Source organism: Arabidopsis thaliana, chromosome 3 (genome assembly GCF_000001735.4).
Source record: "Arabidopsis thaliana chromosome 3, partial sequence".
Taxonomy (NCBI): domain Eukaryota; kingdom Viridiplantae; phylum Streptophyta; class Magnoliopsida; order Brassicales; family Brassicaceae; genus Arabidopsis; species Arabidopsis thaliana.
The window spans coordinates 14736272-14788431 of NC_003074.8; the positions used below are offsets into that span (position 1 = coordinate 14736272).

Below are 52160 nucleotides of genomic sequence, written 5' to 3' on the forward strand. Positions count from 1 at the left end.
AGTAATAAAATAATAAAAAGAAGAAAGTAGAACACATGCGGGTCAAATGAAGGAAGACAATTGAGATCCATTATAAACTGTAAAAACACCCCTATTACTTATAAAACCGATGGATCTCCTACTTTTCTTCTTCTTCCTTTTCTTTTTTTCTATTTTTTTTGGATAAATAATTTTGTAAAAATACAGAAATTAATTACTTAAATTCAGTCAACTATCTGCATTTTCTTTCTTATATTTATTTCTCGTATTTTGTCAAGTATATTTGGTATTCATAATTTATATAATTATATTGTATTTAGGGAGATTTGCAAAACTACCTTTTATTTACTACCCTTTTGTAACAATACCCTTTTATGTTGTCCATTTTTTAAAATACCTCTTCCCTTTAACAAAATAACCAAATTACCCTCATCTAATAGGAACATGTAATTGGAAACTAGAATTTTCCCGCCAATTTTTTGGCGCCAAAATTTATTTTTCCCGCCGATTTTTTGGCGCCAAAATTTATTTTTCCCGCCAAAAAAATATTTCCACCAAACTTTTTTCCCACCAAAATAAAAATTCCCGGCAAATTTTTTTTCGTAACAAATTTTTTCTCAGCCAAAAAAATGCTTTTAAAAATCCTTGTAAATTTTTTTTGGCTGGAAATAGATTTACAAGGGATTTTAAAAGGGTTTTAAAAGATTTACAAGAGATTTTAAAAGGGTTTTAAAAAATTTACAAGAGATTTTAAAAGGGTTTTAAAAGATTTCCAATGAATTTTAAAGGGTTTTCTTGTAAATTCTTTAAAAAACTTTTAAAAACCCTTGTACATCTTTTAAAACACATTTAAAGCCTTTAAAAATATCTTGTAAATCTTTTAAAATCTCTTGTAAATCTTCCAAAACACTTTTAAACCCTTTAAAAAACTTTTGTAAATCTTTTAAAGCCCTTTAAAATCCCTTGTAAATATTTTAAAACCCTTTTAAAATCTCTTGTAAATCTTTTAAAACATTTTTAAAATCCCTTGTAAATATTTTAAAATCCTTTTAAAACAATTTTAAACCCTTTAAAATCTCTTGTAAATCTTTTAAAACCCTTTTAAAATCCCTTATAAATCTGTTAAAAACCTTTTAAAATCTCTTGCAAATCTTTTAAAATCCTTTTAAGATCCCTTGTAAATATTTTAAAATCTTTTGTAAATCTTTTAAAACCCTTTTTAAATCCCTTGTAAATCTTTTAAAACCCTTTTAAAATCCCTTGTAAATCTTTTAAACCCTTGTCAATCTTTTAAAACACTTTTAAAATCCCTTGTAAATCTATTTCCCGCCAACAAAAAAAAATTTGCGGGAAAAATCTTTTTTAAAAAAAAATTTTGGCGGGAAACTTTTTTTTCGAAAAAGTTTTGCGGGAAAATTTTGCGGTAAAAGTTTGGCGGGAATTTTATTTTGGAATATTTTAGACGAAAAATTATTAATATTTCATTTTGTTAACCTAAAATAATTTTCAAATAGGGGTAAAATGGTCATTAAAAATTTAAAGAGATTAGAAATGAAAATGGATAAAACAAAAGGGAAAAAATCCCCAAAAAAAACTAAAATTAATTTTTATTTGGAAGTTTAATACCCAATATTTTTGAATTGGAATAAAAATACCTCATTTAATAAATTATTGCCAAATAAAATACAATCTTTTAATTATTGGTTGAATCGGACATATGAGTTAACAGCCGTTAACAGACATAACAGAATCATTTGACGGAGTTAAACTTGAATTCTACTATTTGAATTTATATATTAAATTGTTTAACTTTATCATACGAATATATTATTCTAGTCTAGTGGTTATTCTCTTGGTTGGCTGAACCTATTACCCCGGGTTTCAACTTGTAGTTGATGAGCTTCACACAAACCTTGAAGAAGAAACGATGGCTTCTTCTCCTTTTGTCTGCAAATCCTCCTCCAAGGTTCAATGTTTGAATTTCAATTCTCCTCTATACCCTCTCGATTTCACATTTAGAATCCGCGAATTTGACTGAAGCACCACCATTCGATACTGTAAATCTATGTACTGAGATTACAAGTGATCCGAAGAATATGAAATCGTTCACGTATAGATCTAACTTGAGAGGGAAAGACAAAATATGAACTTTAGATCTCAGATTTGTAATATGCTCGAGAAATTACAGATGAGGAGGAGGAAGAAGAAGGAACATGAGAAAAAAAAAAAAAACGTTTCTGGGAGGAATCGGTTCTATAAAGGAGCATAGTGTAAAAATTCTATAACTCACCTTTAATAGAGAAACATAATAGACGATGGTTGGTATACTCAAAAGCTTTAGATAAAGCTTTTTGTTTTTGTTGCAAGTTGTTTAGACATGAAAGAAGTGGTGGTAACTTGGCAAGCACATAGTACAATGATTGGAGAAATTTTTCTAGAAGACTAAAAGAACATCAAATTTCTTAAGATCATGTTACTACAAAAAAACAGGTCTTTTGCGAGGGAAGATCCCGTAGCTAATCCCTCGCAAATCGATATTACCGAGGGAATTGCGACAAATGTCAATTCACCGCAAAACGCTCGTCGCAAATGAGAAACGGTAGTAATTCCCTCGCAAATTTTGCAACGGAACAAATGTCTCGCTATTCACTCGTAATTTGCGAGAGAAAATAAACGTAGCAAATTCATTGCAAATTAGTTGTGTCACTAATTCCTCGCAACCTTTGCGAGGGATTTGCAAGTAATTTATCTGTAGCAAACTTGCGAGAGAGTTGCGAATTCTTGCGTTTGTAGTAGCAAGTCCCTAACAACTATTGTGATGGATTTGCTAGGTTTGTTCGATGCTCTTAGTTATTTTGTAAACGTAGTTACTGTTGTGTTTAGCTTAATTAATGATCTTCTTAATTGTTTTCTTAATTTAATCTAATCTTAACTTTATATTGGAAACTGAATTGGAAACTTATTTGAAAGCTTAAACTCATAATATAAACCGTGAAAGTAGTTTGGCATTCAAATAAAATTCTGAAGCTAACAAAATAATTATACAAACTTTAAATTGTCTAGGGTTTGTGATGAGTGAAATAAAAACAGAGTGTAGCAAGTGCCTTAGAAAATGTGAGATGGAGAGTATCCAGTGTTTGCCCCAACTGCTTCAGCTGCAACAGTTTCAGCTTCGACAGCCACATGTGCGATCTCAGCAGATGTACCAGTTGTGGCATTTGGCACCTCAGGTCTCAGGTTGGAGCTGAGAGGTTCAGTCCTAGAGGATCCCGCTCGAAAGAGGCCAGCGAAGTCTGGATCTTTATCGGCAAGGTAGTCGAAGTACACATCAAAGTTACTGAGCTTCTCCGCTTGGTTTGCAATAAGAGCTTCAGCGGTAGGCAGCTTTTGAAAGTGTTCAACCGGATCTTCTCGAGGAACAGAAGGACCAATGTGAGCTGATGAGGCTTCTAGCTGCAATGAACATGCCCCATATATCCTCCCTTTCTTCTTTGGAGCCACCTAAGAGAAATTCAAAACCAAAAACAAATGTCAAGTCACTATTACATAATGCAACCAAAACACACAAAAACAAATCAAGACAATGCCGGGAAACTATTACATAATGCAACCATGATAACCTAAGTCACAATGCCAAGACAAATGCAACCACAACACACAAAAACCAAGTCATGACAAAACACTGAACACAATGCCAAGTTACAATGCCACAATGCCAAGTCACTAATAGTAAATGCGTTGACAACATACAAAAACATTTTCAGACAAAAACTAACAACACAAAGCCAAGTCACTACTACTTAATGCGTTGACAACATAGAAAAACAAAGTCAGACAAAAACTCACAACACAAAGCCAAGTCACAATGCCACAATGCCTAGTAACTATTACTTAATGGAACCACAACACACACATTCCAAATCAAGACAAAACACTTAACACAATCCCAAGTCACAATCGGAAACTATATAGAAGAGGAGAGAGAGAGAGTAATTTACCGCAACATAAATCTTGTTCTTGGCCTGAACAGATAAACCCGCTGAAGCTGTGCTCTCCGTCGTGTTGTCGGAACACAGCTGAGATGCTTCCTCTTGAATTCTAGATGACAGTTCATTGTAGATCTCCTCTGATTTTCCATCAATGAAACTACCATCAGGTTTTCTATGTGTCTCATCTAAGAGTACAAGAAAATCTGGAGTAGTTTCTCCGGTCATCTCACACTACAACAGAAACAAATCAGGTTAGTTTTTTTAATGTAACAAAGTTGACTAAGTAAGCGTGTAAAATAACTTACACGTTTTTGGGCACGGGCTTTGTAAGAGGATTGGCCAGACCGGTGTTTATGAATCCCGAGGCCATCCGGATCATGTAATCTTGCATTCCTACTGTTGATACTCTTCAAATCTGACTTAGGGTCTCACAAAAAACTAACAAGACCGGCCCACACTTCAAGATCAAACCAGCGAGGCATCGCCGCATCTCCCTTTTCTCTCCACTTTCCCTTCCACCGAGAAACTTGATCAGACATCCTCTCCTTCAGCTTTGCTTCAAACTCAGTCCTAACTCTCTTGTTTATTGCTTTATCCCAATTATACATTTGCTACAAAACAGACACAAGTGACATCAAAAATTAGTTGGACTAACAGCAACTAAAAAGCTTTACATAACAAAACATAATTTAGTGGACTTACAGCAAAGGTTTCAAACCAACGATCAACCATTGATTGGGGTGGCATTGACCAGTTAGCATGAGGCTCCTTGAAATCTCTTTCAAAGATGCTCCGGACAGTATATGCAACTGAAGTGTCATCGTCAAACCTACAAACACAAGGCTCCATCAGGCAGACAACAGTGAACTGAGACTAGGACTACATATTGTAAGGAAAAAAAACACAAGTTGCTTACGAGAGAGTTTTCGGAGGACGGTTAGGGTCTAATCTCGGTAACCCAGCTCGACTGAGACTTTCAAGTAACTCATCTTGAGTCATGTTGTTGAGCTGAGAAGCTAGAGGATTAGCATGATTGACAGAACCGTTGGGGGACTGATTTGCATCATGCGGAGAGGCACCGCCTGCTTGAGGGTTGACATTGATAGGCGTCTAAGGTCTCGCGGTTTGACCATTACCCTGAACCGTAGAAGAGGTCCCTTCATTGACAAGCGTGTTTCCACGCTGCTGAGCCCGGAACCTTGAATAGTCGTTTCCAGAGAACGACATCTTGCAATGAAGAAATCATTGTGTTAGTCACATTCGATCAATTAAACCGAATGAAGATTAATTAAACCGAAACCCTAATAGATCAACAACGAAAACCTATTCATATCAAGAAACCCTAAACAGATCTACATTTTAAACGATAGAGAAATAAGTTTGATTGAAACCCTAAATAGATCTACTTTTTTAAACGATAGAGAAACATGTTTGATTGAAACCCTAAACGTTTGATTGAAACCCTAAACCAAGAAACACGTTTGATTGAAACCCTACGTAGATCAATTAAACCGAATGAAGAACTGAAAGGTTAGAGACATTACCTTGTTCGGTTAGAAGACACGGCGGGGATCGGGAACACGCCGGAGAAGAAGAATAGACACGGCTGGGAAGAAGACACGGCGGGGAAGAAGATTAGACACGACTGGGAAGAAGACACGACGGGGATCGGGAAGAAGCCAGACGCAGAAAAAAGTGGCGGCAAGGTAGAACGGTGACGAAAAGAAGAACGGCGCCGGAGACGAAGATGAAATTGAGGGAGAATTTTTTTTATTAGGGTTTGTTTGTTTATGCGGCTGAGTTTGAGCTTTGCTCCAACCGGGTTCGCGGTGTATATATAAATTTAAAACGCCTCACAACTCCCTCGCAAATGTGTTAGGGACTTGCGAGGAACCGACAAACCAACCAATGAAATCGCTTCAACATTGCGAGGGACTTGCGACGAATCACTCGCAAATCCCTTGCAATGTTTAAGGTTACACGCGCACTCAATTAGGGTTTTCAGCTTCATTTGCGTGGAAATTGCGTGACGTAGTTGTAAATCCCTCGCAAGTTGCTAAGGATTTGCAAAGGAACTGGTTTGAAAAAAAAATAGAAAAATTATGAAAATAATTACCTAAAAATGCAAAATTATAATTATAAACTTTCAAATTAGAAAATTATAACTTTTAAATTTTTAATCCCATTTGAGTCATGTTGTTAAATAGGTTAATAGAATTTTTTACGACGTTAATGTTCCGTTTATCTGCTCTGTTAGAACAAAACAATGTCGTTTATTACAGAGACAAACGACGTCGTTTTATCTGTTGAAACAAATTTTAAACCCTAAATCCCCAAATCGATTTCATTATCTCAAATCCTATAGAGGCCGAATCGATTTGAATCCCATCTGGTGAGGAGACAAACAATGTTCCTCAGCCCAAATCAAATCGAAAAAAAAAAAGAAAAAACGGAAGAAGGAAGTTGAAGTAGATGACATCGTTTTGTTTTAATAGAGAAAATAAACGAGACATTAACGCCGTAAAATATTTTTGATAACCTATTTAACGACATGACTGAAATGGCAAGTCAACAATAACTTTGTCATTTATTTCGAAAGTCAACAAAAACTTTACGATTTATGTGTCTTTCGTGATGTTCAAGATTAAATCGTCCCAAATTTGAAATTTAGTGATTTTTTTGACATTTTTCCCGTATTTTAACCATCCAGCAAAATCACGATCTTTGTAAGTTTCATATTCTTTTTCTTCTAATTCAGGACATACTTCACGGAGTTGTGAATCAAATAACCTACAAATTAAAACATAGATGCTTAGCTTCCTTCATTAGTATCACAGTAATTATTATATATAAAAAACTTTTGAATAAAACTGAATGGCTTTATAGCTCTCAAATTATTGAATGTAATCAATATTTCGAAGTATGTAATTGTGAGCTGCTCGAGAAAGCGCATGGTCGTCCCACCAAATTTCTTTCAATTTCCCTGCAAGTCTACCTATTTGGGAAAAGGTATCTGGAACAGCAGGAACGTTATATGTAGGTGCAACACCTCGATCTTCATATCGTCGAGGATGAGTCATTTTGGTTCTAACGCTTGGACTAAAGTAATACGACGTGAAGTGAAACGTTTCCTCGGTTAAACTTCCTGCGACTATCGATCCCTCAACTCTAGCAAGGTTTTTTGCCTTTCTTTAAGAGATTTCATGAATCGCTCAAAAGGATACATCCATCGGAATTGTACTGGCCCATCAAGAGCAGCTTCATTTGGAAAATGAATTGGCAAATGTTTCATCACGTCAAAAAAGGCAGGGGAAATAATTTCTCCATGTTACAAAGCAACATTGGGATATTCTTGTCTAATTGTTCGATGGTATCTATTGTCAATGTTCTTGTACATAGGTCCCTGAAAAATACTCCGATGCCTATCATGTATTTATTTAATGTAAGTTAATAGTCGTCAAGTAATAATTGAGTAAAAGAATATATATAGTATGTATATAAATATATATATCTTACCTACAATTGCTTCATGAATATTTGCTCGTATCAACTCTACTAACACAAATGGCAGTAATCGTTGCATGAATACATGACAATTATGACTTTTCATACCATAAGACTTTTGCCCTTGCTTTACGCATCTTGAAAAGTTTGACACATATCTATCTGGGAACTTCACTTCAGCAACAAACCACTCGAACAACGCCTTTTTTGCTTCAGGAGACAAGCGGAATTTTGAAACCGGTAATTTTCCATCTCGTGTAAAATGCAACTCAGGTCTGCTGCATATTTCCGCTAAGTCCAACCTTGATTTCAAACTATATTTTGTTTTGCCCCTGCACATTCAAAACTGTATTCATGAAATTATCAAAAACGTTTTTCTTGATGTGCATCACGTCAAGGTTATGCCGAAAGAGGAGATCCTTCCAGTATGGGAGTTGCCAAAAGATATTTTGTTTATGCCAATTGTGAGTGATTCCATATTCATCAGGCATATTCGCTGTACTGTACCAGTTACCCCCACGTTTACATGTTTCCTTAGCACCATAATAATCGATCTGCTCAAACAAATCATTTCCAGAAACATAAGATGGCGAAGGAATACAAACTATTTTATTCTTCCTAAACAATTTCTTGTTCCTCTGATACGGATGTTGCAGGGGAAGAAACCAATGATGACAATCAAACCAACATAATTTTCATCCTTTCTTTAGCTGAAACGTATCGGTACGACCCATACAGTAGGGACAAGATAATCTTCCATGCGTTGTCTATCCTGATAACATTCCATATGCTGGGAAGTCACTAATCGTCCACATTAGCACTACCCGCATATTGAAATTTTGTTTGCTCGAGTAATCAAACGTGTGAACATTTTCATACCGCAACTTTTTGAGTTCATGAATCAGCGGTTGCAAGAAGACATCAAGCACTCGTTTCAGATGTTTTGGCCCAGGCACTAGAATACTTAAGAACAGAAATTCGCTTTGCATACACATATCTGGAGGAAGATTGTATGGCGTCAAGATAATAGGCCAAAATATTGTCGCCCAAACAAACCAAAGGGACTAAATCCATCTGTTCATAATCCAAGATACACATTCCTGCACTCATTAGCAAAGTCAGAATATACCGTTTGAAAGTGTTACCATGCCTTTGTATCTGATGGGTGCGTTATTTCTCCGTCTGCAGTGGTATGTTGAGCATGCCATCTGATTTTCGCATCAATTCTTTCCGATTGATATAAGTGTTTCAATCTATCAATTGTTGGCAAGTATCACATCCGTTTATATGGCACTCGCGTCCTTCCGCCAGTAGTCTGATATCTCGGCTTCTCGCAAAATTAACATTCATGCAGATTTTCATCATCTCCCCAGAAAATTATGCAATAGTCAATGCATACATCAATCGTTTCTGATGGTAATCCAAGACTCGAAACAAACTTTTGTATTTCATAATAACTCTCAGCCGATATATTATCCGATGACAAATATTCCTTAATTAATTATGCCCATGAATTCATGCAATTTTCACTTAAGTTATTATCAGCTTTAATAGTCATCATCCTAGATGCCAAAGATAACTTATAATGCCCTTCTCTACATCTCTCGTACATTGGTTGATTTGCAGCAACTAATATATCGTAAAAGTGTTGTGCATCTACGTTGGGTTCTTCACTAATATTTTCAGGAAATGCAGCAATAGTTTCATGAAATGCATCTGTAACCATATCATGAAATCTATTTTCCTGGTTATGCTTATAACCAAATTGATTAGGTACTTGTTGACCATAATTCGCATCATTATTAAAATTACTAGGTTGCGACACCATAATTCGTATTACTAGTTCCTGCGCTATCTCTACAACCCTCTCCATGACGTAACCATACATAGTAGTTTGGCATAAATCCTCTATTATAAAGATGGTTCTTCACTACATTAAATTCCAAATATTTCTCAATAACACTTACGACATGGACAGAATATTGTACCGTTCTCACGAGCAAATGGTTCGTTTGTCGCTTGATACATGAAACCGCGCATTCCCTCATAATACTCTCTCGTCACCTCACCGGTCGCTTGATCTTTATGGTTGTACATCCAACTTCGTAATGTGTAAATCTCATGCTCTCCACCCCAAGACATTATTATTTTCGTAAGAAGTTTTATTTTTAGAAAAGATTTTTTTTGTTTGTAAATAAATGTTGTGATTTGAGTTATGATTTTTTACATGTTACGTTGGTTATTTATAGATGTCAAAAAACAACTAGGGAGGGAATGTCAAGGCGAATTGCGAGGGATTTGCTAGGAACTTAGCTTTATTGCTAGGACTTTGCGAGGGAAGTCCACCTACCAACCAAATCGATAAGATTATTTAAAACATGCTCACCTAACTCGCCAAGACTTGCACGTCGCAAATATTGCTACAGAATAACTACGCGTCGCAATTTGCGAGGTTCTAATGATTCCCGCAACCCCCTCGCAAATTTGCGATGCTTTTCCGTGAAATCCGGCTTTCCACGCAATTTCGGTGTAAAATTCTCGCAAATTTGTGAGGGAGTTGTCCTCTTCCCTCGCAAACCTCTCGCAAGTCTGTAGCAATTTGCGAGGGATATTTGCCATCGCAAATTTCCCTCGCAAATCGACTGTTTTCTTGTAGTTTGTGTTTGACTCATTGAATAGAGCTTGAGGTAAGGTTACAAAAAAAATGAGACCATTGATAAGCATGCTCAAGAAGCACTAAGAAGAGAGAGACCAGTGGAGAGAGGTATTATTGAGGATATTTGCAGTGATGAAAATACTAGCTCAGAGAAATTTGGCATTTCGTGGGGATAATGATAAGCTTGGTGATGCAAATAATGGAAATTTGAAATGATTGCAGAATTTGATGTACTTGATTAACTTGGTGAGCATGTAAGAAGAATTGAGAAAAAGGAAATCTATTCGCATTACCTTAGTAACAAGATTCAGAATGAGTTAATTGGAATGCTTGCTATGGAGATCAAAGTTATGATCATCAAGAAGATTCATGAGTCAAAATATTTTTCTATTATTTTAGATTATACTTCGTATATTAGTCACAAAGAGCAAATGACTTTAGTTATCCGATGTGTGGATGTCTGTACAATGTCAACCAAGATTGAAATGTCAACCAAGATTGAAGAATTATTTTTGACATTTTTGATTGTGAAAGATAATCTGGAGAATGATTATTCTCGTCTCTACAAGACGCATTGGTTGAACTAGAGTTAGGCATTGATGATGTGAGAGGGCAAGGATATGATAATGGTGCTAATATTAAAGGAAACAAGGAGTTCAAAAGAGGTTGTTAGAAGTTAATCCAAGAGCCTTCTTCACGCCATGTGGTTGTCACAGTCTCAATCTTGTGTTATGTGATATAGCATATTCTTCTCCAAAAGTTGTGTCTTTCTTTGGCATTGTTCAAAGAATATATTTCTTGTTTACCTAACAAATAAGTGGGTTTGAAAAGCACGACTACGTGAGTTTGATGAATGATTTCGCAAACAAAACTACAAGTAGAGCCAAATTTTGCAAATCAAAATGTAATGTTTAACTCTTTTTGGCGGGTTTTGCAACTGAATTTGTAAACATCATGTAAGGATTACTTTTGGTTATGATTTTTGGTACTACATAAAAAGGACATGTTTTTAAGTTTTGCGTAAGATACTCCTAAATGCCGGACCGCCACTGATAATACTGAGGGTTTGGCAAACCATAAAGCACATATGAAAGGAAAGATAGTTAAACTATGCATACCTTTTTGATATTCATCAGCGGTTTAGATCTTTTGCTATAATGTTGAATCAAAATGAAAGAGTGTATTTTGGGGAGAAGCAAATGAGCGCCTATTTATAGAGTCTGAATATGATGGTTGGTTTTGTTTTTGACGACAAAAAAAAGAAAGAATAGGGTGGTTGGTTTAGGGTTGACAAAATCTCAAAAAAAACTTGTATAACAAGCATTTGTATAAATTTGCAATCTTCTAGTAAAGAAAGGAAGATAATATGCTAGATTAATGGTAGTCCAAAAAAGGAAAAAATGTAATAAATAAGAGATAATTAAATTCCAAGAAGATAACTGATTTTTGTTTATAAAATCTTGTATATCAACCATTTGTTAAGATTTGAAATCTTCCAATAAGAAAACAAAGACAATATGTTAGGTTAATGCATGAACAAATAAGGAAAAAGATAATAGTAATGAGATCATTTCCAAGAGGATGATTTAAAATGATTATGTAATTATGATTAGGAAACAAATGATTAATGGATAATAATATTTAGCCTTTGCATAGGTAATCGTTAGAATTGTGAAATCAATTTGTTATAACTACCTATATATTCTCGTAGTTGTGATTACTAACATATGGCAGACGGACCTGCCCGCGACCGAACGGACTGACCGCAAATTGCCCGCTTCTCTTCTGATCCGCAACGGACCAGTCCGCCAACGACCGCGGACTACAGAACTCAGTCCTAGCCTCCCCTCAAAGCCCAGCGGATAGCGGACCGGCCTGCGGTCTTTAGAAGCAGAAATTGTGTGTGGTTGATTGACGAAGCTGTATCTTGTTTCTTTGTAGTTCCTCAAGTGGATATTAACTAAAGAGACAAACAAAACTATCTTGCTGGGTCGTCGTTGTCTCTTTTGTTACTTGTTAGAAAAGATACTGAAAAATAGTCATCAGATTGTTGATTAACTAAATGATCTGTCCCATTTGTTTTATTGAAACAAAAACTCAAATAGTGAAACTGAAATCTAAAACATAAACACAATCTGAACTGAAACTAAAACATAAACTCAACTGAAACTAAAACGTAACACTTGAACTGAAACTAAATCATAAACTCAACTGAAACTGAAACGTAATACTTGAACTGAAACAAAACAAGACATTTAACTTTAAGTATCAAACCAATTTTTTCAAAAGTACTTAAACTGAAACATCCAAGTACTTAAACTAAAAGTACTTGAACTAAACAAAGACATTTAAGCTAAGTCTAAAGTACTTAAACTGAAAGTCTAAAACATTACAAAACAGTGATAAGAAACATATTTACCGTAGCAGCACATATCTCAGTCTTGTTTCTTGATTTCAAAAGTGATTGCTTCCAACTCACAAACAAAAAAATATATCCGTTTTTCTTTGCCAGACTGCTTGGTGACTTTCCCTGTGAGACACCAACAATATAAATATATGATGTCAAGACTAAATCGATGTGGGTAATTCATTAAGAAGGAATGAAGATATATCCTTTTTTATATGAAAGCCATGACTTCTACAAACTCTGCATCAATCTGAAGCAAAGGACCAAAAAAACACTGAATTTATTTTACAATGTCAATATTTTACAATGCTGACTATAACGAACCCCAAATTCTCATCTCTCTGCCTATTACTTCTCAATTTCACAACCTCAACAGCTGGCTTAGGAGTGATCACAGATTCAATCTTAGCCTTTCCGATTTCGATTGAACAAACATGAATTCACTACAAAAAAATCATTGTTTATTTCAGTAAATCAAGGAACCTCCAAAGAATTGAAGCAACACAAAAAAAAATTACTTATGATTCATTACAAATTTATTTCAGTAAATCAAAGATTCAAAAAGAACTGAAGCAGGACTGAACGAAGATTTTTTTTTTTTTTTTTTTTTTTTTAATCATCCCAAAATGGGCTTTAGGCAAGGCCTTACAACAACCAAACGGGTACAAAATAAGAAGGTAACGACTGACAAATCCGGTGACCCGAGATCGGACCCGGAGGTTGATCGGAAAACAAGGAAACACGTCCAATAGTACCAGCGATTACAAGAAGCACTGCTTCGCGGCTACGACGGCAAGGACAAACTCAATGACAGAAGTAATCAGTTCCCAACGCCAAGTCGATCCCGACGACAAACCTGAACCTACAACACTTCTTCCGGTATGAACCGAAACCTAGAAAATCCGGAACCCAATCCCTCTAATCCTTAACCTAGCAAAAAGAGAGAACCTAAAAATCTAACACCCAGACTCCAGATCTGTCAAGCAAACAAAACCTTGTACGAGCAAAGCCAACCTCAAATCCGGTTAGACGAAAACTAAAACTTGGAAGCTGAGAGGTTTAGTGGCTCAAACCAAGCCTCCACGGCCAAGATCCAAGATTAGCCGAAACAGATCTACAAGAAAAGTCGTTAATCGTCTCAACAAACAGCCTAAACCCACCAATCCGCCTTCATGACTTCCGCCGCAACCCACAGCACCCACCGCAAACATATGAGCCGCAAGAAAACTCCACCACCATGCCTCCGACGTCCATAACCAGAAGATTTAGCCGGGGAGATTTCTCAAAAATGTCGAGATAGAAGCCACAGATGCATCACGAACCAGATTAACCATACGCAGCTGTCGGAGAAGAAAGCTCGCTCACCCCCACTTTATTGAATAAAAACCAAACCTGCAATGAAGATCTAAAACAAGAAAAGAAACCGGAAAGTAGATCTGTTTTTTTTTTCTCTTGAGGAGAGAGAAGAGAGAACGATTGGAACGATTGTCCCCTTAAATCATCTTTTCCTGCTACAATATTCTATTGTATCAACAATTACAGTTTTAAATCTGCTGTGTCACTTTTCTCTTTGAAAGGAATGATCGTCATTTTCTTTTGCTTAAATTATCTTTAAAGTTTTTTTCCTTCCTTAACGAAGATTCTTCATAAAAGATGCAAAGGTTTTTTTTTTCTCTAACTTTTTTCCGGGTCGCCCGCAAAACCGCGGTCTTTAATGGGCATCCATGAATTAATCCGCAATCCAAACGGACCATTCCCGCGAGACCCGCTATTTTTTTTCTCCATTATATAGGCGGGCCAGGCCTGCGGACCAGAGGCCCGATTAACATCCCTAAACATAATAAATGACATCTGAATTAAATGTAGGTACATATTGTGTAGGCATTGTTGCAAGTGAAAAGAATTCAGCATACGATTTCAAATAAAGAATGATCCAAGGTCCTCATTTCCAAGTTATAATTAAAGCTTTCCGGGTCATTAAGTATATTAATTCTGACCCGATTAGCTTTTCTTAAAATATACTTCAAAAATGTTAATTTAGATATTGGATACCCAATTAGTTAATCATGTCGGACCGAGTCAGATCAGATTTTCGAACATAAATCTTTATCTCTCCGAATTGAACCAAATATTAAACCAAACCAATTTGTAAAAAGAAAAATCGGTTTGGTTTGGATCAATAGAATCGGGTCGCATCAAAACTCCATGCATGCCTAGTTCTGTCCATGCTGGAAAGAAAACCCACCTACACTCGAAAGTTTTCTTTAAAGAAAAGCGCGAGAGAAGTTTAGGTTTTGTAAATTTCCAACTTTTAACCACATTTTTTAAAGACAAAAAATAGTGAAAATGGTAAATAATATCCCGCGTGTCCCACTCTGAAACTGGCGCCAAAATCGAGGTTAATACTAAAAATGCCCAAATCAATCAGATAGAACTAAAACCCTAGAACCACCCAAAACAATCAACATCTCCGATGAAATCACGATCTCTAAAGCTCCGGGAAGCCCATAAAGTCGGCGGAAGCGCCGCCTTCTGCTCTATCCTCTGGGACCACAAAGCCGAACATTTCGTCACTTCATCTTCTTCGGATCCCTCAATCTCCGTCCACGATGGACTCTCAACCTCCACATTACCCCCGACGATTCTCCGTCATCACCAAGACGGCGTCACCTCCTTGGCTCTTAGCAACGACTCTACTCTCCTCGCCTCTGGATCTATCGATCATTGCGTCAAGCTCTACAAGTTCCCAAGTATATTATTCAAATCACTTCTTCTCATTCTCAATCTCAATTACATTTCAATTCGTGTTGATAAGTTTTTGATTTTGCCTTAGGTGGGGAATTTCAGACGAACATTACTAGATTTACACTTCCGATTCGCGTGCTTGCGTTTAACGGCTCAGGGAGTCTATTAGCAGCTGCAGGAGATGATGAAGGAATCAAACTTATCAATACATTTGATGGTTCGATTGTTAGAGTTTTGAAAGGGCACAAAGGACCAGTGACCGGCTTAGATTTCCATCCTAATGGTGAGCTTTTAGCTTCGATTGACACAACTGGTACTGTGTTATGCTGGGAACTTCAAAACGGAGTCGTTTCGTTTACCCTTAAGGGTGTTGCGCCAGATACCGGTTTCAACACTTCCATTGTGAATATTCCTAGATGGAGCCCTGATGGAAGAACTCTCGCTGTGCCTGGTTTGAGAAACGATGTTGTGATGTATGATAGATTCACTGGGGAGAAGCTTTTTGCCTTGAGAGGTGATCATCTCGAGGCTATATGTTATTTAACGTGGGCTCCTAATGGCAAGTATATAGCTACATCTGGTCTTGATAAACAAGTGCTTCTTTGGGATGTTGATAAGAAACAAGACATAGATAGGCATAAATTTGAGGAGAGGATATGTTGTATGTCGTGGAAACCGAATGGTAATGCATTGTCGGTTATCGATGCCAAGGGAAGATATGGAGTTTGGGAATCTTTGGTTCCATCATCTATGCTATCTCCTACAGTTGGTGTTCCAGATATAGTACCAAAGAAGAGGAATGAGATTCTTGATTTTGATGATGAAGTTGAGGAAGAAATTTATCGTGCATCTGAAAGTTTAGATGATGCTATGGGAGATAGTGATGATGGAGAATCTCATCATACTAGTAGGAAAAGATTGAGGAAGAAAACTTTGATTGATGAAGATGTTGATGATGCATATGAGGAACTTAATGATGGGAGTAGCTTACCTTCGGCATCTGAGTACAGGAAAAAGTCACATAGAGGACATAGAGAGAAGCAGGGTGCAAGAAGTGGGGCTTTTAAAGGCATTTCAGCCTCAACCAAGTACAAAATGCAAAGTTCCTTTCAACCTGGTGCAACACCACCGGAACCAGGAAAACGGACATTCTTGTGTTACAATATGCTGGGATGTATAACTACTATTGAACATGAGGGGAACTCACGTATTGAGGTACTTGAGGCTTACATTTGTTATGCTTCTAACTTGATGTTTTCCTTTTATTGGTTTTTCAGAAAGAAAGGGCCACACTTGTTCTTTTGTGTGATTTTGTTTTTTCTTTTCTTTTGCTTGCATTCTAAATGCAGACAGATTTTCATGATACTGGAAGAGGTCCACGAGTTTCATCGATGATAGACATTTACGGCTTCACTATGGCATCAATAAATGAAACTGGGTGTGTCTTTGCAAATCCCTGTAAGGGAGAAAAGAACATGAGTGTTCTGATGTATCGACCATTTAGAAGCTGGGCCAGTAATAGTGAGGTAAGAGGATCATTACTTACACAACATTCATCAGAAATTACGGTCCAGGATAGGAAAATGAATGACTTGGTTACTTTTTGATTGATACATCCAGTGGACAATGAGATTTGAAGGTGAAGAGGTGAAAGTTGTTGCTAACGGTTCTGGTTGGGTTGCTGCAGTTACAAGCCTCAATTTGCTTCGTGTATTTAGCGAGGGCGGTTTACAGGTTTCTTCTTTGAACTTTATTCTTTATTATTTGTCATAATTCGAGCAAGCTGATAGGCTACAAAGGCAACTGATCATAGTTTACCATTTAGTTTTGTAATGGTTTTCTGCTTAACTTGCTGTTGTGTATTGTGCCTCTGTTTGTCTCTTTTTGGATTATTCTCAGATGAAAAGAATGCATATTTAGATATAGTCAGTGTATTTTGACATAATACAGATTTTGACTAACTTCAAATACTAGTGTGTAATATGTACCGTAGTATTGAAATACTTGGTTTATTTGATCTGATAAGTTATGGTCATTTCTTTCAGAAACATATTCTTTCTCTTGATGGGCCCGTAGTCACTGCAGTAGGATGCAAGGATCATCTAGCTGTGGTAACTCATGTTTCAGACTGTCTTCCTTCAAATGAACAGGTATGTATCATTTCTCATCGGGTTCTCTGCTTAGATCAACCTTGGAGTCACTTGGCATCCCCTTCATAGTAAATAGTGTGAAAGGACATTGTCAATCTTTGTTGATAACAATATGAAGCTTCTTTAACTCTATCTTATTGCTCCAACAAGGAAAAGTGATTCATAACATTGATGGAATTCTCGGCTCATTCTTGTTTCAAAAATATGCAGGTGATGGAATTTAGAGTCTTTAACATATCCAAAATGACTCAGGAGTTGAAAGGCCGTGTTGCCTTAACCCCTGGCTCACGTTTAACATGGATAGGATTCAGTGAAGAAGGTTCTTTGAGCTCATATGATTCTGAGGTGTGCTTTCTTGCATTTACGATCACTCATTTTGCTATTACACTGGTGCTCTTTGCATACAACACGCATTACAACAGAAAGGTTTCCTGCAGGGTGTGTTGAGGGTTTTTACAAGTCAATATGGTGGCTCATGGATCCCAGTTTTCAGGTATCTTGCCGTAGCTATTGACACTTTCCGAGAACTTTCTTTACGCATGTTTCTTCAAGGTGTTTTTACTCACTGAATTCATTGTAATTTTCAGTACCAGTAAAGAGAAGAAACAAGAAGAAAACTACTGGGTGGTTGGCTTGAATACAAGCAGTTTGTACTGTATAGCTTGCAAATACGCGGAGATGTTCCCACAGGTATATATTATCACTCTTGATATTAAGGTGTTTACTTATCTGGAAAATATTGGCTCACCACTATTCTTCCTGCCATTTCAGGTGACACCAAAACCAATCCTTACCATACTAGACCTTTCTCTCCCGCTTGCATCCTCAGATTTAGGAGCAGCATCTCTAGAAAATGAGTTAATACTAAAGCAGCTGCGTTTATACGAGGTTTTTCTCTCTCCTTATTACACCATTTTAATTTGCTGTTATTTCTCCTTTTCTGGTCAAGTTTTGTTAAGCAGTATATTGTGTCTCCAAAGTTCTTAACTACCAAAATATATGTGAAATAGTCTTAAGTTTGTTTTGGGTAAGCAACAGAGATGAATATATACCAGGAGATTTCGTGTTCTTGCTATAAGTAACAAAATCTGCTGAAACTAGTATCAATATCGATATATGAGACCATTTCCAATATATTATTTCCTCCTAATCTCAGACTCAACGAAAAGTGGACGATATGGCTTTGGTCGGGGTAGACACAACAGCACTTGAAGATGAAGCTTTTGACCTGGAAGTTTCTCAAGATAAATGCATACTAAGGCTCATCAGCTCGTGTTGTAGTAGTAAGTTAAATATATATCTGCTTGTGTTGTGTGTGAACTCATATTCTAAGACCATTACTGTCCAGATTTTTACAACAAGATTCTTTACATCTTTCAGGTGATAGTTTTGCAAGGGCCAGTGAACTTATGGAGCTTTTAACTCTAGAAAAATCAATGAGAGCTGCAATAACACTGGTTACCAAACTCAAGCTTCCTTTTTTGGCAGAGAAATTCAGCAGCATACTCGAGGTACTCTACAAGTACTTTCATTTCTTATATTTTGCACAAAAGAGAAGAAAAATTAGATACAGACGTAATGCTAATTTTTTGGTTCTTCACTAACAGGAAAGGTTGCTTGAAGAAGCTAGCGAGGCGGCGGTAACAAATCCTGCGCTGAATCCAAACGGAGAAGTAGTTACAAGAGTTGAATCCAAGGTCCAGAATCCTCCAGCTTCGATTCAGACTAGTGAAAACACAGAAGCAGTTATGAAATCTTCTGCAACTAAGCTATCTGCTCCTACACTTCTAAAGAAATCGAAAGTTTCAGAAGGTCTAAAGCTGGGAAAAGAACAAACAAAGAAAGACAAAAGTGACGATGCGAAGATAAAAGAGATAAAGAAATTGAATTTGAAGAATCCGGTGAACAATGTTAACAAGGAAGACAAGGGACAGGAAAAGGAAGTGAATCAAGGAGAAGCTCGACGTTCTTCAAACCCGTTCCTCAAATCAACTGTTTAATGATCTTATTTGGAGGTTTTGTTTTATTTAACAAGATTATGATGAATACATCTGTTTCACTTTATTAAATATTATGATGCTATAGCTGAATGATTACACAAACTTATGATACAGGATTAGTTTATATTACAATACAACAAGCTGTTAAAGAATCATCATCAAAGGCATGGTGAAACAGAAACTTGAACTGGAAAAATTCAGCAATCAGCCACCTGTTGAAGCTTTCTCGTTCTTCATGATCATATGGAAGGATTTGACTTTGTCTTCCTCCACGATTTCTCTAAGAACATCGTCCTCAATCTTCTCAGCTTGCCATTGAGATGGGTCCTCCACAAATTCTTCACTGAAAATCATACTGGAGACCCATTCTTTCCAGGTCGTCCTCCTGTATTTGTCTTCTTCAAGTGTTCCTCTCGACAAGAGCTGGTAAACGTACACCACTTTCTGCTGTCCCGGTCTGAATGCACGTGCGATTGCTTGCTTTGTCTTAGAAGGATTCCACTCTGAATCAAGCATGATCACCCGTGAAGCAGCGGTTAGACTGATGCCTTCTGCACAGGCTGTAATCGAAGCCAGCAGAACACGGGACTGGCCTCCTGGCTCTTCAAATTTGTCTATTACTCTGCCTCTTTCAAACAGCTCGAGATCCCCTGTCAAGGTCAGGAGCTCTCGGCCTCTCTTCCACCTGAATACATTCTCGAACAGCTCAAGAAACAGGCGGATCGGCGCAATGTTGTGACAAAATATGAGGATTTTCTCCCTCTTGACCACCCGGAACACAAGATTAAGCACAAACATGACTTTTGATCCTTTCTTTGCATCGTGCTTGAGCTTCTCAATCTCTAAAAGCTCCTGAGGGTTGAAGAATTTGGCGCAACAGGTTGTGGTTTTGACCAACCAAGGATGGATAGCAGCTAACGTTATGAGTAACTCGAGCTCGAGTGGATATCCATGGTAAGTTGACATTATGTTCTGAAGTTTGGTAAGACTCTTGTGCTGTACATCAGTGGAATTCATCAACAATGTGTAAATCTGCAAACCTGGGAGAACATCACCACTTCCGCTTCCACTCCCTTCATAGTTATCGATGAAACCACTCGTCATATTCCTCAACATGTTGAGACCCTGCAAGCGCTCATCGCCCACTTTTGTGTCAATCTTCTTGGCTATAATGTCAAGGAAGAACTTCCGAGCTCTATTTTCAAGCAAGTGAGGCGCCTTTTGCTCGGCTTGGTTGGTCTGGAACTTCTTGTCCAACTCCACTAGAACCTCATGAACAAACTTGGGTCTAGCCAAGCACAAAGTGTTGAAGTACTCACAGAAGTTGTTCTGAAACAATGTACCAGAAAGCAGAATCCTCAAGTCAGTATCAACTTTCATCAAGGCCTTTCGTAATCTCGACTTGGTACTCCTCGGGTTATGTCCCTCGTCTAGAACCAGTAATCCAGGAGACTCTCTCAGTACTTTAGCCATGTACTTTCTATGAGCAAACTTTGAATCTTCCCTCATCAAAGTTAGAAACGATGTGTAACCCATTACAAGAACACTCGGCTGTGCATGCCATTTCTGGATTTTGTCTAAACAGTCAAGAACATGCATAACATCTTGGCTTGGTTTTGGAATTCCCTCGAACTGAATGGTCTTCTCTTTGGACATACAGTAGGTTCTACGACCATGGAGCAAGTGAACAGGGACCGGAATCTCCCATTTGATGAACTCCTTGTACCAAGTGTACAAAGTTGTTTTTGGAGCAAGAACCAAAGGTCTTTTACCCGGAAATATCTTCAAGTAGCTCGCGAGAAAAGCTATGATTAGAAATGTTTTTCCTGCTCCGGGAGTATGAGAAACTACACACCCACCTATCTTATCTGAACTCGGATCCATCATCGCGGGAACCACTGACCCGGCTAGGTTCTTCCAGAGAAACTCAAAAGCTTTTTTCTGGTGCAAATGCAGTTTTCTCTTAAGCTGAGGTATTAAAGACCAGACATTGTCACTTTCTTCAGCCGATGGCATATCTGAGGAAGCAACTGGTATAGTGAAAGTATGGCTCTCAACTCCATCTTGGTTAACTATAGTAGTATTAATGTCATCTTCGTTGATTTGCTTAGTCTCCGTCGTCCATTTCTTGTGCCGCGCCTATCGAAAACCATACCACCAAAATATATTACAAGTAACTCATCGAAAGTAGGTGACAAAATGTTGTCTGGTATAGAGTTTCCACTTACAAAAGGTGCAGAAACATGTTTTATCTCAGTTCCTACATGACCACACAATCTGCAACACATTCCGATTTCTTCATTCAATTCATAGTCATGTTCACAATCACAGGTTGCTTTATGGAACGCCTCGTTATCCACTCTCACCTGAAACTTCAAATCAAACTATTAAACATATAAAAATGTAAGCTCATGGTCATCAAGAATGTTTTCAGGAAAATATAAAAAGATTTCCAAAAGGTATATATATATATAACCTCATGGTCATCAAGAATGTAAGAAGAAGCCAAGCATAGTTCCATTTCCCTCCATAGAATCTCATTCTCTGAAGTCTCGCCATCATCCTCCTCCTCCTCACTCAACCTTTCTTCGGCTTCGATCGAAAAGCTTGCGGGGTTCTTTAACCCTTGCCACTGCTCAACAACATTGGTTGCTTTGTCCTTGGCTGCAATTGTAGAATCAATTCTACTCATGTACGAGTCTATCAACTTGTTATACGCACCTGCGCTCAACGTTCTCTTCTTATAAATCTGCGGTTCCTCAGAAACTCCGGTTTCCCTAGAAACGGACCTTATTCGAGAATGCGGTCCATTTCTTTTATGAACCACATTCCCAATAGGTCCATTCCAACCTAGATCAGATTCCATCTCTTCCATTTCAATCTTCTTCTTCTTCTTCTTCCCGTATTTCGCTGCTTTACTACGATACTTATCGATCTCATCCATCAAATTTCCAGAGACACCACCACACAAACTATTTGCATTGAGACCAAACTGTTCCAACGGTATAGGTTCAAAGACAGGAGTGAAAGGAATAACCGAAAGCTCACAACTTCGACTAAATCCCTCTGTTTTCTTTCTCTTCTTCCTCTCAGTTTTGTCTACCAAAACTATCTCTCTCTGCTTATCCTTACTAAATCCCTTTTTGCTTCCTTTCTTTCTAAGTAAATGCGATAACGGTAAGTATAAATCATCATCAGTATCTTTATCATCCTCGCAATCTTCTTCTTCATCATCATCATCACTTGAAACATTCCATATGTTGTACCTATATGGCATCATCCTTACCCATCCATCCTTCGAATCCGGCTGAATCTCAGAGTCTCCGTATCTCTCAGGCCGCCCGCTTCTTCTCTTGGACCGACGCAGCTCCATTACCTCCTCTTCAATCTCCTCCTTTACATCACTATCTTGACAAGTATCCTCAGCTGGATTGAACAAAACAACCTTAGACATGACAACACCGTCTTCAACCGTAATGTTCATTGCACTCAAAGAGCTACTAGAGCCTTCGCAATCTTCATCCGTCACAATCTGATAAACCATCTTCTCGTGAACGGTTCTAATCTGAAACACAATGTTTTTCAAAACTGATGTAACAAGCAACCATGTAAGATCAGGCAAGAACTTCCCTAAGTTTAGTCTTGTTTTCACCAACGAAGAACAGTCCTCAGAGTATCTCCATCTATAGTAACGGTCCAAGCTTTGTTCCTTGCAAAACTTTTGAAGGATGGCGATTTCGTTGAGTCCCACGAGTACCGGAACTTTATTCATTCTATGCTTCTCCAAACCAATGCAGCCTTGGTCTATATAAACACTGACATGGAACGTACACAAGCATTCAGATTCATGAGGCTTCCTCTCTATAGATAAAACCCTTGCATCCACCCAAACCTACACCACCACACACACACACACACACAAAACGTTTCAAAACAGCAAAAATGCGCATAGATTTAAAGACTTTCATATTGAAGAAAGTGAATGTACTGGTTCTGGAGTCTCTTCATCTCTCTGATAAAGAACGCAAACATCGATACCGGGTCTTAAAAAAGAAGTACAGTCGATCAAAGTCGCCTTTCTTGATCTAATTCGAAGCCTCTGAAATGGTTTTATATCATCCAAAACTTGTCCATTTTCTAAGAGACGCATTGTCATCGTTCCATTCTCGATCCTTAAGTACTCCACGGCCTTCCATGTCCCCCAGCAGAACACCTCGAAAGCTACCACAACAGACAAAACAGAGCATTTTAGGTAAAGAAACAGCAGTCATTCAAATCTCAATGCATGACATTTTAGGTAAGAAAATAAAACATCAGATCTTGTAAAACACTTACGACATGGATTAAATGGATGGTTAAACTCAAAGTAATGCTTTCTCTTCATTTTTTTCTTTCCCTTCAAGATCACTTGTGGATCCACATATGATCTCCTGTAACCAATACATGTATAGCTTCATTAGGATTCATTCACCACTTGACAAATAAAAAAAAGATTCAAACTTTATCTGCAACTAGAGACAACCCAGAACATATATGATATATGAACTTTAAAACTTGATCATATTGGTTAATGTGCGAAAGCAACATTATTGTACTAAAAAGGTGTAAAACAGAGTAACAGTGTCGTATCAAAATGAAAAACGAAACATGATCGTCATCAACAACAAACAAAACCCAGATTGAAAAAACCACAACTTTATGATCAGAACACAAAATCAATATATCACCTTTGAGGGAAAAAGAGAGTTGATTCTAGTCCATGATTGACACTAAGAGGAAAATAAGAGAAGGAACAAAATATGATAAATAGAAAAGGGACGGCGAAGAATTCAATACCACACTCACGCAGAATCTTGGGGACAGTGTAGAACTTTTTATTTTCCCTTTTTGCATGAATTTGCGCAGAATCGATAAAAAGTGATAGAGAGAAATAAAGAGAGACTGAAAAATAAAGTGAGAGAAGAGGAGGGTTTAAGGAGTGAGGGTATTATTGTCATTTCCATGTACGTACTTCTTTATATGGGAAATAAACGGCTGCGATTTGGTCTGTCTTTACTATCTTTAGATTTTACTGACACAAAGAGTAAAAGCCAAGTTGTGTGCATGGTGGCCTATTGGGTCCACATTGAGATAGGTTTATAGGGAAAATATCTTACACAAATTCATGAACTTAACATTTAGTTTGCACAAAACAAAAACATTTACTTAGTTTGTTTTTTAATTATTATACTAAAATTAGTAAAAGATGAGTTTTTAATATGGTTTTGATATCAAAAAAGAAACTTTTATTTTTATTTCAAGATTCTAAAAGAAAATATCATTTAATATTTTAAAAAGTAGTTAAGGGTAACGGTGAATTGCTGTATTTTCTTTACTCCATTTCTAATTTTTTTTCTCTTTAGTTTTTTATTTTTCTGTTTAATATGTTGGAAGATCAAATATCTAGTTTTCTTTAGTAGATTTCTCTATTTTTGTTTATATTATTTTTCTATTTTATTTCTGACTCTTTTTTTAATTGTTGTATCCCTTACAAAGTTAATGCAAAACTGTTTTTTTTTCCATTAAATCAAACAAACACTAAAATATATAACATTTGGAAATGTAAATGATAGAGTTATTGTAAATCGTTGGATATGTAATGCTTTTGAACAAGGTCTATGTGAGCTTTATCTTATGCATAAAATATGAGTTGTTACCAGAATCTGCCTTAGTCACAAGCTAGGGAAGCATGTGTTTACGGTATAAGATATAGTTATTAATTAACCGTCATCTATTTTCCAAATATCTCTTATAACTATACTGGTTAATCGTTGGGTGATAGAACAATAGGTAGTAGGTTCAACTCTTACACTTACAAAAATGTTTTTTTTTTGATATGATTAGGCCTTTTTTGCTGGTGGCACTCAAAATGTTTTGGGTGGCTATGAATGTTCCATGATTTGATATGGATAGTAAAATATATAATGTTTAATAGAAAACTTTACTTAAATATCTTTTTCTCTTTTTAGCTTTAGCAACAGCTCTCACTAGAATCGAAAAGAAAATTATAAAATTTAGAGAATATATAGAAACTAACCTAAGACTCGAAAAGAATCAACGAAATAACCTTTGACTAAATGGACACTATTTGCTATATGTTTTTTTAAGGGTTTTTGGTTCATCTTATCCTTTTATTATCTTCTTCTTTTTTTTTCTTGTTTGTCTGCAACATTATAGTCATTCTCTCTCTAGATATCTTTTTCTTTTACTGAATCTCATCACCACCACATTCCTTTTTTCCTATCTTCCTCTCGTTGGATATGTGATTCCATCAATTCTCTCTTTCTTTCTTCCTAGAAGCTATCTTTCTTATCCCTCGTATATTTTGTGTTTCTCCTCTCACCGGATTTTCTCCATCACTCGTCAGTGTGACATATAAGATTATATATGATTTTATAAACGCATGTATTTCAAGGACAAAACATGCTATTATCATTGATTTATAAATTTTGTCATGCTATCCAACAATCTCTCTCTCTCTCTCTCTCTCTCTCTCTCTCTCTCTCTCTCTCTCTCTCTCTCTCTCTCTCTCTCATCTCACCAACATTCCTCACTACCATCGAATTCTACGATCAAGTCTCTAGATCAAGAAAACAACTAATTTTTTTTGTTGGTAGGACAAAAAAACAGCTAATTGGCGACAACATAAGAAGTCACTAATCAGTCGCAAAACCCCTACTTGCGACTTATTTGCGACTAAAACACGTATTTCCTAAACAACGAGTGTTAAAATAATCACTCGCATAACAAACTAATGTGCAACCGATTTAAGTGGTCACTATTTAGTCGCAATGTCGTCGCTAAGTATAGCGACTGTTATGCGACATCTTTGCCACAACATCACAATTGTTTTGTGAACGTTTTGGTGATTGAATTGCTACTACTTTGTGATTGATTAGAGGTTTAATTCTTGATTTAGCCTTCAATTAATTCTTGATAAATTGATTATAATTCTAATTTATTATCAACAGACTTGTTAACACATAAGAAATGTGTATTTAAAACAGATCCAACAAACCACACATTCTTGTTCAATTCAAAACCAAACAACCTATATGTTCAAAACAAAACAAAAATTCTTATTCAAACCAACACACGTTTTCAAATTCAGAGAAGGATGGAAAAGGTACCTATGTTTGGACATCAGCAGTAGCGGGATCAATAGATTGAGACTCGAGGAAGGCGAGAATGTTTGGGTCGGTTGCGCTCAAGTACTTCACGATCATCAAGTGCTCAGCTGCAATTTGCAAAGCCTCTTCTTCACGCTCTGCTTGTAAAGTTTCTTGTTCCTTCATTTTGCAGTTAGCTTCCTTAAGCTGTGTTTGCAGGCTTGTGAAAGAAGAAGAGCTTTTCGGGTACTTCCGCTTCTCGTTGGTGTAATTTCCTACTCTTCTAACTTTAGAATATTCTCCTATGTCGTTTGTGACAGTAGAGTGCATAAACAAAACAAAGAATATTAGTTCTTAACAGTTTTTCAAAACAATAATATAAGAAAAAGCAAACATAAAGAAGCACACTACTTGAAAAAGATTTTGTCATCCTCTTCTTAAGATAGCTCTGATCGACGCGAAGTACCATCGGAAGACTCGTCATTCTCAAGGAAAACCAACTTAGCTGCCTTTTTCTTTTTATTTAATGAACTTCTTGTAATATGACCCATGAAACTTTTTGTAAAAACCTTTGTAATCATCCGGTAAGCTTTAACTTGTTCTTATCATACCTACAAACACAAAATAAAAAAATGCATGCAATTAGAAACATACAATAAAAGAACAATGAATGTAATCTTGGTAACCACTACAAGCTAAATGGAAAATTAGACAATAAAAGAGCATTTTCAAAGATTGAAAAAATCACAATTTTAAGACTACAAAGGTTCAATCAAACTACAAACGATCTTGAAACATAAATTTTAATCGTACACATATTCAAACTTTAACCACAATCTATAAGATTCAATCAAAACATAATTAATGAGATTTAATCGAACCACATTTTAAGTTAAGACAAAGATTCCTACACAATCTATCTTCTTAATTCCTATACAGAGATTTCTTGATAATCTATATAACCTATCTTCCTAGTTCCTACACAGACATTCCTAGCATCTATACAATTTATAAGATGGTAAGAGAAGATACTTAACAAGTGGTTCCAGACTCCGATCTGGGAGAGATGACGGTGGTATATTGCCCACGGGCTGACTGAACATATCTCTTATAAAGGAGCGAGCACATCTTCCGAGAGAGTTGAGTCCCTTAGATTCAGCTTCCTCATCTTTTTCCACATGTGATTTTTGCGCTTGAGAAATGTGATGCGATATAGAGGCTCGAAGTTGAGGAGATGGTCGTGGTTGATTCGAGCTTGGAGGTTGAATCGACGTTGGAGGTTGAAGATTCAATTCTGGAGGCTGATTCGATCTAAACGCTCAACGTAGAATAGATCCAGATTCTCAAACTTGATTCGATCTAGAGGCTCATTGAGACAATCTATATCCTCGAGGTTGAGTAAATAGAGAACTGATTAAGATCTTCAGCTGTAGGAGAGCTCCTCGCCGACTATAACAGAATCGTCGGAGGTGGATAGTATTTGTAAGTAGGACCTGTTGGAGGCTAGTCGATTGGGACATGATTTTAATAAGACTCAAGATATGAGGCTTGAGAGGGTTCCCCGACGTGAATGTGTACTTGCTAGGAAGACTGGTAAGTCTTTGATTCAACGTCAGTTAATCACCTGAAGCAATGGGTCAATTTGAGGCGTTTTCCATAACCCTTCTTCCTCCTCCTCCTCTCTTCCTTCTTCCACGAAAAACAATATGAAGACTGAGATCTATTATGGTTCAACTCGATGAAGATTAGAGTTTGTTTGCATGAAAATTGAGAGAGATAAAAGAGATAGAAATGGAAGTGAGAGGATTAGGGTTGTCAGGAGAGGATTATAATTTGTCGCGAAAGAGTCAGTGCTTTTATAGTTGGGCTGTTAAGCTATAGCAAATGGTTCGAGTCTACAAAATCCCAATTAAAAGGCCCAAATCAAATAACATTGTCTCTAAACAATAGCTAATTAGTCACCTAATTTGGTGTCTACATGTTTAGTAGCTAATTAGTCGCCTAATTTGGCGACTAAACCACAAATATTTAAAATCAATCTCAAACTACCGACATATTAGCGACTTTATACTGTTTTAGTCACCATTCAACCACTAAAAGGTCGCAATCCAGTCACAACATTTATCAATTGCTTTTATCAGTTGCATCATGCAGTCACTAATTCCCTCTTTTCTTATATATCTCCTCCATTAGTGACCTTCATGGACGCAAGTACGATGAATTCATTCAAATATGGTTTGTATCAAGAAGTAATTAAACATTATTTTCCTCTAATCCTTTTCAAAAACTCAAATGGATGCATCACGTGATGTATAAGTAGTTGTTTTGGGGATTTTGGATACTTTTTCATTCAATTAAAAAAAATAGTTAATTATGAGCAAAAGAAACAGAAACTTGTTTCTCATTTATTATATATGACAATTTTTTTAAAAATGAATAAGGTTAACGTAAATGACACAAATAAAATAAAAAAGAGATAAACAATATTTAGTACTGTGTATTACATAGACATAAGTTATTAAGCAAAATTAAGGTAGGCACAATTACATTTAGTGAAGTCACATGAATAATTACTATTTATAGCATAACAAAAAATTGGTATAAAATGCTCTTTAAAGTACTTCAATCTTTGAAAAAGAGGTGTTGGGTTAAATCTTAGCACCATTTCCAACAGTCTTGGATAGTTTTCATTTTCATGTCTTGATCGTCTGTGCAGACAAAATGATTTCCTTATGGTTTGCATGGTGGTTTTCTTGTCTTTTCTCCTGACATTGGATTTGTCAATAACTTGTCGGCTTTGAATAAATTGCCTATATATAAGAAGTAAATAAAGAGTTTTAAAATACCATGGAAAATATTGGTAACTAATGATTATTAATTATGAGAAAGGCGTAAATTATATGACAGACATTCATGAAGATTAGCGAGTGAAATGAGGATGATACAGAATACCGCTATTTTGGATGACGACATTGTATATTTTTTCTTGGGAAAAACGTTTTATTGTTATATGGTAGAAAACCTTACATGCAAAGCAAATCCTTTATCTTATAAAGCACAAATCACATGACCAATAGAATTCTGCCACATAGATTTCTATTTCATTCTTTAATTTAATTTCCATAAAAACAGGTTTAAAATATATTTGAGATCGTGTAAATAAAAGGAAAAAAAAAAAAAAACTGACTATGAACAAAACCGACATTCCTAATTTTAAGGCCCATATAAATTAGAGTTTGTTTGCAAACTAATACGTTTGTGAAAAGTAATTCGAAAACTAATACAGTTACTATTTGCATTTGGAAAAGTAGTACAGTTCGTTACTGTATCATTTTCCATGAAACCATATTTGCCATTCAGAATCACAAATAATTACGGGTAGTGCCACTGAAACATTGCAATCGAGGTTTTTTTGGAGACTGTTCAAATTTCTCTAAACTCTGAGAAACTGTTTTCCAGTTTATTTATGAGTTATTCCCAAAATCTCTGAGACAATGACGAAGAAGAAATCAGTGAAATCAAAGAATCCAATCGGTCCAGTCCAAATCAAACAAGAAAATAAACGATGAAATGCAAAAAGAGAATCAAACCGAGGTAATCCCGAAAAACGATTCTTTTCCTCAAACTCGAAAAATGATTCCTTTCCTCAAACTCAATCCAATCGTAATTGCTTAGGGTTCCTGACTTTTTCTTTGATTCCGTCGAAGATTTAGAGAATTTGGGGTTACAATCTGACTACTGTTACTTTTGTATCAGTTGAATCGAATGTTGCATGTTCTCCGGCGAAGTCTCCGAGCAAAACGATTTCCAAAAATATGAATAAAGGTAAACGAGGCACCAGAAACGACTCTAGCAAAGGTATTAGTTTCCGAATTACTTTTCACAAACGTATTAGTTTGCAAACAAACTCAAACGTTTATGCTTTAGTCAATTTTTATCTGATAACTGTCCAAATATTGTTTGGATTTTGAGGGAATCTGTTGTGAATAATAGGAGATGACCGAGCCTCCGGAGTGTCCCCGGATGAAACCGAAGGCGGAGAAAACGAGGCTCCAAACCCTAGCCTCCCTTGCCGTCTGATGCATCCTGACGACTTCCCTGATAAGGTTCGCCTCAACATATACTCGAAGCCAGAATATATGGGAACGCTGGTGGAACTGTTGGAGGGCTCCGAGGCCTGGGATGTGTTGCTAGGTTCCCAGTTCAAGAAATTATTTGAACTGCCTGTTGCCAGGTGTTCTCATTCTGCAAAATTGAGTCATGGAATGCTTGCTAGACAGCTTTTGACACAACGAAAGCATGAATTGTGGACTGTGTATGGGGGGTATCCACTCCGATTCTCTCTCAAAGAATTCCAAATCACAACTGGCTTGAACTGTGATAAGCTTCCAACTGATTCTGAGGTAGAAGATCACCAAGACCCTGCCTATCTATCTGTTTGGAATCGCTTATTTGGGGAGAAGTGTGTAGTTACAGTCATGGATGTTGTTGAGATGCTGAGAGGAGATGTCAATGCTGAGCCTAGGAAGTGATTCTCAACATGGAAGAAGTTGAGTCTCGCATTGATAGTCCTGCTTGATGGGGTTGTAGTTTGCAGCAACAGGAAACAACATCGGGTAAGTAGTTCATATGTTGAGATGCTTCATGATTTGGAATTCTTTATGAGCTACCCATGGGGTCGAGTTGCTTTTGAATCAACAATGGAACGGTTTGGCCCTTCCACTGGGGAAAATGATCCTATTGCTGAACTCAAGAGCCGTCTATCACAAAAAAGCAGTTGTTGCTACGGGTTTCCACTTGCGCTCCAACTGCAAGTCCTCAACTCCATTCCTGCCCTCTGTAGTAGGATTAAAGAGCCTGCGGATTTTAGGATTTTCATTCAAAGGCCTGCTGTTGACCTAGGTCGCACAATTCTTCTCCGGGAGTCAGATGTTATTGACGCTGAATGCGCTGGTAATGTAAGTAATAATCACTAAACTGGTTATATGATTGACATAGAGTTAAGTTTTAGAGTAATGCCTAAAATCTTCAATTTTGGATTAATATGTTTATTGATTATACAGTTGACAGTGGAATACACACTATACCAGTCAGAAACAGTTAATGGAGACCTCTGTTGGCCAAATGAAGATGAAGATTCAGGGGTGGAGCTGATAATCACTCTGATCAAGCAAAAACACCGCTTCAACTCACATACTTGGCCTGTACACGGCCTCCCATGCTCTCCCAATGAGCCTCCTAGTGTCACAGTTCCTGAACCAGAAGAAGCTCAATCAGCAGGCAAGGACGGAGTAGAGTTTGTTGAAGAAAGAGAACCAAAAGAAGCTCCATTAGGAGAGGATGATGACGTGGAGTTTTTGGGGTCCAGAGAACCAAATCAAAGTCAAACATATGATGCAGGGTGTGTTGGTGATAAATCTGAAGACCCCAAGTCAAGGCTGAGGGCTGAGAAGAACCCTATCCGTCGCAAGCCATTTACGAGGTCAGCCGGGCGTAAAGCCACTATTGTCGATCCCCCGCCCACTGGGAAGAAGAAGCCCATTTCTAAGACAAAACACCCTCAACCCAAAACCTCTGCTGCTGCTGGAGTCGTGAAACACACAACTGATGGCGGAGAGGCATCGCAGACTAAGGCAGGAAACTCTACTTCTCAGTTTGTGACACATGCTGAGTTTACCGACTTGAAGTCTTGGTTTGCTAAGCAGCTGGTAGAGCTCCGTTGCAACATAAGTGCTGATATCATGAAGAATTTAGAGGATAAGTCCCAAAAAAATATGCGAGGGAATACAGAGGAAGATAAACCTGAATGCAGGGAGAAGGAGAAGACTGAGATGCCAGAGTCGCGGAAAAGAAAAAGAGAAGATTATGCTTCTTTATCTTCTGGAATCTCATCCTCGAGTATGAAGAATGGTTTGTCTGACCGTCCCAATCGTAAAGATTGTGTATCAACTGTGAATTTAGGAACCTCTGATGGTACATGGGAACTTTATGGGTCAGCAAAGACTATTTCTGAGGTATTGCCTTCTTGACCATATCAGTCAATATTTATCGTTAACAAGACTGATAATCTTATGGATTTGTTGCTCAAATGTAGAAAATAGCGACAGAGGTTCCTCCCTCACCAATGCCAACTGAAGCTGCAAAAGAACCTATGAGCATAGCTGTTGAGGATGATATATTAGCTGGTGAGGGTGTGACTGCAATGGATATTCCAGAGGTATTAATTAAGTAGACACAAAGAACTTCTTATCACGAACGACCCTCTTATGCTTATTGTAATTCTTATTATTAACTGGTGGTACTCTTTTGCAACTATAGAAAATAGCAGAGATTCCTGCTTCTTCTATTCCAACCGACACTGCAAAGGAAGCTGAGAAGGACGCAATTGAGGATGATACCTTTGGTGAGGTAATAATTCAACAAAGGCACATGCAGCATTCCCATACCAATAAAATATGTTTCATTATTGAAGCTCTTCCAACATGGTTGGATTATACAGGAAAACCAAACACAAAACCCTGCCTCTCCAATTCCAAACCTTCCCAAAACCAAGGAAGGAGAGGCCGAGGAAGAAATGGTTGAGGAAACAATAATTGAGGGTTCCCCTAAGCAAAGGCCTGATTCACCGGTAACACCTATAGCTCAGGTTAATATTCTGAATTGCACTGAGCCAATAGCCATGTTCTACAAAAGTGTAACTCTTTTTTTCCGTAGATCATACCCGACAGGCATGGAGATTCTCCTCTTAATGGCGTGAAATACCGGAATATGTCTTCGATTGTTGCAGCATCACCTGCTTACTTTGTTCAAGAGCGGACCAATGTGCGTCAGCCACTTCTGGGTAAGCGTGTTCCTATACGCTCTCGCTTCCTCGATACAGCTGAGTACAGCGTTGATCCCAGGATAAATGCTCTGTTTAAGAGCAGAGCCAAGGAACCTGCTTACACACCTCTGCCACAGTTGGATGATGGACAGTTTCAGACATTTAGAGAGTTGCTTGAAGATGATCCAACCAGGTATGTTCCTTGACTCAATCACAACCTTGGTTGACAACAGAAAAGCTGGATTTGAAAATCTGTATTCCTTAATGCAGAGAATACACAATTTGCACGGGTCACAAACTGACTAATGGCCACTTCTTGGACATTGCTACGAAGCAGACATGGGTCACAACAGAGGTAACATTTGGAAAAAAATATATATTTCGTGGCTGCATTGACTTGGATAATAATTTGGTTTTACATGACTTATTTCACTATATGATACAGCATATGCAGCTGATAACAAGCATGTTGGTAAGGCGTCGTGGGAAAGCGTATAAGGAGGGTTGCCATCATTGATACATGGTTTGCAATGCTTCTGTCAACCCACAATGATGATTTCATGAAATGCGAGAACAAGGCAAACTACGACTGGGGGTCATGTGTGAAGGCGTATGTAACAGGAAAATCTACTGGGATTCATATGAAGTCAGAATTTCTGAAACATGTCGATGTTGTCTACGTCCCAATGAACTGGGGATGTTCTCACTGGGTAGGGTTGGTAATCAACTTGAGGCTGCGACACATAGACATCCTAGACTCCTTCATGTCCCCAACTCCAGATGAAGCTGTGGAATTTCTAATGACACCAATAGTTCATAACATCCCTTGGGTCCTGAAGAGGTATTGCTGCACTACTCTGACAAAGGACCTAACGACAGAGCCTTTCACTTGTTCACGAATAACAGGTTTGTACGACAACAAAGGAGACGGAGACTGTGGGCCTGTTTCATGCAAGTTCCTTGAAATGCATACTCATGGTATGGATTACGCAGACATGTCAGCGCTAACAGATGAGGTAGTGTCTCGCATTAGGAAGGTTTATGCGATGGATACTTATGCTGCTTTTGTTGAATGTGAGGACGAGTACTAGTTTTATTCTAAGAGACGTTTATATAATTTGTGTAATATTGAAATTGTAGGATGTTAAGTGTATTTTGAACCTAATTTGTGTAATTTGAGTTTTTAGAACCTAATGATGTTTGCAATTTCTGCTTTAATTTGAGTACAGAATTATTGCAATTCGGTGAAACTGTCCAGCATTATTGCAAATCGAAAAGACAATATCTGTACACTTCTTTGAAAAAGTAATGTTTTCTGGAATGTAATTGTAAATATATTGCCTATTTCTTTAGTAATAATACAAATAGACCAAATACTTAAGACCTAAGCACAAAACATGATATTGCAAAACAAACAGTTCAACAAGGTGAAGATTGTTAATAAAGTCAGCAATAAACCGTACAGTAATGCTGATATTCAGGAAGATTGTATCTGTACACCTTTTTGGGAATTTAGACCTATTTATGAAAGGACTTCTTCGGTGAATGGTACAATGCTGAAACCGTACAGTGGTGTAGCAATTCAAGTATTCAGAATCTGTACACTTAGTTTGGTATTCTGATTCTGTTTATGTGAAGGACTACTTAAGTGATTGGTACAATGCTGAAACCGTACGGTAATGTACCAATTCAGGATTTCAGCATCTGTACACTTAGTTTGGTATTCAGATTCTGTTTATGTCAAGGAATACTTCGGTGATTAGTACAATGCTGACACCGTACGGCAAAACTAGCAATTCAGGATTTCAGCATATGTACACATAGTTTGGTATTCAGATTCTGTTTATGAAAGGACTACTTCGGTGATTGGTACAATGCTGAAACTGTACAGTTATGTAGCAATTCGGGATCCAGCATCTGTACACTGAGTATGGTATTCAGTTTCTGTTTATGAAAGGACTACTTTGGTGATTGGTACAATGCTGAAACCGTACAGTACTGTTGTATTTTAGGGGAACTACATCTGTATACTATATTTACAATCCATCTGAAGGAATGACATCAGTACTCAAAAGTCTCCCACATTGTTTATGCAATTCAAGTATTCAGAATATGTACACTTAGTTTGGTATTCTGATTCTGTTTATGTCAAGGACTACTTAAGTGATTGGTACAATGCTGAAACCGTACGGTAATGTACCAATTCAGGATTTCAGCATCTGTACACTTAGTTTGGTATTCAGGTTCTGCTTATGTAAAGGAATACTTCGGTGATTAGTACAATGCTGACACCGTACGACAAAACTAGCAATTCAGGATTTCAGCATATGTACACTTAGTTTGGTATTCAGATTCTGTTTATGAAAGGACTACTTCGGTGATTGGTACAATGCTGAAACTGTACAGTTATGTAGCAATTCGGGATCCAGCATCTGTACACTGAGTATGGTATTCAGGTCTTGTTTATGAAAGGACTACTTCGGTGATTGGTACAATGCTGAAACCGTACAATACTGTTGTATTTTAGGGGAACTACATCTGTATACTATATTTACAATCCATCTGAAGGAATGACATCAGTACTCAAAAGTCTCCCACATTGTTTATGAGTTCAAATTGATATCATATTATGTGGTTCTATTTAAATTTTTGTCCTTTTTTATTTAAAAAGAGTTGGTTGGTATTCAGTACAGCTAGGTGGGTGTACGGAACTATAATCTGTACGTTATGCTGACTCCAAAGCCACCGAGGTTTAAGCCATGTTCTATATATTGTTTAGTTTACTTATGATGAGCTCGGTTAGGTTAGGGTTGTGATGATCGTACTGATTATTTAGTTTCCTATAAATAGGAACAAAAACAGTCCATAACTAAAAAAAAAAATCTGCAACTAACCAATCTCATTGTTATCTATTTCTCTTCCTCCCTAAGAAATCTTTCTCTACCTTTTAAAAAAGAGACTATGTCTCTGGCAGATCTACCGGACGATATATTCCAAATCATAGTAAAGAAATTTGGAGATGAAGACGCCTATTACCTAGCTCCAGTAATACTCACCAACAAACAAGGAAGGGACATTGGGCTGTCTAAGGAGGTTGTACAGTCAGCGAACTTAACAGCTCTGTGTCTTGAGCCCCAAAAGATATTTCCATGTGGGGTTGCTAGAACCTTCTTTACACATTGTTTGGACGTTGAGAATCATCAAGCTGTTTATTATGAAGCTTTACGTTTAATAACCCGAGAGAGAGATATCTCGGGTTCTCTTGCTTTGTTAAATCAACTTGTGCCTACTCATGAGTCAGCAAATGTGGCATATGCGATGTTCCAAATGTGTGCTGGTAGAGGTGATTTAGCTGGAGCTACCTTCGACATGATATTCGATGAGTTGGGAGATCGTCTTTGGTTCAATAATTACTCGCCAGATTTGGAAATGGAATGTGAAGGCTTGATTGAAACACTCTTCTCATATGAACCTCCTAATGAAGATACCTTTGATCCGATTTGGGAGTTCGCTTATTCTGAGAGGATATGTGTCCGTGATTGTGCTTATTGGTATGAAGAAGAGTTTTATTGCGAAGGATGCTACATCTTCAATGCAGCATTACGTATATGCGAAATTCTCTAAATCTTCTAGTATTAATGTAAAATTATAATATTCTACTTAAGTTAAAAATATAATTATGTGGCATTTGGTATGATTATGTAAGCTTATGTAATCTTTTGTAAGATCATTCCAACTTTGGAAAAATGTTGGAATGATTTGCTTGTATAATTATAATGTATAATTATAATATTGTATTTCAGTTAAGGTTTGAATTTCGTAAGTAATAATGTATTATTATTCATAACAAAGTCCCTAATTCTCGATGAATAGTTAAGGTCATGCAACGGCACATTGAAGATTCTTTTGCATGAAAAGCAGTAATTGTGAGTATGAGTGGGAGGGAGAAAGTGATATCACTTTCTGTATTTTAAAAAAATAAAAGAGCCATTTCGATAGTGGGGAGTTCGAACTACTGTCAAATCGGCTTGTATGCGTAAGAAGACCATCCAAAGTTTGTAATGGAAATAATTCAAATAATATGTTTGGTTTAATATTTTATTCTAAACACTAATAATTACTGTCAGGAGGGAGTAAGACTCAGCACAACTAATATAGATACTTTTGAAACACATGTCAAATCATTTATCTATCCAACGATAGGCAAGTGCATGGTCAAGTCAGGAATTTAAATCATATCATCAACTCATCGGTACATTTGGCTTCTCACCTTATCACAACATAACCGAAAGATATCCCAAATCTTGTTCATTTGAAGGAGGGAATCATTTCTGCCTAAGAAACACAAAGGAGGACAAATCTGTATATATATAAAAAGAACAAAACGGATAATGACACAAACACTTAAGTATAGAAAAATCGTTTATTGTTATGACGAGTTAGATAATGAAGGAATTGTTAGGACGAGTTAAAAAATAATGTTCGAATTGTTATAACGAGTAAATAAGATGGAGAACATTAATCCCATACATGCCGAAATGTTACGGAAATCATAGAAAAAATATATTACATAAACAAATATGATACATCCAAAAGTGCCGAAACTAATACAATAATTATACAAAAAAACTAAAGACAATAGAGAGAGATCAATAATTATACAAGGGATTAATAGTAGCAACTAACAACCACATAATCGCAAGATATTTTAGAACATTGATCAACAAAGGAAAGTAAACGAGAGTTTGGGACTCAGATCATTTGACAAACCTTCCTAGACAACCACCATAGATAACAATCATTGCAAAAGTTCTCATAACCAGCTGAAGCAACAGCGCAGTCCTTGGCGCAATCCGGCGACAGGATTCCTTTGCACATAGGGTAGATAAAAGACTTCCGGTAAGCAGTGTGGGTTATCCTCCGATATGGTCGTAACTCCCTGACCAACTCTTCTCCCCAAACCCTGACTCTCTCGGTCCCTAAAGGAGCATGGAAAATCCCGAACTGCTCAAGGAAATGAACCGCCATTTCTTCGTTTCCAACACACATAGAGAATATACCACAAGCTATGGTTGCAGCGCCATCTTCTGGAACCAACTAAGCTAGAAGTTCTATACCCCCCTTGAGGTCACAACCTTCAGCCACCACCCTTAAACCCTCATAATATATGACGATTTTGTTTCCAGCCTTGAGACATCTTTCGAAAAATGGACGGTACCTCCCTTGCATCACGATTCCGGTCTCCCGGTTCCGGAAAGTGAACAAATCACTTGGATCAGAACAGAGGGAGTATATGCACGCATCCTTCAACACGTCATCTCTGTACACCAAGTCTCTACCCCTTCGGCCAGCCTTCAATATAGGACCAAGTAGCCACCACCGATCATCAGCAACAAGCTTAACAATTTTCGCCAAGATATCATCAGGGATGTCAGGCATTTCGATACCCATATTGTTCTTTTTAAATGAGAATAAACGAAGATAGTTTGTTAGGTTAGGGGTTGTTATATATAAATTTTACTCTCTTGTATAATCTCTATATATAATCCGAAATAATATAGTAGCTCGGGAAGTTACAGTTGAGAAATAAATTAATTCTCATACCAAACATATTTATGTCATCTTATAATTTAAAAAATATAAATGTTTAAATTAACCACTCCAACAAAAAACAAGATTTGCGTACGGCGTTATAAAAGTAAGCATTTTGATTTACATATCTGTACATCGCATCTGTACAGCGAAAAGAAAAGCATGACCCGTTGTTATCTGTACAACGATATGAAGTACTGTACGGAAATATCTGCGATACTGCAAAAAACTAGTTAAATGAGTCTGGCAATATAAAATAATTGCTAGCCAATCATGGATATTAGAGTTCTCTTGTTATTAACCTGTTTGCCACACAAACGCTGGATACGCAAAGCGCCATCTGTACAGTTAAACGGCAGTTATTTGTACATCACCATCTGTATAGTGATGTACCGTTATGTAAGTCAATCTATTTTAATTCATCCGTACAGCAAAGTCGAGAATGGTCTGGCAAAAAGCGTTCAGTAATATAAATAAGCTACTTTGGGGGGGGGGGGAAATAAAAACAAAAAGTTTAAATGCAATACATCAGCATTGAAGGTTGGGTCATACATTGAAAATAGATGCATACATAGATTAAAAGATATATACATTGAAAGAGATATACATTACCGCTTCTAAAGAAAATAGACATTCTTCTGAAAAATAGCTCCAACCATATTTCATATGAATGACCACCAATTAACAAAACCAAAAAGGAACCGGACCAAAAAACTCCATATGTTACCAAAAACTTCCCAATTGATTGTAAAAAGCCATAGCGTCAACCGAGGGGATTCTTGCATGTAACGCGATTGTGACCTACACCTCCACATCTCCCACACTTATTAGGCGTTTTAGACTTTTTATTCCCCTACAGCAGACATAAATTATAGTTACCTTGGGCTAATATAGAAATCTGTCGATGTATAAAACAATATTTTACCTCGTATTCCCCAACCGAGTGAATCCGCAACTTCGGAGGTCTACCGGGAGGTCTTTTTGTTATCGGGGGCATTAAACAGAGAACCCTTATTTCCTCAGGGACATCAACCTCAGACGGGTCGCGCACAGGGAGGATTGGTTGTTGGACCGTTGGTGACCACATTCCTAGCCTATGCATCTCTCCAACCAAAGTTCTGAATTCCAAACCCCTATTATGAGCTGCAGCCATTGCATGCGTACACGGTATTCGGATTTTCTGAAATTCTAAACAAGAGCAAGTCTGTTTTTCCAAAGAGACGTGGAACTGTACTCCATCCTTTGCGACTACTTCAAAATCCCAGGCCCCAACGGCTAAAACTGACATTCCCAAACCACCTTTGAACCGTTTCATAAATTCCCTTTTAACCGAAATCGGAATGTCACCAACTAATCTAGATATTTTAAGCCTTCGTGATTCAAACCACCTAGCAAGCATTTTCCTTATAAATTCCAACAATGCCACAACAGGACTTCCCCTAGCAGGTAGTAGAGCATTGTTCAAAGACTCAGCAATGTTACTGGACATCAAATTATATCTCTCCCCTGTAAAATGAACCCTACTCCAATTCGCAAGTCCCATCTCTTCTATGTATTTCCAACAGCCCATGTTCCTTTTCTTTATCCTTTCACATATATCATCAAAATCTTTGATACGAAAGGAGTTACCTGCTTGCCACACTAACGCTGGAAGGCCACTCTTCTTTCCATATTGATAACACCCAAAATGGGCTATCAAATAAGTAACAGAAAAGAGATGAGAAAATATAAGAAATAGAGGTTGAAGTGAAGAATCAGAGATGAGAAGAGAAGAAGAAAGGAGAAGAAGACATTGATTGTTTTTTTATTGATCTTTTGATAATGTTTACAGAGACCATATGCAATGATAAATAGAAGACAAACTAAAGAAAACAGGCTTAAACAATAAGTCCTGTACGAAGCCCACTAGGCCCAATCGTGATCCTATCAATACTCTCCCCTCGAAGAGCCAACTTGTCCTCAAGTTGCAGGCTCATCGCTAATCCGCACTCTACACGCTTCTCTCTCTCTTTCTCACTATTTCCATTGTGCATCAGCAATTTAATCAGATACCATAACAAAGAAACTCCTTCACGTACCTCTGGTGGCCTTAGCAAGTGGAACACACCATTGGTGAGAAATTCTGCCAAATGATTTGCAAAAAGATATGTTCTGGGCTCCTTCATCGTCACTATCCTGTTCACTAGCATGCTTTTAAGAACCTTGAATCTTTTTCCCAGCCCGTGAATGAAACTCTGAAATTTTTTCTTGATAGCATCACCTTCATTGATTCTTAGCTTCATATTCTGAGTTCTTTTTTCCTTTTCTACTCTAGTGCCATTTATCTTGATATACTGAGGTCTTTGTTGCCTCTCATGCCACATTGAAGAAAACGTTTCGACCATCCAATCGGTTCCATGAAACTTCTCGATTGGCTTCAATACTCTACCTATCTCATACACCCAATCAGCTCCTCCTGGATCAAAAGGTCGTGTGTCACCAGTAATTATACCAATCGTCCATCCGTTTCCCAGTGATAGCATTTGAGCATCTCTTTTCACTTCATTGTGCTTAAGACAACATTCCTCTAAATATGTGATTCTTAAACTTATAATCAAAACAACTTCTGAGAAACTCCTTAGCTTCTTCTTTAATGTATCATTACCCAGTTCTTTAACCATACCTTTACTCCCCCCAGACAAACTCACCTTGTCCTCAAGGTGAATAAAAGCAATGGTTAATACAAAGAGCTTCTGTATCATAACTAGTAGCTTCTTTTGTGGAATGTGCAGTCTTAACTTCAACACTCGATGAACTTGTATAATCTCCAATCCCTTATTAGCAAACATCATTAACAGCTTCTCATCTCCTAATTTATTACACAAAACCTGTCTCACGTTTAAACCACCACGCTCCCATACACGGCTAGCTATTCTAGAATCAACTGGTCGTTTCATGTCGGTACAAATTCGAAACGCTAGACACTCGACATCATCAACGGTTCTATCACAACCGTGAAATACCACTAACCAGCCCAGCAGAACTTGCTTGGTTAACTTTTCTCCAGGTTTCCACACTCGGTTAACGAGGGAAACATCAGAGAATTCCTTGAGCCTTAATCTTTCCTTAACTTGGAAATTAAGGTAGTAGTGAAGAAAAGTTCCAAAATCGTCTTGTAGCTCTCTTCTCATCTTTACTTTGGTAGTACTTTGCTTAAGGTCTTCATCCTTAACCCCAAAAATGATCCAATCCTTTCTGTCTTGCTTCCGCATTAACTTCACATATGGGTCAGAATTGTAACACTTATCAAACCATTCCCCATGAACTCGGTTAACTAGTAAGAGGAACCCCCCAGGCTCCCATACTCGACTTGCCAGAAACTCAGAAAACAGTTCCCCTAAAAGCTTAGAGACTGAGGTTTGGTTTCCAGCAGAACAACAATTTGGGAAAAAGTCATGACTTGTCTGCATCTTCTGGCCTACAACCAGCCACTCCACAACATAAGCCTTGCATCTGACAATTTCAACAGAAAGGACTTCCAGCAGAGAACCTTTTGCATAAAGCTCCTTAAACCATGATAACTCCTTAATCTCTAGACCGTGATATGCAATCAGCAACTTCTGATTCCAACCCACCAATAACTTCATGACTCTTGAAAATTTTTGCATCATTAAGCTTCTGTTAACAAGCAGCATAATCAACTTTTGTTTATCATAACCAGCTCTCTCTGTTCCAATCCATGCTTCTTGATCAAAACCAGAGACTTCCTTGAACCTAATTCTTCCCTTAATTTGGTAAAGCTTCTCTAACAATATCCACTTCTCTAGCTCAGTAGTTACTCCCCCAGGTTCCCAAACGTGATTATCAAGCCCAGAGAGGAAGTGCAGAGTTCCATCTTGGATTGCTAGAGCCTGAACTTTTTCACCATGACACATATGCTTCAGGGGTAAATCTCCCACTACCTTAGCTATAACAATGATCTCTGGATTTACTATTTCATAATTCTTTTGCAGCAGCTCCTCTTTCTTATTCTCATTCATGAACACTCTACTACTCATACACAAACCAGCGATTTGTTTCTCTACCGTTCCATGAATCTTACTCGCATTCACTATCACCTTACTTATTTCCTTCGCCGACGTAGCACACGTTCCTGCACCTTTTTGTATACTCATTTCCTTGGCCAAAGAACACTCAAAGGATTGTTCATCACTAGTGAAGTTTGTATCAGCGTGAGACAACACATCACCAACACTCACCGACGATTGATTCAGAGGAGGAAACGAGAACGTGTGAGGGCTGTTTTTCTCCACCTTCTTTGCAACCACCCATTTGTTATTCTTTGATCTGAATGAGGCAATCACAACTCGATATCTATCCCTCTCTCTTCGTTTCTGAAATTGGTGAAATTGTTGCTTGAAACGATCTCTTCGACTCCCTGTGTGTTGCTTTTCCTTCGCCAGATTTACAGCCATCGAATTGAATCTATCCTCTCCAAGATACAATTTATTTCTCGGAGAACGAACTCGAAAGGCTAGATGTAAAGATTGAGAACGATGGTCTTTCTTCATTTTTCTTTTTCGAACCTTGTGGTAACTTCCCTTGACAAGAATCATTTTGTTTCTGAGAATTTTAGCTGTAATGGGAACCTTAGAGGTCCAAAATTCGCCAGAAGCATCGTGAGATTGAACACCCACCATATGTTCGACGAAATTACTCACAGAAAAAGTTGAGTTTAAGACATCATGGAGGAGGTGTCGAAGTTGAATGTTGAGGATGTTGATGGAATCTTGCAACCACAGCATCTCCTTATCACGGCGTGCTTCTCGTTCTTCGGTTGTCTCTTGCGTTTGTGGTGTACCAGTCACCACCCGTGACTCGAGTTCAAATGTATTTGGTGTACTAGACATACTCTCAATGAAAGCACCAATTGATAACACCCAAAATGGGCTATCAAATAAGTAACAGAAAAGAGATGAGAAAATAGAAGAAATAGAGGTTGAGGTGAAGAATCAGAGATGAGAAGAGAAGAAGAAAGGAGAAGAAGACATTGATTGTTTTTTTATTGATCTTTTGATAATGTTTATAGAGACCATATGCAATGATAAATAGAAGACAAACTAAAGAAAACAGGCTTAAACAATAAGTCCTGTACGAAGCCCACTAGGCCCAATCGTGATCCTATCACATATCTGCCTTTGACGTTCCTTCTTATATGGACCAAACAAGCTCCATGGTGTGCTTGATTGAACACAAGGCTCACAACTTTGAATATTGATTGATTCCGATCTGAGACAAACGTCAAGTCAGGGCCATCTTTTATTATTTCTGAAAGCTTGTTCATAAACCATGACCATGATTCGTTTGTCTCGCTGTCCACTACAGCAAAAGCTATAGGGAGAATCTGAAAGTTTGCATCCTGACAACTAGCGGTAAGAAGACAGCCAAGGAACTTACCAAACAAGTGTGTCCCATCTACTACAACAACCCTCCGCAGAAATTTTAACCCTTTTACACTAGCCCCAAATGCTAGGAAAACATATTTAAAACGCTCATCACCAACGTCATCAATCTCTGTTTTCAAATGATAAATTGTGCCAGGATTGGCTAGTTGTAAGACGTGAAGATATACCGGCAACAAGGAGAAAGAGCTCTCATCCGTGCCCTGAGCAGTCTCAACAGCAAGTTCTTTTGCTCTCCAACATTTCCAGTACGTTGTCCGCACATTGTGCTCCCTCAACAGAGACTCGAGTAAGTCTCTCGCTCTTGGCCCACAAAACGCCTTCGCATATTTAGCCCTTAAGAGTGCAGCTACAACCTTCGAAGTGGCATGTTTTCCAAAGCGGCTCCTAGTCTCAACCTTACACATATGATCCAGCTTTGCCTTTCTCACCTCATATTCTTCACTGTCCCCCACTTGGTGTGCTCTGACTCTCCAATCACAACATTTTTTATCGTAACATTCAGCAACCAGGTAATGTTTCTCATACCTAGTAAATCTGAAGCGGAAAACACGGTTTATGGCATAAATAGACAAAGCGATCCTAAAGTCTTCCCTCGATGCAAAAGTCCTTCCAACAAACATATTGTCATCCTCTTTGCTCAAGTCAACATGTCCCGCTTTAGCATCCATATCATCATCTCCAAACATTGGCTCAATGTCGTCGAACCCATAGATTTGGTCAATGGTTATACCTTTCTGAAATGTAGCTTCTAACTCTGTCATTGTACCAACATGAGTATCTTTTTGCATAACTTTTTTCCTAGGGGGCTGCTCAACAAAATCATCATCCCCACTGTCTTCATATACAACAATTTCTTTTTCCACATGAAGCAGACCTACAGTGTGATCATCGTCATCTAACCCATCATCCTCAGATTCACTCCCGGAACTGAGAGAAAAGGAATCATAAGAGACTGCTGAAAACTCTGGGGCAACACCTGAAGCAAGAAATTCCGGCGGTAATACTGTATTAACGCCTGTGGTAGCGACCAAAACTCCACTAGCTGACTTCTCCACTGCTTCGAGGGCTTCTAACAGAAGTTCATCACTTATGCCCCAGTCACCGGATGTTTCACTAATATCTAAACTCTGTACAATAGGAAGCTGGGGGTTGGAAGGATAGACTGTGCTATTCACTTGAACAGAAGATAGCAACCCAGCAAAGTACCCTCTTTCCACTATCGTAACGGGTTTGGCGACAGGCTGTAGAATACCTGGAGATGATGATTCTCCAGCTTCCAAACACTTAGCAACGGTTGTGCCAGTGATTATAGCTTTAGGAGTAGGGCCGACTATAACAGAATCGCCTTCTCTAAAACACGCAAACAAATTGACAGATTTATCAGCAAGACTTAAGGATTTAAAGCACCTAAAGTGCCAATCAGACCCAATCATCGTCGGATCCGGCTGAACACCAGCTAAAAGAGCTATTTGGTCCTCGAATATGTAGCTAAGCTCGAGAGATATGGACGAATTCTCCATTCCAAAAAGATGTCGCACTTGAAGTTCCAAATCCCTTAAATTTTTTAACCCCATCAACCTCATCGCCCTCCCGTGACGACAAGAATCCATCTTGAACTCCCATTCACCTGTGCTATACAAAATCCATCGACCGGCTTGAACAACAACAAAATCATCCACTGCAAATGAAATTCCATTATAGTCAGTCTCTACGGAAGAAAACTTTAAAACATTAGTAAGAACTAAATTTAAAAATTTCTTGTTCTGAATTTCACCTTCCATAGTAAATTATCTGAGTTGAAGGTCCTTAGCAATAAAGATACAATACCCAAACTGACAATCATCCTCTTATTTGTTTGCTATAAAACACTTAACCATGGAAAAAAAATCTAAAAATTCCCTCCAAAAAAATTAGCTAATCTCGAGAAAACCTAAAGAGAATCTGAGTATTATATGATTTTATTCACCAACCTGTTAACTAATTTCGTTGATTAGATACGCTCATAAATGCCATAGTTTCTCTCAGCTCCAACTCCGGCGTTGATTTTGACGACGAAGAAGTCAATTTAGATTGCAAACAACGATAATAAATGTGAATATTTGTCTTAAGGCCCATTAACGATTTCATTTAGCCCATACCTTTCTGCGAATTATCAACTTTGACTCTGACTTCCGTAGACAAAAACCAGAACTCGGCTAGAGGGTTTGATTTGTTCTACAAAACAAAGAAAGGCCCTTACCGTAATTTCCACAAAAGCTAATATGGCCCATTTTTTTTGTATCTCAAGACTTCTGTATCTCACAGAACGGTGGGCCCGGTGCAATCTCTAATTATGAATAGGAACCGTACTAGTTCCTTAATTATGTTCAAAAAACGTATCATTTCTCAACATATCTCTATAAATTAAACGAGTTTTGGTAAATGATAGAAACCACGTAAAAATATTTTTGAAAATAAAATTCCCTTAATTTTCTCGCATACCACACCACGATCGCACGATCTTTGGAAGTTTGGTACCAGATCAAAAAAAATTTAAAACCCTTCATCTTCCTCTAAAAACCAATTCACGTTGGAGTTAAATTCATATCTCGCTCTCACACTTCGACAATCCGATTTCTATTTTTTTCTTATATATCTATGATCCATGATATTCCTGTTTACGTACTTCTCTTTGTCTCAGATTCATTGTCTCTGTTTCCAAAATGATCACGTTTCACCACCAGCTCTACATATTCGAACTCAAGCACAACGTGAGTTTCATTCACATCTCTTATATATATATAAACTAACCCTCAAAGTCTCTGTAACAGGTGAAGCAATTAAAGATCAACTGCAGTGAGAATGAGAAACGGAACATTAAGGTGACCCACATATCTCTACTTCCACATAATGTATGTTTCTCTACCTTATTTTGAGTTCTGCAATGTTCAGAGAGTCCTTGAAAATATTCCTTAAAATTCATCCGATCAAGGTTCAAGATCAAGAGATCATTTCTCAGCATTTCTTTCTAATTCAAGAACACAATGAGAGCTTCTTCGTACAAGTCCACGTCACTATCCATTTCCATGTATGTTTAATATATTCTCATATATGTCTCTATTGGCTCTAATATAATTTTGTTGATGGGAATTCTACATTTCTGGTTAGATTTTCTATAAATATTTTTATGCCACAAAGATGAAGGAACGCAACCTAGAAGCAAACTGGCAAAGACCTTGTGGAGTTATGATAATGCTAATGAGCTATCGGAATAGATTATAAGATGCATCAAAAATCCGGCATATACACTCATGAATCTTCTGATGGATAAAAAGAGTTCAGACGTTTTGGCAATAGAGAGCACATTTAATTTGTTTGTTTGTTTTCCATACGTATTCTTTTTTTCCGTCATTTTCCTTCTGTATTATTTCATTTGTATATATGCACATTATTTATAAGTGTCATATCCAACGGAATCATTTGTTTTCTTTTCGTATTCTTTCATCGTAAAACTCATCATTGTGTTCACATATTAATTCACCAAATTTGATTTACACAAGTAATAATTAATTACTAATTTTCAACATTTTTAAAGAGATCAGATTTATAGTTCGGTCATATTAACATCAGTAAAGCAAATATAACATTTTACTTTTACAAAAAATACCTTTAATAACCTAAAATTACTATACCCGTCCTATTATTGTATATGTCTCCAACTATTTTTGTAGGGAGATCCTAGATAAGCAGTTTTTTAAATTCGTTTGGCTATCTTTATTTCCTTTATATTCTGAAAAATTGATGGTTAAGCATTAATTACTCATTTGCACACAAAAAAGAGAGTTAATTACTTGTTTTTGAGGATTTCCAAATGATCAATATTTGAAAACTTATACGAACAATTAAATATTTTTAGTTATTGGTTAAGAATTTTTTTTTTATATAGGAATGTGAATGGCATATAAAATAAAAGTTTGAGGTTTTACAAAAAGAGTTTAACCTAAAATTGAATCCATGCCAAAAAAACAAAAAAAAACATTGGTTACAAAGATTTTTTGAGGGTCAATCAACTTGTTAGCAGATCAATATAATTATCTCACAAATTAAACATGTAAGTAAGGAACATTTAAGATGATATATAAACATCTTCTCAAGAATCGATTCACCATTAGTTGAAACAAACCTTTGAAACAGCATAATTGTTCTTGCTCTGGTACGTTTCCAAGCTTCGATTCACTGCATATGGAGAGAGTGGAATGCTCATTCCCATGGAGACATGCCCACATCGAGACCTAATTAATCAAACTCCTTGACAAACAAGTTCGCAACCGTATACTACAAGAAAACAACTAATTTATTTTTTTGGTAGGACAAAAAATGAGATAACTGGTGACTACATAAGAAGTCACTATTCAGTAGCAAAACCCTTTACTTGCGACTTCTTTGCGACTAAAACATGTATTTGATAAACAACTTGTGTTAAAAAATTCACTCGCATAACATACTAACTAGGATTTAACTCGCGGTTTACCACGGGCAATCAGTTTATTTGGTTCTTATATATACTAAATATTTGAATAAATTTGATATCCTAAACTTATAAATATAAATATTTGAATTAAACATAACTAAATAATAATTGAGATTTTTTTTGAATTAAATCAAATAATAATTTAGATTGAAGGGAATTAATTTATTAAATGGTTTAGATTGAATCGGATCATATAAAGTTTAGGAGATTGTTAAGACCAAATTACCCTTAATGATTTTGAATAGCAAAGAACAAAATCCAAAATTGAAATTAAAATTGAGGCCAAATTAGACAAAATTTCAATTTGTACTTCCCTTTTAATAATAAGGGGATGAGCGACCGATTTAAGTGCTCACTATTTAGTCGCAATGTCGTCGCTAAGTATAGTGATTGTTATGCGATATCTTTGCCACAACATGACAATTGTTTTGTGAACGTTTTGGTGAATGAGTTGCTACTACTTTGTGACTGATTAGAGGTTTAATTCTTGATTTAGCCTCTAATTTATCATCAACAGACTTGTTTTTTTTTTTTTTTTACTAAATGCAAAATTAGTTAAAAAAAAAACCTTGTTTACAATATATGCAACCTTAATATGAAAAGTTTCTGAAAAAGAAAATAAGAAGAACTAGACCATCGCGTTGCTAACAGAATCCCTCATGATGTTTGTTAGAGCCGAGGTGGGTTATGGTGCTTAACAGATTGTGTACTGTTCGATCAATGAGCTTGATGAGGTGGTCCAAAGTGTGTGGTAGGTCGCCATGCCTTCTACCGTTGCGTTCACCCCAGATAGAGTAAGTTGTAGCCTGAAACACATAACAGATGAGGAAGCGTGTAGATGGGACATGAGAAGCCGATTAGTTAGTTTCTCCCACACCCGATTGGAGAAGGGACATGAGAAGAAAAGGTGGTCGCGAGTTTCGCACGGACTTTGGGGTTGAGTTCTTGAACCAGATACCTTTAAACCAAAGCTGCAGAGGACTTGGAGACCTTTGTTGAGCCCAAGTTTCTTTAGCGGAGAATTTGGGTCGAAACTTGTCTCCTAAGCCACGCCAAAGAGCAACATCGTTCTCGGAGCAGAGAACTCTGTTTCTAAAGCGATCTAGTTTGAGCTCAACCTTGTTTAGGTTTTCAGCGTGATGGAGTCTACGCTGGTGAAAGCGAAGAGCATCGATTACAGTGGATGTAGATTGAAGTCCAAACGGTGCCCCAAGAGACTGTGCAATGGTCCTAGTGAACACCACTTATCAAACCAGAAAGAGGTCTGCAGACCACTTCTTACTTCCATAAAACAGAATTGTGTTGTTTGTTGTCGATATTGGAGAAGTTTTCTCCACATCCAAGAGCCAGATTGTGCGTTATGCTTTATAGACCAAAAAGAGCCATTCCAGAGAAGTTCACGTTTAATCCAATCCACCCAAAGAGAAGAAGCTGAAGTGATGCGCCAGACGAGTTTAAAACAACAAACTCTATTAGCCTCAACAAAAGATTTCAGCCCCAGCCCTCCTCCTTCTTTGGACGACATACATCTTTCCATGCAACTTTAGCTTTCTTTTTGTTCAAGTCTGGCCCAGACCAAAGAAAAGCTGATTATATCGTTTCGATTTCTTTTATGCATGCACTTGGAAGACGAAAACCTGAAATTTATTAGGCTAGACATTACCGAGCTGAGTAGTTGCAACCTCCTTGCATAGGAAAGAAACCGATTCTTCCAATAACTGATATGTGCCCTGATTTTTTCTAGCAAGGGCAGGCAATCTGCCAGTGACATATGCTTAGTCAAGAGAGGTAATCCCAAGTACCAGACACGTTAGGTACCAGTTTCAAAAGAAAATTGCTAAAACATAAGAAATTTGTATTTAAAACAAGAACAATAAACAACACATTCTTGTTCAATTCAAAACCAAACGACGTATATGTTCATCACTCACTACCATCGAACTCTCCGATCAAGTGTCTCGCTCTAACCCCTTAAGGATCTCCTTCTTCTCCGGTCAAGTCTTCGGCTCCACAGACGTTGGGTATTGAATCTCTTCTCCAATCAAGTCTCTGATAGACCGTTAATAGTATACTTAAGAAAGAAGAGAAGAGAGACACGTGCGAGCGGGAAGGTAGGTGAGGAGCCCGTGAGTTACAGTTCAAGATACGTGGGAATACTAAAGTGTACATAAACAATAGTTTAGCTTTTTTAGAAAGCTTATGCATTTTGTTGTTGTTGTGAATGTCGTATGTGACATTTGAGAGAGAGTGATGATCTAGAGTATGTTTTAGAGCTCTTCTCCAGTGACAATTTGTATACAATTCTTAGATAATACAGAGTTTCGGGTTTCAATCTTACAATTGGTGCTCTCGTGAGCAGTGATCGAATCTAACGCAGGTAATTTAGGATTTTTTGTCGAAGAGGAAAAGAAGAAATCGAAGATGGTAATGGAGTCAGAATTATCTCCGATCCGTGAGGTTTCTCAAGCGGAGGAATTTGCTGCGTTTGGCAGATGTTTACGATAAGATCAGTGTATTGGGTATGCAGGTGAGAAGTTCCGATACACCTTTAGCAACCCTAGATTCCAAGATCGGGACTTTGGGGGACAATATTGGTTCTCAAGATCGCAAATTGGAGGCGGTTGAAAGGCAATTGGTTTGATTATCGGTTCTTTGCCCAAAATTGAGTCGGTGAAAGAATTCGGAGGCACAAGTCAGTCGCAACAACCAATATCACAAGATTGTCGAACTCAGATATGTGCTTCTGTCCCGGAACCTTGCGATAGATCTATTAGGCCTGAGATTCGTGAAAACCTTCTGAAGAATGTGGAGATGCCATTATTTGAAGGATCGGGTATATATGGGTGGATCACTAGAGTTGAAAGATTCTTTCGCTATGGTCAATGCAACAATGAATTAGCAACGACACCAAATTGATAACTAGGTTTTTACACCTAGCTATGTGATGTTCAATTTCCCCTTAAACACAAACATGTCGATGCAGCTATAGGGGGTGTCAATCCAATCTACTATTATTGCTAGCAATCAAGATGTATACATAAACAACTAAGTTAAGCCATATATAAAGATGGTGGGTTTCTAGTAACAATCCTAATTCAAGTTTCAAACAATAAAAACGAGAACGAAAGTGCCCTACTCGATCACATGGTCGTGTAGAACCATATAGGCAACAAATTTAAGTACGGATATGCAATAAAAGGTAACTCAACAAGA

At 37.4% G+C, this 52160-nt stretch overlaps 2 protein-coding genes, 1 non-coding gene and 11 pseudogenes across 17 annotated transcripts; 5 read left to right on the top strand and 9 right to left on the bottom strand.

Moving 5' to 3' along the window:
- Nucleotides 1-3084: 3084 nt before the first annotated feature.
- AT3G42650 lies at nt 3085-5195 on the bottom strand (annotated as a pseudogene; the record flags this gene model as incomplete). Its single annotated transcript has 1 exon — nt 3085-5195.
- A 954-nt stretch (nt 5196-6149) lies between these two features.
- On the top strand, nt 6150-6533 carry MIR5645c. Its single transcript, NR_141252.1, has one exon. It is a non-coding gene; the product is annotated as a microRNA ath-MIR5645c precursor (primary transcript).
- Nucleotides 6534-6875: 342 nt separating this feature from the next.
- On the bottom strand, nt 6876-9629 carry AT3G42653 (annotated as a pseudogene; the record flags this gene model as incomplete). Its single annotated transcript has 1 exon — nt 6876-9629.
- A 547-nt stretch (nt 9630-10176) lies between these two features.
- Nucleotides 10177-10938, top strand: AT3G42656 (annotated as a pseudogene; the record flags this gene model as incomplete). The annotated part of the gene is made up of 1 exon: nt 10177-10938.
- Nucleotides 10939-13128: 2190 nt separating this feature from the next.
- Nucleotides 13129-14023, bottom strand: SADHU3-2 (annotated as a pseudogene; the record flags this gene model as incomplete). Its single annotated transcript has 1 exon — nt 13129-14023.
- Nucleotides 14024-15008: 985 nt separating this feature from the next.
- Nucleotides 15009-19430, top strand: AT3G42660 (transducin family protein / WD-40 repeat family protein; the record flags this gene model as incomplete). The annotated part of the gene is made up of 12 exons (NM_114133.2): nt 15009-15285; nt 15369-16495; nt 16630-16806; nt 16901-17014; nt 17326-17430; nt 17641-17775; nt 17868-17923; nt 18018-18120; nt 18202-18318; nt 18587-18713; nt 18811-18941; nt 19038-19430. The coding sequence occupies 12 exons, from the start codon at nt 15009-15011 to the stop codon at nt 19428-19430; spliced, it is 2862 nt and encodes a 953-aa protein (NP_189852.2).
- Nucleotides 19431-19526: 96 nt separating this feature from the next.
- CHR38 (chromatin remodeling 38) lies at nt 19527-24358 on the bottom strand (the record flags this gene model as incomplete). 4 transcript variants are annotated; one of them, NM_001339087.1, is made up of 6 exons in its annotated part: nt 19527-21569; nt 21659-21796; nt 21907-23322; nt 23419-23651; nt 23766-23860; nt 24267-24358. In NM_001339087.1, 5 exons carry the CDS (start codon nt 23812-23814, stop codon nt 19635-19637), a joined length of 3771 nt encoding a protein of 1256 aa, NP_001327910.1. In that variant the 3' UTR covers nt 19527-19634. The 4 variants fall into 4 exon arrangements, with proteins under 4 accessions (NP_001327910.1, NP_001327912.1, NP_189853.1 ...); NM_001339086.1 differs by having other exon boundaries at nt 24158-24358; NM_114134.2 differs by lacking the exon at nt 24267-24358 and having other exon boundaries at nt 23766-23814.
- A 2241-nt stretch (nt 24359-26599) lies between these two features.
- Nucleotides 26600-27129, bottom strand: AT3G42680 (annotated as a pseudogene; the record flags this gene model as incomplete). The annotated part of the gene is made up of 2 exons: nt 26600-26853; nt 27045-27129.
- A 3588-nt stretch (nt 27130-30717) lies between these two features.
- AT3G42690 lies at nt 30718-34492 on the top strand (annotated as a pseudogene; the record flags this gene model as incomplete). The annotated part of the gene is made up of 9 exons: nt 30718-31106; nt 31176-31536; nt 31642-32592; nt 32673-32795; nt 32897-32986; nt 33078-33206; nt 33293-33594; nt 33672-33756; nt 33893-34492.
- Nucleotides 34493-36362: 1870 nt separating this feature from the next.
- AT3G42700 lies at nt 36363-37025 on the top strand (annotated as a pseudogene; the record flags this gene model as incomplete). The annotated part of the gene is made up of 1 exon: nt 36363-37025.
- Nucleotides 37026-38153: 1128 nt separating this feature from the next.
- Nucleotides 38154-38852, bottom strand: AT3G42710 (annotated as a pseudogene; the record flags this gene model as incomplete). The annotated part of the gene is made up of 1 exon: nt 38154-38852.
- A 947-nt stretch (nt 38853-39799) lies between these two features.
- AT3G42711 lies at nt 39800-40831 on the bottom strand (annotated as a pseudogene; the record flags this gene model as incomplete). The annotated part of the gene is made up of 1 exon: nt 39800-40831.
- A 3224-nt stretch (nt 40832-44055) lies between these two features.
- AT3G42712 lies at nt 44056-46218 on the bottom strand (annotated as a pseudogene; the record flags this gene model as incomplete). The annotated part of the gene is made up of 1 exon: nt 44056-46218.
- Nucleotides 46219-49591: 3373 nt separating this feature from the next.
- AT3G42713 lies at nt 49592-50839 on the bottom strand (annotated as a pseudogene; the record flags this gene model as incomplete). The annotated part of the gene is made up of 1 exon: nt 49592-50839.
- Nucleotides 50840-52160: the final 1321 nt, after the last annotated feature.